General features: G+C 33.0%; 9 protein-coding genes, 1 non-coding gene and 1 pseudogene across 21 annotated transcripts in view; 7 read left to right on the top strand and 4 right to left on the bottom strand.

Moving 5' to 3' along the window:
* Positions 1-2449, bottom strand: part of LOC107906708 (protein SMG7) — a 6787-nt gene extending 4338 nt beyond the window's left edge. For 5 of the 8 annotated variants that reach the window (XM_041093337.1, XM_041093338.1, XM_041093336.1 and 2 more), the window contains exons 1-4: positions 2197-2386; positions 966-1068; positions 279-884; positions 24-146 (exon numbers count right to left, since the gene is read on the bottom strand). In XM_041093337.1, coding sequence (XP_040949271.1) covers positions 24-146; positions 279-884; positions 966-1034 — 798 coding nt within the window. In that variant the 5' untranslated portion in view covers positions 1035-1068; positions 2197-2386. Of the gene's footprint in view, positions 1-23; positions 147-278; positions 885-965; positions 1069-1182; positions 1220-2196 lie in introns of all 8 variants that reach the window. The other 3 variants (XM_016833788.2, XM_016833787.2, XM_016833789.2) reach the window with 3 other exon arrangements.
* A 3520-nt stretch (positions 2450-5969) lies between these two features.
* Positions 5970-9372, top strand: LOC107906707 (serine--glyoxylate aminotransferase). 3 transcript variants are annotated; one of them, XM_016833784.2, is made up of 6 exons: positions 5970-6798; positions 7434-7671; positions 7857-8141; positions 8305-8671; positions 8768-8978; positions 9121-9372. In XM_016833784.2, the coding sequence occupies exons 2-6, from the start codon at positions 7467-7469 to the stop codon at positions 9256-9258; spliced, it is 1206 nt and encodes a 401-aa protein (XP_016689273.1). In that variant the 5' UTR covers positions 5970-6798; positions 7434-7466; the 3' UTR covers positions 9259-9372. The 3 variants fall into 3 exon arrangements, with proteins under 3 accessions (XP_016689273.1, XP_016689274.1, XP_016689275.1); XM_016833785.2 differs by having other exon boundaries at positions 6182-6798; positions 7429-7671; XM_016833786.2 differs by having other exon boundaries at positions 6595-6798; positions 7443-7671.
* A 10851-nt stretch (positions 9373-20223) lies between these two features.
* Positions 20224-21433, top strand: LOC107959295 (uncharacterized). The gene is made up of 4 exons (XM_041093335.1): positions 20224-20377; positions 20461-20581; positions 20686-20888; positions 20978-21433. Exons 1-4 carry the CDS (start codon positions 20336-20338, stop codon positions 21173-21175), a joined length of 564 nt encoding a protein of 187 aa, XP_040949269.1. The 5' UTR covers positions 20224-20335; the 3' UTR covers positions 21176-21433.
* A 4311-nt stretch (positions 21434-25744) lies between these two features.
* On the top strand, positions 25745-27422 carry LOC107902785 (uncharacterized). Its single transcript, XM_016828906.2, has 4 exons — positions 25745-25835; positions 26040-26151; positions 26910-27050; positions 27232-27422. The coding sequence occupies exons 1-4, from the start codon at positions 25776-25778 to the stop codon at positions 27396-27398; spliced, it is 480 nt and encodes a 159-aa protein (XP_016684395.2). The 5' UTR covers positions 25745-25775; the 3' UTR covers positions 27399-27422.
* A 601-nt stretch (positions 27423-28023) lies between these two features.
* Positions 28024-28662, top strand: LOC107903259 (BURP domain protein RD22). The gene has a single exon (XM_016829292.2). It carries the CDS (start codon positions 28024-28026, stop codon positions 28660-28662), a length of 639 nt encoding a protein of 212 aa, XP_016684781.1.
* Positions 28663-29580: 918 nt separating this feature from the next.
* On the top strand, positions 29581-31056 carry LOC107906706 (BURP domain protein RD22). The gene is made up of 3 exons (XM_016833783.1): positions 29581-29715; positions 29841-29964; positions 30055-31056. The coding sequence occupies exons 1-3, from the start codon at positions 29677-29679 to the stop codon at positions 30831-30833; spliced, it is 942 nt and encodes a 313-aa protein (XP_016689272.1). The 5' UTR covers positions 29581-29676; the 3' UTR covers positions 30834-31056.
* Positions 31057-31128: 72 nt separating this feature from the next.
* LOC107906704 (BTB/POZ domain-containing protein At1g30440-like) lies at positions 31129-35849 on the bottom strand (annotated as a pseudogene).
* A 1333-nt stretch (positions 35850-37182) lies between these two features.
* LOC107906703 (uncharacterized) lies at positions 37183-41022 on the top strand. 3 transcript variants are annotated; one of them, XM_016833782.2, is made up of 9 exons: positions 37183-37400; positions 37614-37661; positions 38012-38081; positions 39039-39129; positions 39217-39278; positions 39891-40046; positions 40143-40195; positions 40285-40441; positions 40565-41022. In XM_016833782.2, exons 2-9 carry the CDS (start codon positions 37614-37616, stop codon positions 40753-40755), a joined length of 828 nt encoding a protein of 275 aa, XP_016689271.1. In that variant the 5' UTR covers positions 37183-37400; the 3' UTR covers positions 40756-41022. The 3 variants fall into 3 exon arrangements, with proteins under 3 accessions (XP_016689271.1, XP_016689269.1, XP_040949268.1); XM_016833780.2 differs by having other exon boundaries at positions 39891-40195; XM_041093334.1 differs by lacking the exon at positions 37183-37400 and adding an exon at positions 38390-38491 and having other exon boundaries at positions 37631-37661; positions 39891-40195.
* Positions 41023-42091: 1069 nt separating this feature from the next.
* On the bottom strand, positions 42092-49484 carry LOC107906702 (uncharacterized). Its single transcript, XM_016833779.2, has 11 exons — positions 47075-49484; positions 46655-46894; positions 46025-46154; positions 45472-45624; positions 45093-45337; positions 44939-45008; positions 44063-44269; positions 43624-43859; positions 43199-43277; positions 42979-43116; positions 42092-42882 (listed from the first exon to the last, which is right to left on the bottom strand). Exons 1-11 carry the CDS (start codon positions 49024-49026, stop codon positions 42679-42681), a joined length of 3654 nt encoding a protein of 1217 aa, XP_016689268.1. The 5' UTR covers positions 49027-49484; the 3' UTR covers positions 42092-42678.
* A 7626-nt stretch (positions 49485-57110) lies between these two features.
* On the top strand, positions 57111-59106 carry LOC107906701 (glucan endo-1,3-beta-glucosidase). The gene is made up of 2 exons (XM_016833778.2): positions 57111-57542; positions 57906-59106. Exons 1-2 carry the CDS (start codon positions 57458-57460, stop codon positions 58859-58861), a joined length of 1041 nt encoding a protein of 346 aa, XP_016689267.1. The 5' UTR covers positions 57111-57457; the 3' UTR covers positions 58862-59106.
* A 2768-nt stretch (positions 59107-61874) lies between these two features.
* LOC107906700 (uncharacterized) lies at positions 61875-68170 on the bottom strand. The gene is made up of 10 exons (XR_005913779.1): positions 67466-68170; positions 66330-66445; positions 66134-66196; positions 65885-65974; positions 65183-65348; positions 64857-65046; positions 63602-64433; positions 62761-63375; positions 62621-62686; positions 61875-62242 (listed from the first exon to the last, which is right to left on the bottom strand). It is a non-coding gene; the product is annotated as an uncharacterized protein (transcript).
* Between the last annotated feature and the right edge of the window lie 1843 nt (positions 68171-70013).

Here is a 70013-nt window from a genome sequence, read left to right as displayed (position 1 = left end):
GAAACTAAAATTTGCACTCATACCTTCTCAAATGCTACAATCAAGTTATCCCTCGCAGTTGAAAAAGGGTTATCAACAGCTAAACTCCGGAAATACCGATAAATGGCCACCAGCTCATCTCCTGAATATGAAGCTAATATAGCAAGCTGAAATAAGGAGATAATTGACCATGTAAAAAATCAGAATCTTGTTGAACAGAAGAAATACAAAACAAGTGCAGAAAGATTATAAGGGCGTAAAAGTTAAGAATACTCTATTAACCAGGAAAATGGAAAAACCTGATGATGCGGATTCCCACTTGATGGCCAAATTGATGCAGCTTGCAAGTAGTAATTTGAAGCAGCTGCATACTCGCGTGATTTAGAATCTCCATCTCCGTATAGTCCTTTGTACCTCGCTAGGTCTCCCAAGTATATTAAACAACGGTGACAAGACACCAAACCCTTTTTTATATCGGCAGATTTCTTCCCATCTTTTCCCATAATAATTTGGCTTTCTGAATCATCAGAAAAATACCCAAATGGGAGTCCATACTTTGCTCTGATTTTCAAAATCAGATCATGATAAAATCCTGTTGCTTCTGAAAGGAAAGTCTTAAACTGCAGTCTTATTTTTGTAAGCCTGTCAGGTCGTGGAGGAACTTGCACACCCTGAGATGTGTTCGATCCTGAAGACGCTAAAGCAGCACTAAGATGTGCCCTTAGTTCCTCAATCCGCTTGTAATGTAACTGCCATAAAGCATATTCAATATTGTGCTGCTCAGAAAAAGCATGGTCCTCAAGAATTATTGCCTCATAGTTCTCACGCATCTGCTGCCAGGCACTGGGATCTGAAGGTACCCCTGCCTGAGCTGATCTCCTACGATTATTTTCCAACTCTACATTCTGCAGAAAGTACCAAATATTACTTCATAAGTTCAGAACCTCCAAAGGAACCTTATTTCCTAAAGGAAAAAAAAAGAATACCTTTTCATAAAGACGCTGTGCATGCTCCCTGGATGGAGCAGACATTTTATCAATCTGCACTATCATCATCCATCTAAAATACTTCGTCAAAAATGAAATAAACCTACAGAACTTACACACCATTAGCAACAAAAAATAAGCCATGTATCATTTCCTAAAGTGAATTCAAACAATTACAACTAAGCTGTAAGAAATAACCCGGGGGGGGGGGGAATACTCTGATCATCCAAAAGTGAGTCTCTATGTTAATCAAACTGCAAAGAACTCCAATTAATAGAACCCCTAGAGTCAGATAACTAGATGCTTGTAGTTAAAAATTCTAACACTCGAGATATAAATAAGAAAACAATCATAGTGCCAATCTAAATGTAAAAAATATCTATACAACCATTAACTGAAAACCTATTACCAAGATAGACAAAAATAATCAGAGACGCCGGAGTCAACTCTGGCTAAATGCAAAAATGCTCTAAAAAGTACAATTATAAGCTCTAATCCAGTATGACTTCCCTCATATTTCAGCTCTCAAATGGAAGTTTCATTCAGTCCCAAAACATACGAAAAGTTAAAATCCTTCCCAAACCATGTCTTAGATATCCTCTCCTAATTACTTGAACAATAATAGAAAATTGTTGTAGAATCGCTAGAAAAGCTAATTCCAGAGCTGATCAATCCACCCTTACCTTAACATCCTAAAACTAATATTTACCTCATACTCGTATACCAACAAACAAACAAACAAACACATACATTGTTTCTGTTCTTGCAAATAGTTAGCAGACCCAAAAAAATTAAAATTAATATCTGCAGATTTTTAATTACATTAAATAAATTTTTTAAAAAAAGAAGAGATTCAAAAAGCGAAGAGAACGCGAATGAAAATCAGCCCCTCTCTTATTAGCCCATCAACTTCCTACGTATAATATTGTGAAAATCAAACAAAAGAAAGGAAAAAGAAAAAACAAAGCTTTATTTTGTGTTACATTTACACCATCAGGTTTTTTCCCCCTTTTTTCCTTTCAATTCTTCCCAAGAAAAAAAAATAAGAAAAATTACATTAATTACAAATAATTTTTTTTATTTCATACCCCAAAAAGAAAACCATCGGACCAGAAGATAACAAGGAGATGAATGCAGTAATATCAACCAATGCCCCCCAAGACACCACAAAAGTATATCAAATCAGGAAAAAAATTAAAACTGAAATTTAAAAGGAAAAAAAAGAACTGACCTGATGTGGAACAGATCTGAAGAGAAGCCTCGAATTAAAGCAACCGGCAAAGAATTTTGAGATGAATAAATAGGAATGGATTAGGGTTTGGTCGTTGGGAGAGAGAGAGAGAGGTGGTTTGTTTTGGGTCTAATTGGGGGATGGGATGAGCTTAGAATTTCAATATTTCCATGTGTTTTCTTTTCTCTTCTTTTCCCTTTTATATTTTTCATTTATTTATCCTTTCTAATTACATAGCTTAAAGGCGAAGACTAAAGTCACCTGTCCAAAACGGCACCTTTTTAGTAGCTGCTGCTTATTTCTCAAAACCAAATTAAGCCCATGGAATATATTTTAACAATTTCATCTAATTAAATAATATGAAAATTGAATTTATGATAATTTCTTATTTGTATATTGTACTAAAAGATATGTTCCAAAATATAAATTAATATTATTAAAATGAAATCTTTATTATGTAGTTTTTCATTCATGAATGTGTGATAATCTAAGTTTAAATTATATTAGTATTATCTTTAAAAAAAACATATTTTTTAGGCTTCCATTAATACATAAATGCCCCATCCTGTACTTTTAAAATATCATACATCTTTTTATCACTGTATTAATTCTCCTTAATTAAATTTTAAACTTAATTTTATATTGTGTATTAAATAATTCAGTAAAATATTTTTTTTATTATTTTTGAGTTAAGGTTAAAAGTTAAAAGTTTAGAGTTCAAGCTTTAACATTCATGATTAAGAATTAGAGTTTTAGATTCATGATTTATGATCGAAGTTTAAGGTTGAAGTTAAGTTTTCAAGTTTAAATATTTTTTAGTTTTTTAATTATTGTTATTTTAAGACAAATTAATTAGAATTGGAAAAAAGAGAGTAGAAATTGAATAGGATTGGATGAGTGCAGTATAACAACTACAGGTTATGGTGTGACATCATACACTTTTAGGGTTATAGATGAAGATGAAGGCAAACAGTAGCCTTGGTCTCCTTCTCCAAATGTTAAATTTATTATATAATCCTTTTTAAAATTTATCAATTTATAAATTAATATAACAATAAAATTACACATTGATTTTCAAACAATTATTATTCATTTCTAACGACTTAAAATAATTTTTTGGTTTCGCTCCTATTTAAGATTACATTAATAAAAGTTAATCTCATGATTAAAATAAAAACTTTATTTAAATTTATCATTAAAAATTAGAATAAATACAGTAAAAGTAATAAATTATTTTTTTAAGTGAAAAATTAAATCTTAATCAACAATTTTAATTTAATTTAGTTTATACGCGAGTCAATCAGACACTAATTAAGTTAGAAAATAACTAAAAAAATCTATTTAACAAGTAACAAATATCATTATGGGATATTTTTATCTTTTTTTATGTTTTTATATAAAATTCATAAAAATAATTTAAACTCAATAATAAATCATCAAAACTTAAAATACAAATATCCTTAACGTCTTAAATTTATTATTTCAATCAAAACCTCGTTCATTCTTTTCCATAAGGTTTTAAATATATTTTTTACATTTTTTTCGCCCACGAATATGCTATAATGAATTGTGAGAGAAATTTGTTACCCTGAATTGAGATTGTGTGTGTGTGTGTTTTTTAACTTATTTGTCTATTTATTCTTATTCCCTCGATTGTAAAATGTGAAAATTTAACTACTTTTTTATATATGAACCAAACAAGATTCCTTTATAATAAAAATGTAAAAAGATTTCTAATTTTATATTTCTATTATTAGTATTTTTTTATTTATTAATCAAATTTGATATTTGATTCACTTTAAGGCACCAATAATACATAGAATAAATTATTAAAAAATGTGTACAGATATTATCTTTAAAAAGTACAAGAAAATACTACATATACAAGATTTATTAAGTAAAATTATAATAGAAAATATGTAATAATTTAATGATTTTAGGTGAACTGAATTTATTTTTTTATATTCAATGAGTGGTCATTTAATCAGTTTCAATAAATAATTAAATTTTTGCTTTAAGACATATATTATAAAAAAATTTGTATTAGTGTCTTGAGACATCACGAGAAACATATTTTGAGACCTTTAGCCACTTCAAATATTTTTAGGTATAAATCTTTAGATTTATCACTGTTAAAAGGTAAGTAATAGATACAAAGAGAAAACAATTGGATGCGCTTTGTTTGTAATTTATTGGCTACAAAAGATAGATTGGACAGTGGTTTGTGGTGCAATTGATGATGCAACCAGGTGCAGATATATCCAAATACATCACTTGCATGAGTGATCATGCAGCTTGCCATTACTTACTAAATTCCCAAATGTGTGACACACTTCTAAAGGTTTTGTATGATCAATATAAAGTTAGAAATATTGTTTTTAAAGATCAAAAGACGTTAAATTATAATTTTATTATTGTATCCACGTAAAATTTTATAAACCTTTTAAAAATATATATTTTTTAGAGTGATAAAAGTTGGGTTTTAACTTTTGAAGGATTTAAAAAAATAATCATTAGATTAAATTGAGATTTTATAAATTTGGAATGGAAAACAATTTGTTCTCTCTAGAGCTGCCCACCTCCTACTCTGTTGAAATAAAAAAGAAATACTATAACTTAGGAAAATTATAATAAAAATGTAGAAAACTTGGAAAGGTAACACATATTCTTCTAGGTGTTAAACTTGTTAAAGTAGAATTTAAAATTTTTAAAATTTTAAAAGGCCAAAATAACAAAATTTCTATTTTATGGATTGGTGCCAGCCCCTAAATCTGCCTCTGCAAGTGATAAAATTGAATTGAAGTTGTTAAAATAATAATTTATCCAATATTAGTTAATAAGAAGCTAAGTTTAAGTGTATTTCTGGTTTTTGTTAGTAACAGACTTGCATTCTTGAATTGCTTATGGATGACAATACTGCAAAGACGTATACCCCCCTTCATTTGTTTCTTTGAATTACTTATTTTTCTGGTCGGCACCTTGCAATTTTAGAAAATTGGAAGATGAAATTTATAGTTAACTGTTGTTACTTCTTCTCACCTATTTTTCAACCCTAAATCACAACTTATATCTTAATTCTGATTTTTGCTTAACAACTTACAATTTGTTAACAATAATTTTGCATTCCATATAGATTGGTGCCTTTTGTTGTTACTTATGCCACACTATCTTAGAGGCAAACATGATTTAGATTAGAATATTTATGAAAAAAAAAAGAAAAAGGAAATTTTCTAAGTTTCACTTATAGGATCGACAAAATTAATGATAAATGCTACTTTAAAAAAAAAAAATTAGGGAAGCAAGTTATTTTTATTGATATTTAGGAAAAAACTGAAAAGCATTTTATACTAAGCACGTTTGTGCTTTTCACTCTTTAACTTAAATTCGAGTTTTCTCTTTTATTTTATTTCTAAAGTATGTTGTTTTAAGTTTTTTATTTTTAATTAATAGTTTTTATTATTATTATAAATAAACATGTTATTCTCATGTTTTTAATTAACAGACATGTTTTCAAATTTTTTATTTTTAATTAATAATTTTTTTGTTTATAAAAAAAACAAATATGTAATTATATAATAAATATATATTATATATTATTATGTTAAATATATTTTGTATTTTTAAAAATAATAAGAAAATAAATATATCATTTAGAAGTACTTAAGTTTCACGATTAAATTCTAATTTAATTGGCATTGAGAGACTTATTAATTTTGGAGAAGCAACCTCAAAGTGTAAGGGGATAAAAGAAAAACACAAGGCATGTGTGGTGTAATTGAGACAGAGCAATTTATCACGTTATCTCTTGGCATTGCTTTCTCAACCTCATGAGTCCCCATCTCACTTTCCCCCCTTTTCCTTGCTTCGTTTCGGTCCTTCAATTTTTGCTACGTTTCTCACACTCCCACTCTCATTTTCCATTTTCTTAGCTACGCCCTCCTTTTCCTTCCATTTCTGGTTTTCAGATTTAGGATAATCATCTCATATACAAATATGCTTTATGTAAGTACCCTCAGTTTTTGATAGAAAAAGAAAAGAAAAGAGAGAAGAGAACAAATATATTGATATTCGTTTTTCGTCTTTTGTTGGTATGTTCTCTAAACTGAATTATAATAATCAAAAGAGACTCATCACTTCAATTTCCAAATTTTATTATTTTGATAAAATTACTTGTACATATAGTAATATTTATAAGAGTAGAAGATGATATGTAGAACTATACAAATAAATCAGATAAATTAATTGACCAAATTGAAATGATAAAACTATTGATGGGTGTAAAAATGCATAAGATTAAGCTTTTATGGGGTGGGAAGAAAATTCCCCCGAAAATAGAGGACCGTAGATACAAAAAGAGCAAATAAATATTTAAAAGAGACAATTGTGTGGAAACGGAATGCAAGAGGTGGATGCATTCCAAGTCAGTAAGATAGACAGGCGCAAGATTCCAAATACCTTCTCTCTTATCTGCCGCTTAGGAGCCACGCCTACGTTGAGTGCTTCTCCCGCTCTCTTATAAAACTCCAAATATAATTTCGAAGGCAATCAGCAGCCTGCAACTCTTCTCTTCATCCTTTTTCATTGGAAGCTTCTCTTCCAAAGGTATGGCTATGGTTTTTATTATTAGTTTCAGTTCTCTTTTTTGCTCACATATCATGACGATTACGTTTCAGTTAAGTTTTGGAAGCAATAAATTTATGAGCAAAGATATCTTCATAAAAGGGTTGGTGTTTCTATACTTAGAAATCGAGAAAGTTCTGGGAAATATTATCACCGTTTGTTTACCAATCAATTACTTACTTTTGCTTTTTTATATTTTCTATTTGATTGAAACAGAAATAATCAGTTCTCGAAGGAAGTCGTTTCCTTTAATCAGTTCTCGATGGAATAAGTGTATAGAAATTTTGATTCTATTATAACTTGTAAATCGTACTAAACTAAGAACATATCTACAATGCAATTTAAGTCCCTGTAAGCCTTAAAATTTAAAATAATGGTAAAAGATATAATAAGAAGCCCATCTTTTTGGTATCCTAATAGATGTTTGGTTATTTGGTTTTCCCTCCCCGCGCATTTCCTTAATAGCTAGAGTAATGAAATCAAGAGTGGTAGAGTGCTGTTAGTAACCAATCACTCCATAAATGTACATTACAGTCTAATGTAATTATAGGGTTTGAAGTATGGGATTGTAGAGTAATTTATTATTTGTGATTTTGTTTTTAATGTTGCAAGCTTAGAGTGATCAGTGATATTTGTTGGAGGGAGAAAAGATGGACTATGTGTACGGACCAGGAAAGAACCATCTCTTTGTTCCAGGGCCGGTTAACATCCCGGAACCAGTTCTTCGAGCCATGAACAGGAACAATGAGGATTACCGTTCCCCTGCCATTCCTGCCATGACAAAAAATCTTCTTGAAGATGTCAAGAAAATTTTCAAGACTAGTACTGGAACTCCCTTTTTGATTCCAACTACAGGTAATCCTTGTTTTAACAAGTTTTCATTTATCCATCTCAGGTTAAGATTAGCCGACTTGAAAACTAAAACATATGAAAAGTGTTGTTTACCAATGATGTCCTTTTTGAATCATATCATTAATCACAAGTAGTATCTTACTTGTTTGGTATTGGTTTATGAATATAATGTTGCTGTTTGAAGTCAGGAACTGGTGCATGGGAGAGTGCACTCACTAATACCCTGTCCCCTGGAGATCGAACTGTATCTTTTCTAATTGGACAATTCAGTCTGCTGTGGATTGATCAACAACAACGCCTCAACTTCAACGTCGACGTTGTTGAAAGTGAGTGGGGTCAAGGTGCTAACCTTGACATTCTGGCAGAAAAACTTGCAGCTGATCACTCCCACACAATCAAGGCCATTTGCATTGTTCACAATGAGACTGCAACCGGAGTCACCAACAACCTGGCTACTGTGAGAAAATTACTTGGTAAGTAGTGGATGTGTATTCAACTGGTGTTGGAGCTGTTGTCTTTTATTGTAGTGAAAGCTGATACAAAGCTCAAATGAATGAAAAAAAAAAAGATTGTCAAATACTTATGATCGAAGCTATGTGTATTCAACTTCTAAACATAGTTATTGTTTCTTCTTAGATCATTATAGGCACCCAGCATTACTTCTTGTTGATGGAGTTTCCTCTATTTGTGCCCTTGATTTTCGTATGGATGAGTGGGGAGTAGACGTCGCACTAACCGGTTCTCAGAAGGCACTTTCTCTTCCCACAGGACTGGGTATTGTTTGTGCAAGCCCCAAAGCTTTGGAGGCATCCAAAAGTGCAAAATCAGTTAGAGTTTTCTTCGACTGGAATGACTACCTCAAGTTCTACAAACTGGGAACATTTTGGCCATACACCCCTTCAATCCAGCTATTGTATGGGCTAAGAGCCGCTCTTGATCTTATATTCGAGGAAGGACTCGGCAATGTGATTGCAAGGCATACCCGTATGGGCAAAGCAACAAGGTGAGCCATTCTTTTCTTTCCTCTATGTCTCAAGTTCACGAGGTCAAAGCCATAACCGACATTGATTTTTTGTTGGGTGCACATTATAAAAAACAGGCTTGCTGTGGAGGCATGGGGCTTGAAGAACTGCACACAAAAGGAGGAATGGTACAGTGACACTGTGACTGCTGTCCTTGTTCCCCCTTATATTGATAGTGCAGAAATAGTAAAAAGGGCATGGAAGAGATACAATATGAGCTTAGGTCTGGGCCTCAACAAAGTGGCCGGAAAGGTATTCAGAATTGGACATCTTGGAAACCTAAATGAGGTAATTCCTGAATCAAGTATTGCTCCTTTCCTTTTAATCTCTTGATTACCATATATTTTCACTTGATAAAATTAAATAGCAACTTGTTAGAAGCAATTACTAAAGCAAATGTTCCGTATTTTTTTGCTTTGATCTATTTCAGTTGCAATTGTTGGGTTGTCTAGCCGGTGTGGAGATGATACTCAAAGATGTCGGATATCCGGTTAAGCTGGGCAGTGGAGTTGCTGCCGCCTGCGCGTACCTGCAGAACAACATCCCTATGATCCCTTCCCGGATCTAATCAATCTGTTATGCTTGTAATTATGTTTCTTCTACCTCCTGCTTCAAGGTACTCTGTAAAAGAAAAATGCTTCCTTTCTATTGAAGCTTTCCAAATCCAGTACTTGACATGTTACTTATTGTAGTATGCTCTATTTCATATATGTTTAGTTTTGGTACATCAAATTTGCTTTCGGATTCATTGTTTGGTGAAGTGAAAAATTTTAAATAATAATAGAAAATAGAAGAGAAAAAATATATTTTTTCAAAATTATAAACCTTAGTATATTATTAGTTTGGCACTTCATGAAAGATTTGATATGCGTCTAATAACTTTTGTTATAAATTTCTATATGAATCACTTTATAGTAGAAGTTTATATTAAAATACTTGAAGGATTTAGAATGCTGGAAGCATACAAAAATTCTTGAGAAATTATTCAATATAGTTGTATAAATATTTATATGAATTGATTTGAATTTATGTATAATTAATCGAGATTTCCTAATATAGTTTTTAATGAGACAACATGTTATACATATTATAGGTATGTGTATTTTTCTTCCTTCATTAGGAATTTTTTTTTCCATAATGGACATCTAAAGAATAATGTTATGAATATTTTATTATTAAGTTGATATCATCAAAATCAAGATAAAAATGCCAAATCAATAATACAGATGCAAACCTGCTAGCAAAACCGCCGCTTAGTTTGGTCAGTATTGCTATGTCTATGTGTTTAGTCGCTTTGGTGATACAATAATTTATCTCATAGTAACCTTGGGGCTTTCATTCATTAATAAACGTTTATCCTTGTCCTTTCAAAAATAAAAATGAACGCAGCCAATTCAATTCTTGTAAAACCGAATCCAAATAACTTACGAGCTTCATATGTCTAGTTGATCGCCTCTGTTCACCCTAAAGCCGAGATGCAGGGACAGCATTAAAGAGAGTGATCTTACGCCATTTTATGACACAACGGGAATGCCTGCAGGAAGCAAATAAACTGTCTGTATCGATAGCATTTTCCACTAAACTTCGACCAAATCCGCAACTAAAAGCTACAACCCTCATGACAAACCCCCCCCAAAACCAACTCTTTTGAACTCAATTATAGACGATCCATTACATACCCAAAATAACAAAATTTTGGTTCTGCTGAACTGCAACCACTCCCCTTTTTGTTCGACTGAAGAAACTTTTATAATATTTGTGGTTTTTGACCAAGTAGAGAAAGGGAATCCAGCACATAATGTTAAAATCAAAGGAGAGACCAATAACAAATGGATGGAATGCAGTGTGAATGTATCTAGCAGATGGAAGACCAACAATTGCCAGTCCATCGCTCAAGCCTCCGAAGATACGAAAGCCCCGAAGCTTCATCCATGGCAACTATGGCCACCACCTTATAACTGTCAGCTCCCTGACTTTCAAAGATCAATGGGTTTTGTCCGGTCCTGCACTGCTAGCCCTTCTGAAACTTTTGCAAGAGATTTGAGATTGCACTTGATCAAAGCTTCAACAAAGTAGCATGTCTCATCCTTTGTGTTTCCCTCGGGCACATCCACCACGAAGGATTCAATGACTAGAGTCCCAGGTCTGCCATCTATGATCTCTGGATGGAGTGAGATGATTGATTGACCAGCATGTTATATGCGGATGATAAGTTTGATATATCTTAAGACTAGGGTTTTATTTCATTTATACTTAAAATAAAAATATGTTCTTTCTCTTGTGTTCTCCTATGCCTTGTCGTTTGTATTACTGCTTTCATAACATTAATCATATTATCTTTAAAATATGATAAAAATTTTAAAAATAAATAAAAGCAATTTAATTAAAATATACAACAAATCCATCCATCCTATAATAAAATCTAATTTTCCATGTATCTTATAGTAAACACCCAAATTTAATCAATAATAAAATATATTATTATACATAAAATTATTCATAAAATATTTAATAATATTAAATTTTTTAAAATAATTCTTTTATTTTTAGGAATGATAAATATGATTATCAGACTAGTTTAGATTTAGAACTTGGGTTTAATAATAATAATTTTTTAAATTTAAGCTAATGAAAGCTTTGCATAATTGGTAAAGACATAGACTTTTGATTTTGAGTATCTAGGTTTGAAATTGACCCTGAGTGATTGTCAAACATGAGTTTTAATTTAGTTAGTCATTTTAGTTCAAACTATTTCACTTTTTAATTTATTTATATGCTTGTGCGGTAATAATTTAATTTTACATTTTGTGGTTGTTTGAACTTATATTTGTATTTATATTTTAATTAATTGTGAAATTTTTAAAAAAATAAAAATAACTAGTATTACCAGAGTTTACAGAACAAATAACAGACATTTCATGTGTAACACCCCTAACCCGTATACGTTGCCGTATTAGGATTACAAGGCATTACCGAGCAAACACAACCAATCAAGAAATATAATCAAGCTGTCAATCATACTAATTATCATTTATACAAATAGACCTATGCCATAGTCGAATCATTTAAATCAATCACATTGAACATTCAACCTAGAATATATAAAAAAAACTAAGTTTAAACATAATGATCAAGCCATTTTTAACTAAACCGAAATTAAGCATAAGAAATAGACTATTAAAACATATTCTTTAATACCAAATTCAAAAAAATGAAAAGAGACAAGCCATTTTCGCATGGCTCATATTTACATATCAAAAAAATAATTTAAACATATTAACTAGACTATACATGCCATAGGTTCGAGTTCAAAATATACAAAATACCAAGAACGGTCGATAGTGTGATAGACTAAGCTGACGATCCCCGAACTCGTAACGCGTCTCCAAAATCTATAAACAAATAAACAAAAACAATCAAAGTAAGCTTCTAAAACTCAATAAGTTTATAGCATATCCAAAATACATATTAACGATCACTTGTATTATCATTATATACATAAAAAAAATTAAGTTATATACATCATCATTAATTGCATATATATATTCCAAATATACTTATCGGCCACACGTGCCGAATGCACACATATATGTATATATACTTTAGTTCACATATGCCGAACGCATAGATATATATATACTTACCAAACACAAAGATTCGAGCTTTTAAATGCTCTTCAAAAACATAGCAACAGATGTTCATATATTAATCCAATATAAATAACCAAATCATATACATATATATATTCAATGTATACAATCACTTAATTAAAACAGATTCAACGGCACATAGACTGCTAGACTTATAGCTTGATTCAGATCACCGGCACGTAGCCTGCTAGGTTTATAACCCGATTCAAATCACCGGCACGTAGCCTGCTAGGTTTATAACTCGATTCAAATCACTGGCACGTAGCCTGCTAGGCGCTTAGCCTGAAAATCTCAATTTCACAGATACAATGATGATTTCTCGTATATTTCTTAATAACAACATACATTCATAACATTTATATATAATTCACAATCTCAACTCTATCTCAAGAAAATTGGTAGTCCATGTTTGAATCATGCAAGCATTTAAAATTTATACTTTTAATTCAATGCAAATCTTAAACCTATATATATATACAATCAACCATGTATATCAATATATAATTCCATAACTAATTTCAATACATATACTTTTAAATTTTTAGCTCATCAAATATATAATAGATGTACATTTATATTTATATATATATATACATATTCGAACTTAATTTATGCATATGTATATATATAACACTCATACTTAAAATTCATTATAAGAACATATACATATATGTAAGCATGCTTATTCAAATATAGCATATATATATAAATTATAATTCACATGTACATATCTATTTAAAACTTCTCTTACAATTATGGGTTACATAACTTCAAATAAATCCATGAGTTTATACACATATATATATTATACAATTCTTTAATTAAAATCAAGAATTTATACCTATGCAATATTCATACTTTAACTAATTTCAATAACTTTTATATATATATATTCTAGCATTATATATATATACATATATATATACATGCTTATTCGAATATCAACTATACTCTTATACATTTCTTACCTTTATTTCAACCCATAAATCTATACAAGATTATACTTTTATATTCGAACATTCTATATATATAAATATCATCCATACTTAAAAATTTACTCAATCAATATACTTTTAATTATAGCTCAACTCCAAATACAATTAGTATACATGAATAAATATTAACATAATAAATTTTAATTGCTAATAGACTTACCTCGGATATCAGCGGACACGATCGACTATTCGATTACTTTCGTTTTTCCTCGATCCAAATTCGTTTTCTTCGTTTCTTGATCTAAACATAATCAAATTTAACTTTTTTTATTCATCAAAACATTCAATTAAGTTCAAAAATACATAAATGGGAAAATTACCATTTTGCCCCTAACATTTTGCACTTTTTGCAATTTAGTCCTTTTTGCACAAAACACAAAATACACAAAATTTGCCCTTACCACACAAGAGCCGAATATTCATGGTTCTCATACTAGTCCACACATTGCATTTATTTCATATTTTAGTCCTTCAAAAATTTATTTTCACAATTTAACTCTAATTACACAAATTCACTAAAAAATTAAAGACAAAACATGTTAATCTAACACATATATTTCATATTTCATCAACTAACATGACAAAACTCAAACATTCATCAATGGCACATTTCAAAATCATCAAAAATTCACAAAATTAATACATGGGTTTTGAAGTATTCAAAGCAACGATATCAAAAACGTAAAAATTATCAAAAACCGAAACAATTTCATACCTTAATCAAGCTAGTAAAGTGCCAAAACCCTAAATGCCATGGATATTTTCTTTCTTTGCAACATTCGGCCAACAAAAGAGATGATAATGGCTTGTTTTATGTTTTGTTTTATTATACTATACATTATTTATTAATTTACTTATTTAACCTTTAATAATTAATAAACAAAACATATATAATAAGGTTATATTAGTCCTTTGCCACCCACTATCTATGTTTTAGTCTAATTGCATCATTAATCCCCCATTTTAAAAAGACAACAACAATTAGGTACTTTTAGATTTAACCCCTAAATTTTTATTTTAAGCGATTTAATCCTTTTATTTAATCGGACACTCAAATGACAAAATTAAAACACGAAAATTTCACACAATTAAATTCACACATAATAAACACACAAAATAATATTAAAATATTTTTTTGACTCGGACTTGTGGTCCCGAAACCACTATGTCCGATTAGAGTCAAAACCGGGTTGTTACATCATGTCATATAGTGTTCATATCATAAACTAATCTAAATCCATCATATTGTCCCTTATGTAAGTCTTCGATGCCCAAAATACATGTTAGAAATAAGTCGAGACTAAACCAGGTACTCAGAAAATTTTTCAGGAAACATTACAAATTTTCAAGGGTGCAGGGGACACACACCCGTGTGGCTAGGCCGTGTGTCTCACACGATCAAGAGACATGCCCGTGTCTCAAGCCGTGTGGGCATTCAAATTAGGGACACACGGCCGTGTCCTAGCCCGTGACCAAACTTAGGAGCTCTCTGACTTAGGTTACACGGCCTAGCACATTGGGGCCAAGCACACCCCTGTGTGCTAGGCCGTATGAGCATACTGACTTACATTAATAAGGTGCAAAGGTCACACGGGCAAGCCACACGCTCGTGTGCTAGGCCGTGTGAACAATTTGAGTATTCTGTTTTGAAATTTAAAAGATGCAGGGGACACATAACCAAACCACACGCCCAAGTGTTAGGCCGTGTGAACAATACTGAGTATACTGACTTATGCAAAATTTGAAAATAAAAGGGACACACGGCCGTGTCACCTGGCTGTGTGTCACACACGGCTAAGACACATGCCTGTGTCTCTGCCCGTGTAGAAGAAAATAAGCCATTTCCAAGCCACATTTCTCACCCCAAATTTGCCATCAACTAATCAAACATTTTTGGACATCAATATACCATAATAAAGCACCCAAGTCAAGCCTAAATCAAGTTTTATTCTTAACATATCTCTACTTATACCTTATTATCCAACTTACCAAATTGATCAAAATCACATGTATACTTATTTATATCAAACATACTAGCTCAACCCAATCATCAACATACCTATAAATTATCCATCATTCAACCATATCAAAACACACATTAATCATGATAAGGCCATATACTTACATATCAAAATATATCAAGCACAAGCCATTCAAATGGCTAACCACAACAAGACATTTGCATGCCAACATTTGGCCGAATTAACCTATATATGCCATTATAACCAAAATTAGTTTGCTATATATACCGAAAAGGCCGATGGATAGTGTGATGTGGCTCCGACCAGCTTCCAACCTTAACGAGCTTCCAAGTTACTATAAAATAGGAGAAATAAACTAGAGTAATCATTTAATGCTTAGTAAGTTCGTATAACATAGAAATTAACTTACCATTTAATAACATTTAAGGTAAGCATACAAGAAATATCCAAATCAACTTGGCCAAAAGCCTAAACACATATCCTCATCATGTTAGCCATGTAAACACATATAATAACCCATAAACATGGTTGAACATAGTCACCAAGCAAGTTCCATACATGTATCATCCATCTAATTTTTCAACATATCATGTAATCTCATTTTCATGTATATACTGATAACAGTTCGTATCGGATTCACATTTTCTTATAACAGAACATTGCTCGTTGAACCATTTAAATATCGTTGGATACACGGGTAGTACACACGAAGTGTACAAATTGTAATCCGTCAATTCATATTTAGGTATGCCCATGCGAGCATGTAATCGGAAAGCTCATGTGAGCCATGTAACGAGAAGATTTTGCGAGCCAATTATCCGGAAGCTCATACGAGCCATAATTGGGAAGCTCAAGAGAGCCAAATTCGGGAAGCTCATGCGAACCAATATTGGGAAGCTCCAAAGAGCCATTAATCGAGAAGCTTATGAGAGCCATATATCGAGATGCTCATAAGAGCTAAATAACGGGAAGCTCATGAGAGCCAAGTATCGGGACGCTCATAAGAGCGATGGTGTGTCCGCAACACATGCAGGACCACAACCAATTCGGGAACAATGACAATGTCATTTGTATTCATCGAATTTCTTAGGTTCAAACGAGACTTAGTACTTGTCAGATATTTTTTGGATATGTGATCAATCTTTATACATGACAATCACACATTTCACAATCATAATATTCAATCTAAAAATATAAACATACAATTTAGTTACATGAACTTACCTCGACAAGTGTTTGTGGATTGTAAGCTACTAATCTGATACTTTTTCTTTTCCTCTATCCAATTCCGTACCAGGTATATCCGGATATATACGAAGGAATTTAGCTCAATTTAATACAATTCACATTCAATTCAGTCCAATACACATCTTTGGCAAAATTACTATTTTGCCCCTATACTTTTAATTAATTATAGTTTTGTCCTAGGCTCGGAAAATAAAATTCATACAATTTAATCCTTATTCCAAGCCTAGCCAATTTTCATACATCACAATAGAAGACCGTGTATTTAATAAAATTTAGAATTTGTCCATGAATTCTTCATCTTTACAATTTAGTCCCTAAATCATAATTTCATCAAAATTCTCTTTACAAAAGTTGTTTATTTATCAACAACCTTTCATTTTCGACTATAAAACATCATAAATCAACTATATTCATCCATGGAAAAACCCTAATACTTCAATAGTTTTGCAAATTAATCCCCGAGATAGCTAGATTAAACTATTACAATCTCGGAAACATAAAAATCATTAAGAATGGGACAAGAATACTCATCTAATTAAGCAAAATAAGCTTGCTAACTTCAAGCTCTCATAGCTAGGGTTTCCATGTTTTATTTTTAGGAAAGATGATGAAAATGATGCTATTTTATTATTTAATTCATTTATCATCTTTTATTTTATCATCTTTCCAATTTAACCCTTTCTTTATTAAATTTTTCAATGATGAATAATCATCCTTATCTACTAACTCCTCTGGTCTATTTGCCATATAAGGACCTCCAATTTTGAATTCCATAGCTATTTGGTACCTTTAGCTACTAGAATTCAACTTTTGCACTTTGTGCAATTTGGTCTTTTTCATCAAATTAAACATGTAATCGGTAAAATTTCTTATCAAATTTTTTATATGATATTTCTATCATACTGTAGACCATAAAATAATATTAAAATAAATTTTCTTCCAGCCTCAGATTTGTGGTCCCAAAATCTCTATTTTGATTTTACTGAAAACGAGCTGTTACACCTAATTACCCCTAATTATCTCTACCTAAAATTTAAAATATTTTTGGTTTTATTACAAACATAAAAACCAAGCACACCTTTTTGGAAAAAACCAATCACACAGGGTAGTACAAAACCCCACTCAGGCAATACCATATAATAATAGAGAGTAGAATCATAGTTTAAAAAGAAAAAGCAAGAAAATACGGAGGATAGAATAAAGATTAGACTTGTCCATGGGTCGGCCCGGGGCCGAAAAATTTTTTTGGCCCTACTCTTAGGCCCGAGCCCGAAATATGGGCCTAAAATTTTGCCCAGGCCCGGCCCAGAAAAAAATAACAAGCCCGAGCCCGGCCCGGCCTGGCCCGATTTTTAATAAACACAAAAAATATTTTAAAAATAAAAAAAATATTTTTAAAGTATTTTAAAATTAAAAAATAAAAATAAAAATATATTTATTATATTCGGGCCGGGCCTGGCTCGGGCCAAAAAAGTTGAGCCCGAGCCTGGCCCATTTTTTAAACGGGCCTCGTTTTTTTGCCCAAGTCCATATTTCAGGCTTATATTTTTACCCGAACCCTCCTATATTTCGAGCAGACCGTCGAAACGGGCCGGGCTACCCGGCCATGGACAGGTCTAATAAAGATGTCCGTTTGTATAATATTATAAATATTAAAACAGTATTGGCCGAAAAAACAAGTGGGATACGTACGAAAATCTGAATGATTGGCGATGTCAGTTCAATTCCCACAACTCGTATTCAATGTCTTATATTCATAATATCAAATGCTGAAACCAATCTCAACTGTGTTTATATTTTTTTAAAATCATTAAAAAAACCAAAACAATATAATATAGGAAGATGAAATATTTTATTATCATTGAATTAAAATTCTAAAATTTAGAAATTTCTCCCTTCCCCCCCCCCCTTTTTTTCTTTTTTCTTTTTTTAAATCGGATAATCTATGCTTACAAACTGACTATATAAAGGAAGATAGAAGACTTCGGTGCTTCACAAATCACAACTGAAGACCCAAAAACCTAGCTACAATACAATGGTTCTAGATTAGACCCAAAATCAGACACTAACAATCACAGAACTGTGTCCACCCGTTATTGAGGCATTTTTAACAGTTTTTCTTTCTAAATAAATATTATATATGAGATTTGTCAAAATTACTGCAAACAATTATTGGAGCAAAATATCATGATGCGGCCGCCAGTCCTTCAAATTTTACCCCAAGCTGAACAAATGGAATCTTGAAACTGGGATAATGGACGACATAGACGTGGACGTGATACTGTATGTCCAGCTAGTGCCTGAAGAAGATGTACCAGTGGCTTTCATCCATTTAATTTTATGCTGAAAACAGATTTCATAGGTTCAAAGTTTGATGCAATTGCAAAACATTATTAAAGATGAATTTTGAGATGGTGAGTCTGTCTTTCATTCTATTCTAAATGTAAATTGCATCTTGTCTTAATGTCTAAATATGGACAAGAGCTGTAATCCTTGGGGTGTGGTAAGCTTAGGAGGTGGTGGAGATGAGTGCTGCGTTTGAAGCTGATCTAGACTGCTTTTGTGGTGCAGCTGAAGGCTGGCTGTAATCTTACAACTGGATTTCAGGACCCCCGGTCGCCTTGTTTGTCACTCATGAATACTAACAGATATTGATCATAGGCTGCTTTGGTTGTGGACTGGAATGCGATTTCCTTGCCTTACCTACTCCTCCTTACTTTTCTTTGATGTTTGTCTTCATGGCTGATTTTTCATTTTTCAAAGTGTCCGTCCCCTATTGTGATTCTCTTTTTGGTTTCTTCTGTTTCTCTTCGTATCCCCCACTGAATTCAAAATTAAGCCAAATTTGACCGTAAACGAGAGAGGTAAAGCTTCACACGTCAGTGCACTGCTGGAGACCCAAAATCATCACTTCAAAAGGCCTAATTTCGGCTAATTTTTTCCCATTGTCGGCCACACCCTCGACAAGGACAACACTAACGGTGAAAAGATGAATAATACATTGCAATCCAAAACCACGGCGTCTAAGGGCAACATCAACATTCTTAGCTGGCCACCATGTCTACCATGAAATATTATGAGAGTCGACGTTGAAATTACTGCACTGCAAACAATTATTGGACCAAAATATCTCCATGCAGCTGAACAAATAAATGGTACGAAACTTGAAAATGGACACGTGGTTTTGTTTTGATTTCTGTCTCTTGTAGTTTCATGGGGTTTTTTTTACGACACAATATCATAATTTTTATGTTAATTGGTTATCTCTTGCAATAAATATAAACAATATTAATTAATTGGTTTTTTTATGGTAGTTGTTCAAATAAATTATTTCAACTAATGCTGTAACACAAATTCAAAAAAAAGAGTGAAGCAAAGAGAAAAATCAACTTATAATATTTGTTGATATAGTTCAGATTTGTTAATTTTATGGACCCTCATTTAGCAAATGATTTTATTCATCAACTTATTTGAATCAATTATTGGCTAAAGTCAACCTAACTTTACAACAATGAACACTCACCTAAAGTTCGTAATTACAATTAAAGTTTATTCTATAAAAAATACCAATTAATTACAACATAGGCAGTTAAAATCCCAATAATACTGCTTTAACATAGGCAGTTAAAATTCCACTATAAGTATACATAAACACCCGGCGCTGCTGTTTTACAAGTATAAATAAAGCAGCTGCCTAAATACTTAAACAGCATCTCCAACTCTAAGTTTCAATTGCATTCCTTTTTTTCTTTTTTCTAGCTTTTCTATCAATGGAATTTCGTTATGTTCCAATCTTCGCTATGGCGCTTGTTGTGAGTACTAAAATATTTAGAGCTTAATAATTTTATTTTGGATACAAGGCAAATGGGCATTTAATTAATTAATTTCGATGCAGCTTGCTGTTGGAGCAACGAGACATGTCGCTCTACCAGCAGAGATGTACTGGACGTCTGTGTTCCCAAACACTCCAATGCCCAAAGCCTTGCAAAATCTTTTAATCCCCCCTGCTGCTGCTGGTTTGTTTGCAATTTTCTTTTCTTTTCCCCAATGATTGAGTAGACATATATAATTCAGGTAAGTCTTCTAATGCTCTAGATATCTCTCTGCAAATGAGATGTAGGAAATCACATGAAAGCTGCTTTGGCTAATATGATCAAAAGGTATAAAGGAATATTAATCCCACGATACGTCACAGCTTATAGGATATATGAAAACGCAGCAGGCAATTCAAAGCAAGAGTTTGGAGATGGAAATATGGCAACCAATAAGGACGTTTTCTTTTTTGAGAGTAAGCTTCGACCTGGTACTAAGATGAACTTAAAGGTGCTAACCAGTTGCGGACTCAATTCCCTTTTCAACTAAAAAGTTTGCGCAAGTCTTGAAATATTTCTCGGTGCAACCAAAATCTGCAGAATCCAAAATACTCAAAAAAACAATCGAGGATTGTGAAACACCAACCATTGAAGGAGAAGAGAAGTTTTGCGCTACATCATTGGAGTCTTTCGTGGATTTCGGTGTTTCTAAGCTGGGGAAAGACATCCAGCTTTTGTCAGCTGAGTTGGAGAAAGAAACGCAAAACCCAGAGTTTAGTATTGGTGATCAGGGGGTGAAATTGATGGGAAAATCGGAGATTGTTTGCCACAAAATGGATTATGCATATGCTGTGTTCTTCTGCCACTCAATTGCTAAAACAGACGTGTATAGGGTTCCATTAGTTGGGGCAGATGGGACAAGGGCTACAATATTGGCTATTTGTCACGAAGATAGTTCAGCTTGGAGTGTAACACCTCCAACTCGTATCCCTTGTCAGAATCGGATTACGGAACATTACCAGAGTTTACAGATTAAACAAATAGAAATTTCAAATTTTCATGTTATCAAAACAAGTCATCAAATCATCATTTTAGTCCAAATTATAAACATACCAAATTCAAATCAATTTGCCTAGTTCATGAGCACTTAAATATAGAATTAAATTCACATGCACCTATCTAGATTTAGTTCAATTTACCATGCTATAGTATGACTTTAAAAACAAACACATATTTATATGTATAAAACCAACCAAAATTAAACTTATAATCTCATTTACAATCAAACCACAAAATAACTATTATTTAGATACCCTAGGTACATGCCGACACAAAGGATAAACATCACCACGTTTGAGTTCGGGATCGTTGTTGGATGCTAAATCAGCGATCAAAAGTTAAGTACTTAACCTGCGCACGGGAAACAAAACCGTACGCTAAGTATAAACTCAGTATTATTTCTATAATCCGGATATTTAAATATAAGAAATTATAAATATACAACTGAAATATAAACACATTAATATTTAATTATTACAACAACCATATCATATTTCATATATTTCACAAATATCTTAATTCTCATACTTGCTATATAAATAGCTTTTCACAATTTATTTCACATTTCATTATACAATTGCAATATCCATTCCATAGTTATTTCATGAGTATATAACTCATATATTCCATATATTTGCAACATATTTCACATTCTATTTTCAATTCACTATTTCACTTCCATTTCTCATACCATATTATTTCAATATCAATTATAAAACTTTATTATTCATTTACCCTTATTAACACGACTCGAATTCATACGGATACACAGATCCAACCAAAACACACCAGTTTAGTACCCAGTGCTTCATTGAATAATTTGAAGTAATAAATTGACACCCAGTGTCTCATCGACTAAACCGAAATAAATTGGCATCTAGTGCCTCATCGAATTAATCCGAAGTAGTAAATTGACATCCAGTGTCTCATCGACTCAAAGTCGAAGAAATCCCTTAACCCTTCCAATCCTATGGCATGCCATCTATATCCGACTCAGCCCGATACAATTAATAGGGTTTCAATTCACTTTTCAAATAAAATCAATATTCATTTCAATTCAAATAATCAATATATTCAATATATATACCAATTCAATCAATGTAAATTCAATAAATTCGTCACATACTAAATCAATCCATTTCAATTGCAAAACTCAATAATTCTCACATCAACACTTACCATATACATTAAATTGAATAATAATAATTAACAACTAAATTCGGATTATAGAAATACAAATCAGAAATTCCGAGCTATTCCTCGTTAACTTTATCTTTCCCATTTTTAATCGAGGATCCCGATACGACGTTAGAAATTAAACTTTAAACAATTGAAGCCTCTAAGGCCGTGGCTTTCTCCTTACTTTCTTTCCTTTTTCTTTTCTTTCTTTCGTTCTTTCTTTTTATTTTTGTTTAGTTTCTATATTTCTTTCTTTTATTATTTATTATTTATTTATTTTGTTTTATTATAATATAATTATAATATAATATATATACTTAATATCTTACCTTATGCGTTCTCATTAAAGAACAATGACATAATTTCTTCTTTAATTTTTTTAATTTTTCTAATCTATAATTCAACTTTCACTCTATATGTAATTTAGTCCTTATATCTAATTATATTTAATTCAAGTAAATTCACTTAATCAAAACCTAATTAACTACACAATTAGCTTCGTAAAATATTTACGAGTCCGATTTACGGGAACGGAGTCCCGGAAATGCACTTTTTTTTAATTTGATCCTTTTTAATTAATTAACCATCAAAACATTCAAATTTCTTAACGAAACTTTAATACCACCTTAATGACACTCCGTAAATATTTATAAAAATATTTACGGCTTAGTTTATATATTTCCTAAAACCTCTTGAACTTAATAAATCACTTATATAACATAAATTATCAAATTAAAATTTTTTTTAAAAATCACATTTGACTCGTAAATGTTGAATAATAATATTTACGAACTTACTTATCGAATTTGATGGCTCCAAAACTACTATTTTCGACACCACTGAAAAATGAACTGTTACATGGAGCCCTGGACACTTGGCTTTTGAGACTCTCAAAGTTAATGCGAGGAACTGTTCCCTATCTGCCATGTTCTATCAAGAGATGCCCTTGTTTGGATTCCCAACCAAAATTCCTAATTATCACCAAAACACGTTATAATGAAGGTTATGGAATCACATTAAATGGGTTTGAACTCATCAACTAGGAACCTGCGGGCCTTATAAAATAAGCCTAGTTGAAGAGTGTGTGTATGTATATATAAAGCATGTATTGGATATTTCATCTCTACTTGGATATTTGATGAAGGATTGAATCAAAAACAAAAGCAAATAAAAAATTGAGTGAAAATAGGATTAACTATTGTTTTATTAACATGAATGGTTGATACTAAGATTATATAAATCATAAACCTTAAATAAGTTGAAAATAATAATAAAATAATTACAACTTGATTTAATTCAGTGATTAGATTCATATAACTTTTTTTTATTGGTTGGTTTCTGTGTAATTACCTATCAAAATGTCTAATCAAAATTTATCACAGTTTTAGTACAAGTTGACAACTTGCAAAGTGAAGAGCTCATAGGTTTAATGAGCTCACAGTTTTGTAGAGCTTGCATATTTGGTGAGCTCGCAGTTCGTATGGATAGTCATTTCGCAACATTTCTTTTATTAGTGTTATGATAATTTGTCAAGTGTCTATGCGCTTAATGATTTTGATATGGCTATTCATAATTCATAGAGAAACACACAAATCAGCATAGATGAAGCAATATTAGCATTGCAACGAATTAAGTACAAATTAATTTATGATGAGTATATGTAGAAGGTAAATTAACCTAAAAATAGATAACAAATACACTACTTAATCATTTTTATTTTAAAATTATGATTTTAGAGTGTACTGCAACATTTGAAAAGTAAAACCATCAACTAAATCTAGTTTACATAAATAATAATAAATGATTCATAGGATCTGAAAACATATCATGATCAGTAAAAACAAATCTCAAATAATTCTGTCCAAATATGGATCTCTAGTATTACGAACACAATACCAATACAAAGACACAAATATTAGCACCTCCCTCCTACCCTACTTTTCATACAGTTGCCAATCCCTACGTCTAGTCTCTTATATGAATTTCACCTATAGAAATTATCTAGATTGTTGTGGAATATTAGTTAGGTATAATGGTAAGTCGCATTATATTCTTAAGGACAAAATGTAAGTTTGAATTCTAGAGATAACATTGTTGAAAAGGCAACTACAAACCCTGAAAATAGATTATAAAACGGACGTGCATAATATAAAAAAAACATTATATTTTAAAAAATAATGAAATGTTGTCTTTTCTCCCTTCTTTAATTTTGTTTTCTTCTCCTTACCTTAATCCAAATAAAAAGAAAAGAAAAGAAAAAAAAGTTATGCTATTTAAACTTTTTATAGTCTATCATAGTTTTTTTATACATTCTTGTCACATATTGGTTGTCCACAAAGCCACAATTATGGGCGTTGCAAATTGTCAAAAAAAATCAAGATCCAAATCTTGATATACTCATCCCTTGAGAAATGTTAAATTGTTAATAGAATATTGTTTTAAAGGATTAAAATATAATTTTAAATGCAGTAAAAAACATATTAAACGTACATTAATAATTAGATGTTTATACATAAATACTTTAGCAAACCTATAATTACTTACAACCTTTTCCACCATGTTTTTTTTTATAATAAACAAGCTACTTGTTAGGGTTATTGCTATAAAAGTTATAGTTATTTTTTAAAAATGCGTTTGCCTAAAAAGTTATGTTTAGAATACCTTTGCTATTTTAGTTAAATATTTTAAACTTGAGGGTTGAAATGAATTTTTCTATGTAGTACTTTAGCATCACTTTAAACTTCGTGGATGTCAAAATACAAAATCACTTGCATTATATTATAACCTTGTTTTGAGCCGCTGCATTAATTGCAACGTTATAATCTTGCCTAAGACAAAACATGAAAACCAAGGAGCAGTTGGATATTAGCTGATCAAATACGTAAAAAAAAACTTGCTTTGTTTGCATCGAATGCCAAGTCAAAGGATCGGCAACCTGAAAACCATAACTTACGTAAAAACAATGCCTCCGAGTAAAAGGTAGATAGGTTCATTAAAAATTAAAACAAAAATAGTAATATTGTTGAAGTCAGATCCATCAGATCCATCAAAAATTAATAGTATCTACATATAAATATATGGGAAGAATGGGAGGAAACTCCAATGATTGTTAACTATATATGATGATGATCATCCCAAGCTTGCATATGCAGTTGGATCCATGCTTTCATTTCATTTCATGGCAATTCTTCATTTCCTTCTCATTTTCTCTTTACTTAACGTAAGTCGTAAAATAGCATCCTTCGCTAATTAATTACTCCAATATTAATTGACCCCTTGATTATTTCAATTTCAAAAACAGCAATTGCGGCTTTATCTATAGCTATAATCATTTGCATGTTAGCACATGCAAGTGATAGATAGGTAAGTGAAGGGTGATGGTTTTTGTTCATTAATTAAACATTGTTGGGTTTCCATATTCCAGCTTGCCTTTGCAGGAAAGCATGGTACGTTGCCAGAGGAAGATCACTGGATATCTGTGTTTCCAAACACTCCCATGCCCAAAGCTTTGAAAGACATTTTACCACCACCTGCCGGTTTGTTTTCGATTCCATTTCTTCTTAATTAATTACTTCTCGATAATGATTATGGTAAATGTTTCAACAACTCCTATCTATTTCCACTTGCAAAATATTGTTTATTTTTATTTACTCAATCTGACAATTTCGTCTTAAAAAAAAATTCTCATACAAGTTCAAATAATGTAAAATTCATAACTACTCTCACAAAATATGGAAAACCTAGTACTATGTTGATAAGTTTATACTAGATTATGACACACTCACGATATTAGAGAAAAAAATATGTAACAAATTTAGAGAAAGATTATATAAAATTGACTATAATTAGAATTGTAAAGTTGAGATAGTGAATATTATTAAGCTCAAAGTTCATTATGTGTATATATTTTTTAAGATTTATATAAAAATAAAAATTTAAAAACTAATATTTATTGATTTATAAATATAAATTCTTTTTCATAATTTCAAAATTTATTGGGTTGAGTTAATGGGCATAATATTTTTTTAATGAAAATGAATCCTCCATTTTTTTGTCCCTTTACCTAATTAATTTTTTTTAAATTCTTACTGTTTTTTTTTTCATTTTTAATGAATTGAAATCTATTTCACTTACCATTTATATATACATTATTAACGCATCAAATATAAAATATATGTAACTTTATAAGTATAGATTCTTTATTCCTAATTCCTTTTTATATTATTTTTTTAAAGCAAATGTGCACAAATACATTATGAGGTATACATATAATTAAGTTGTTTCATGTGAGTAGGAGATTCAAGCAAGGAGTCCAAAGATAAAGATGCGCCTATCAACCCTTTCATAATTTACGAGAACACGAATACAAAAAGACAACCTAAAGGCGTGAATGCTCCTATCAATCCTTTCATAATTTACGGAAAAAAATCAAAAGGTATAGATTTTGTGAAAATAGTTTAAAAGTTATGACAGTATGTTCAAGTGACACATCATTTAAAAGCTTAATGATAATTTTGGTTGATTTGTTTTCACTATTCCATTACTTAGTGAGAAGAAAAATAAAATTGAGAAACTAATACTACCTATAATTAAATTAAGTTGTTTTATTTGAACAGAAGCTTCAAGGAAGGAACTCAAAAATAAGGATGGCACAAATCAAAAATCAAAAGGCGTGAATGCTCCTATTAGCCCCTTTATAATTTATGGAAAAGAATCTAAAGGTTTAAACTCTTTAAAATATTTTCTTTATGAAAAGTTTAGAGGATATGGTTCACTTAATTAATTAAATGATACATCATGTAAAATCTTGAATGACAATAAATAGTAAAGTTGAGATTTCGGGATAAAAATAAAATAATTTTTGTGGATTTATTTTCATTATCCCATTTCTCAGTGAAAAGAAAAGATTGAAAAATTGACTATGCTTCAATTTTATCACTCTTTTTTTTCACATATAAACTTTATATAAGACTAAGTTAGATACAATACAATATATATAAATTATTTTGTTGGAAAAAATAAATCAAGTTGTTTCAAGCAAGGAGCTCAAAACAAAGGATCACATAAACAAACAATCCAAAGGTGTGAATGCCCCTATCACTCCCTTCACAATTTATGGGGAGAAATCAAAAGGTATAAACTCTTTAAAATGTTTATATTTATGAAAAGGGTTTAAAGCCAACAGTTTGTAATCCATGGCATATATTATTTTCATGTTTTCCATCATCTTCTTCTTAATAAATCGTCACCATAAATTATGGTTTAAGCCAACAGTTTTAAAATTGAATTCAATATCTCTAAACTAGTTAGTAAATTGATGCAACTGAATGAATCCAACATGATTTTCACCTCTTTGCAAACCATATGTAGGAAACAAGAAACATGGGAGCGCTGCAATAAATGGAACAATGTTCTTCTTCCAAGAGGATCTGCACCCTGGTAAGAGGGTGAATTTACCACTACTCGCCAAGACGAGGGACTTGACTACCTTCTTGCCTCAACAAGTTGCTCGGTCAATACCCTTTTCGTATAACGAGTTTCCTCAAATTCTAAATCTCTTCTCCCTGGATCCCGAATCAATGGAAGCCAATGATATGGAACAAACAATTAATGTTTGTGAAAGAGAAGGGCTGCGTGGAGAAGAAATATTTTGTGCCACTTCGTTCGAGTCGTTTGTTGATTCCAGTGTTTCAAAGCTTGGGAAAAATATCCAGTTACTAGCCAACGAGCTTGCGAAAGAAACTAATAACCCAGTGTTTACCATCGGAAGGGGAATACAAAATATGGGGAAAGAGGAGCTTGTTTGCCACAAAATGAGCTATCCATATGCTGTGTTCTTATGCCATTCAATCGACAGTACAGTGGTGTATAAAGTTCCACTGGTGGGCATGGATGGGACAAAAGCTAAAGCTTTAGTTATTTGCCACAAAGATACATCCGCTTGGAGCCCCAATCACCCTGTCTTTGAGATTCTTAAAGTTAAGCCAGGAACTGTCCCCATTTGCCATTTTGCTGTTAGAGATACCCTCGCCTGGGTTCGCAAATGAACTATGCGCAGCGTTGTAACCAAAATGTCACCTTAAAGTGCTGCATAAGCGCCAAATAAATTTTGTTCTAAAAAAAATAAAAAAAAGCATCAAATAATTTTTTTAAAAAATTTCCAATACGAATATCCTACAATACTTTGTAATAAAAATATATTAAGGAAAGACATTCCATGCTATACATATGTGTTGCAAACTTGTACTCTCTTTCATCCTACCGATGAATAACAATGGATTTCACATGGTGAAAATATATCATTGTCTACAAGAAATTAATTTTACTAGAAAGTTGGACGAATGAACATTGGCAAAAAATACTTGAACCTTGATATATATGCGCAACAGATCCATTGGAGCCATCAGTAGTCCAATGAGAGCAACCCATTTAACGATTGGGTAAAAAAATGCCCACTCTACAGGATTCAAAATCTGACTTTTTTAAAATTCTAATTGATAGTAAATAATAAATGAATTAAAATGCTGTCATATTACAAGATCCTTTTTTAAAGATAAATGAAATGGTGTTATTATAAAAGTTGTGCCACAAGAAAAGTTGTAACTTGCCGACAGTGTTGACTTTTGCTATGGACAAAAGTAACTTATTTAATTAATGATTTAACAGGATTGAATGGCGTGTCGTGGACATGGGAATTAAAATCGGCAGTAGGTCAACCTATTTTCAGTTCAATCTACTGACTTAATATATATATTTTTATCTATTAAAAAATTCATAAATAAATTTAATGATATTGTTTATAGGTTTAAATCTCACTAAATTTACAAATAAAAATTTAAAAACAATTTTTATTCAATCAAAATTGAATTTAAAGTGAGAATGCATTGATGCAATGAGACAAACAACAATTGACTTCATCTAGGATTGGAAGGGATCCAAACCTCCACTTTGGGAATTTCACAAACTTTGGTTTCATCACAAAGCAGCCCGCTTCCTTTATAAAGTTTCCATTACATTATCACTGTTATCATTTCTCCTTAACATATTATTAGTAAGTTAGGATGGAGTTCAATTTCTTTTTCATCTTCATTTTACTCATAGTAAGTAGAGAAAATTTACTAGTAGTTTTTGCTAGCTCTTCATTTCTCAATGCTTTTTGCTTTTGTTTTATTTTATTTTATATACTTAGTTTAAACTAATGGCAATTCTTCTAACACTTTGGCAGCTTGCATTATGTGGGGTTAGCCATGCTTCAGCTGATCTAGCAGCAGAGGTTCACTGGAAATCAGTGTTCCCTCACACCCCAATGCCAAAAGCCCTGAAACATCGTCTTTTACAGCCAGCAGCAGGTTCATTAATTCAATTGCATTTGAATTCATCGGTAATAAATACATCAAATATATTAGCTTGAGATAAAAATTATATTATATCCCATGTAGGAAACAAACCTTGGGTTGTTACGAGGAAGGAAGATTCAATCAATGATGGCGACTATGGAAACGCTGATCCAAGCATGGGATTTGGACGTGGGAGTATTATTTCCCGAACCAACATAACTATGTATTTCTTCGAAAATGATCTATACCCTGGTAAGAAGGTGAAACTAGAATATTTCAGTAAGGCTAAGGCAAGGAATGAGGTTCCGTTCTTGTCTCGTCGAGTTGCAGAGTCAATACCCTTTTCGAGTGACGAGTTTCCGGGGATTTTGAAGCTCTTTTCGCTGAAACCTGAATCAAGGGAAGCTAAGGCAATGAATCGAACGATTGCGATGTGCGAGAGACGGGTCATTGAAGGGGAAGACATGTACTGTGCGACGTCGTTAGAGTCGTTGGTGGATTTAAGTGTTAGGAAATTCGGGAACGATATTCAAGTGCTGTCAAGTGAGGTGGAAAAAGAAACTGAAAACCAGGATTTTAGTGTTGCTAACGAGGGAACGATACTGATGGGAGAAAAAGATATAGTTTGCCATAAGATGAAATATCCCTACGCCGTGTTTCTGTGTCATTCACTTGATAAAACAGCAGTGTATAGGGTTCCTTTGGTTGGAAAACATGGAACAAAAGCTAATGCTTTAGCTGTTTGCCATAGAGATACATCAGCTTGGAACCCAAACCACATCGCTTTTCTGCTTCTTAAAGTAAAACCAGGATCAGTCCCCATTTGCCATTTCCTCATGAGAGAGAGCCTCGTTTGGGTTCCAAATCGATTTGCTCATTAACACTTTTAATTTATTTCTTGCATGCATTACCAGGTGAGATCAAGGAAGGGGTTATATGTAACATCTTTAATATGTTTTATGTTGCTAAACTCTAGGTTCACATCTTGAATAACAGTGTATAAAATTATTATTATACTCTTAAAGCCAGTTCTGCTGATAGAAACTTATGAACTTCCTCCGGAATCGAACTTATCAGTATTTGTAATGTTTTCTATTCCAGCAGTGAAAATGGGAGATCTTATATTTAGTTGTTATATAATGAAAAAAAATCCAATCACTAATCAGAATCCCAATGTTGCTACATAATCTGAAACAAATTAAATTACAGTTTCTTCAATCATCTCGATTACACGATTAAGGAGCAAGAAAAAGGTAAGGCACACATTACAGTGAGATCAAAGGAGGGACGTTAGTTTAGCAAAGTTTAAAAGCACAAAACAATAAGAACTTAACAAACAATGAGACGATAGGATAACAAAGACGAGAAAATCAATTGTTTTACCTATCTGGATTTTGGAGTTGAGTTTTTCTTGTGTTGTCCTTGCCTGTCTTTTAATTTCTCATTCTTTCTGCTTTCAGTATTCTGGTTGCTAATAGAACCCTCCTGAGCACTGCACATTCGAGACTTCAATTTGAATCCAAATCTCTTCGAGACATTTCCCCAAGTGAAGCTCTTTACACGACCTAGCCTTTCGATTTCTTGTTTCATGTTCGAGCATTCCTTCTCAAGCTCAGAAACCCGTGTTCTCATGTTATCCATGCTTACTTTCAAAACCTGATTTTCTCTCGCGGTTGAGGCCCAGCCTCTTTCCGTGGGCCCTGCAAGCCCGCTTTGTCGAGATCCATCAAGATTATCGGAAACCAAAAGGCAACCTGTGATTGAAGTCCTAAGCTGAAGCTGCTCAAAGAACAGGATTTGGACAACTATTCTTAGTGGCAGTCTCTCATTCTGTGCAGCATGGGTGCATGCTTCCAAGGAGAGCTTCTGGCAGTCCATCAGCTGGCATAGTTGTTCTTTCTCAGATTCAGACAACCATGGGTGTGACTGCAAGTTTGATTAGCATAGGAAAGTTAACAAGTTTGAACAAAAATTATGGTGTTTGCCTTCTCATCAAACTTCTTCCTATAACCCATGCATATAAGATTTGGCTTTTTGGGCCCATTAACTTTGTTTCAAGCAGATGAGAGAAGCAACTTAGGTAATCATGTTAAAATGCCAGATACCCAGACAATGAACCAAGGACATAAACATCCTGCATTGACAACTTATGTCTCTTTAAAATGTGTGAATCCTAATCTAAGGTCAACATGAATTGAGGTTAAAGCATAGGAATGATGCATTTGGGCAGAGTTGTGACAAGGGTCCTGGATTAGTGAACCAGTTGCAGCTATATTTACAGCATATCAAACTGAAGAAACAACATAAGTAGCAAATGTGTGCAGTAGGGACGGTACCTTCAGATAAATGTCTACTGCACGATACAGACCATCATCCAAGTGCCTGGCGTAGTCAGGAACAGAAGCAGCAAGAGCCTGAAACTTGGGGAGCTTCAAATTAACATCAGAGGCAACCTCTGCAAGGTACCCATCAATTAGCTTGGCTACCAGTGTAACTGGTGTTAATGAAGGCGAGGCGGTAATCTGACCATCATCAACCAAAGATGGAGAGGCTCCACCCGTGATCTGGTCCATTGCAAGAAAATGTTCAAGAATTTGCTGCACACAGTCAACATTATATAGTGTTTCCATAGAACAGGAGAAATTAGGTATCAGGAGATCTTCCAGTGTTGCTTGATCAAGCTGCATTCCAATCCTTTTCTCAAAGTTAGATATATAGGAGGGGCTTACTCGAAGAATTAAGGCTGTTTGAAGCAGTCCAAAGAGAAAGTTGGTGGGGACAAGGCCTTTCTGAATAGGAAGCAACCTATCAATCTCCAGCAAAAGTTTCTGATCTTCTTCTGACGGAGGAGCCTCTAAGGCCACAGGTGCCACACAGGTACTAGAAATTAGTATCAGTAGCACCCTGGCACCTGTTCAAACCAGGTAGATACTTTTTTGCATAAAAAGTAAGAGACCCAGCAATGATCTCCTGTCTGATACCACGAGATTCCATGACTGCAATCAATCTCTTATAGCGAGGAAAACTTAAAGTTGATGCATCCTCATACCACCAATCTGAACTTGTATTTTTTACTCTAGCCCCTGTACTTATCCCATTCCACAACACACTTCCACCAGGACTCTGCATAGGACCACCATATTCCATTATGGGCCACCCAGAAAGGTTTGGGTCAGTAGATGCCTTCATGGCTAATGATTCGATGCACCTTTTTGTAACGTTCAGTTCATCGTCATAAGAGATAATATCATCACAGGTTTGAAGTGCTCTCAGGGAGTCTTTCCAATTTCGGAGGACTACTTGATTAAGGAAGGTTTCAGTCTTGGTAATAAGATTGCCTTCCCCCTATTCCTCGGTCATTTCTAAATGCTCAGCAGCACATCGAAGGTACACAACATTTGAGGCAGTGAGTTCAAGTTTCACACCATAGCAGAACTTGGCGACAAGTTCAAAAGTTTTGGCCCCTCCAGGAATGTCAGGGAGGCATATGGAACACTTTTCTTCACCTTCTTCAGATGCTTCTGCAATTAATCTTTCCATAACCCCACTTCTAGAGAGTAAAGGGAACTGCACCAAAGGAAAGTTAAGACAATTAGGAACTTAAAGGTCAATAGTTATTTGACAATAGACACTTCATTTTAACATGCATGTGACAACAGGTACAAGTTCATTTAAAGGACTTGCATTATAGATCCTTAAAAGGAAAAGCATGAAAACATAGGAAAAGTACCATCTCAACTCATGAGAAACTGATATATGAGGTCTCAGAAAGATGGTGTGGGACATGGCAAGGATTTCCTATCTTTATTTTTGCATAAGGTGATAAAATATGCATCAAGATTTGATAAACATATTAAATTCAGTGAATTTCAACAAGTACAAGAGGGTCATTACTCCTCAGGCACATCAATCAGAAAGTACTATATATGATGAGGCAAAATTACCTTGTGAAGATGAAAGGACATTTCTCCAACTTCAACAACAATATCACTAGGAAGTCCAGTCGTGCAGAACCTATAAGCATCACATACATATTAAGCTCAATATAAAGAGAAATACAATAAGACTCACCAAGCACAGAGAGATGCAAGAAGTTTAGTCCCATATTATAAAATATTCTTATTTGAGAAGAGTCATTAATCGTTCATCCTTAACAAAAACGTTCAGCAATATGAAATGATTTCCTCTGTTATACACATGAGAGTATGAGATAATAATAAGAATAATTATTGGGCATTATTGCGCCAATTTTTCAAAAATTTCCTTTCCATCCAAATGCTTAGAATTGATAAGAAATAAATGCCATATTCTCATTTTTCTTGATTCCAATGTAGTTAACAAATATTGATAAAAAAAATGTCAGATTTGTAACTTACTTCTGAAAAGGAACATGGTCTTTTGGGAAGGAAAACAAAAAGGTGCAATTATATTTTCTATCCTTTGTACTATTAACCTAAACCTGATATTAAACTGTCCCCTCTGTCACTCGGACTCTGGTGTGAATGTCTGATCTGCATATGTATCTGGCATGGGTATCTGAATAGCTTGTCCATGTATTTAAAGGATCATTAGAGGTCATATCCTTATATCCATGTGTCAGGTATGGGTAATGAAGAATCCAAGAGTTATTCCAAGTCACTTATTCTATCATAGTTCACTAAATGCATAATGTAAGCATAGGGAACAAGGAGGATAGGATCAATGTTACCCCAACTGGAAGCGGGTATGTCTCACACGGATATGCTCAACCTTTTCAGAATCATAATTTTTTCATAAATTTGGAGGATCATACCTCCTTATCTATATTCGAATATGCGTGGGACATGGGTACTAGAGGCCGTGTAACATAGGAAATGGATATGGTAATAGTTAAATGTATCTCTTACAACAAAAAGTAACTTGGTCGCTTAAATCAAGAACCAAAATATGCATATACGAGTATTTCTATTGATCCATATGCATGATGTAAATTTAAACATAGAAGTATCTCTAACAACTTAAACTAAATGCTAAAATAACGCGGAAAAAAAGCACATTTGACACATCCACGTGGACATTAAAACGTAGTGAAGCAAAACAAGAAAATAAATAATAATAATAATCTTACAATAGTCAAAGACAGAAGATATGTAGGCAGAGAGAGATGGAGATGAAGTTGAATTGCAGAGATCAGGCACATACCAAGCCTGCCCTTGCCTTTTAAATGCATCAGTTTTGGATCCAAGTTTTATGCATGCCATTTTCTCGCAGAACTCCGACGACAAATGCTTTAAACCCTATACCAAAATTGAAACACAAGAACACCTAATACACAAGTAAGTGGCCTTAAAACTGGGCTCTTTCAAAATCTAAAACGAAAACCCAGTTTTGCTTTAACTGTTTAAAGCCTAAAACCACAACCCCTCACACCAAAAACACCACCAGTGTAAGGTCAAACCTTGAAAAGTAACCCAAATGTAGCTTCTTCTTCAACATGTGAATCACAGAAAACCCAATGAATCTTTCAAAAAAGCCGCAACCCCACTTCAAAAACTCCTTCAAGTCCCCGCCTAGAACCAGAGCATCCCCAAATCAGATGCCAACTTGAGATAGCCGTTTCAGGTCAACTCCTCCAATTCTTAGCCTCCCAATCTCAAAACAAACACCCATCAGCTGGAAATGAATAAAACTATCAACTTACTAATTTTCCAGCAGCCCCTAACAACCTTCAGCAAGAATATTCCAAAGCTACTTAAAACCCCTTACATTAAAGAGAAAACAAACCACCTCAATGGGGCACTTTTTTTCCGGAGCGTGTTCGTTTCTTTTTTTTGGCCCCATAGAAATGATAATAATTCAGTGCTTTTCCAGCGAAGCTTTTTAAGGGCATGATAATGATGATGTTCACCATTTAGAAAAGCCAAAAAGATGATCAAAGCCTATTTATTGGGTGTCAATGGCAGCTCCCAAACCAAACCCTTGCACATGTATCTCTGTGGGACCCTTCGGCCTAAACACGCTCATTGGGGTTTCTAGAACTTAGTACATATATATAGAATCTTTGGAGACATTCCTTCCCTGTATCTATCTATATTATATTTATAAAAGAATTTAATGTCGAGAAAAGTTTGATTTTTATCATAAAAAATATGTAACTACTATCTAATATTAATTTAATTAGATTTAAAAATAAATCAAGCTGGTGTTAAAGCTCAATTAGTATATAAATTTACAAGAATGTGTTTCATAGCTCATTGATTCCCATTCCCATACTATAATTTTCAAACCCTTTCATGCATTTGTTGCTACAAAAACATCTCGTGGTTATGAGAATTCAAGTTCGATCGGGAAAATAATAGTATGAAATAAGAATATTATTCTTTTCATATGAAATTGTTAATAGAAAAGGAATAATATTCCTCTTTTATACAACATTTCTTTGAGAATTTAATCCCTTGCATTATTATAAAGATTGCATAATAGTTACTTTTTAATTTATTATTATAATTTATAGAGATCTGATCACAATATTTTTACAAGAAATCTCACTATTCATTTTTGTTTTTGATTATTGGTTACTTTTGGCAAGAAATCACTCCTGCCTTGTTCATCTTTTATTTTTGCCTTCATGTATCTCTTGTCTTTGCAAAATTATCATCATTTTTTTTTGTTCTGGTGATAGATGTTGAGGTGGTATTGTCTATAAGATCTACTATTTTGATTGAAGACATTGAGGATTTATCGTCTTCTGATTCAAAATCTATTAAGCTGAGCATTTCAGCCATTAGCTTTTTATATTTCTTTTTGGTCTTGGCTTGAACTAACATTACATTAGTAATTAATTTTGTTTGAAGGAATTTTGCTGTAGTTTGATCCGAGATTGCGGACTTACATAATATTTTATTTTTATTAAAAAAATTATCCAAATACTTGAAATTATATTTTTCAACATCAAATTTGTCTTACTATTTAGTTCTAAAATTTTGAACTAATAATAAAATTTAAACACATGAATCCTATTCATAAAAATAATTTCAAGAAACAATACAAGAAATAAACAATTTTGAGAAAAAATAATTGTTCGGTTTGATTCATTAATTAATAATTTTTTAATATCTAAGGCGTTTAAGTACTTTTATTATTTAATTTTATGGTTGGGTCTAAGTTAGCTTTCATCCGGCCAAGCCCAAGGCCAAGCCTCCACGGGCTCGCTCATTCCAAGCCTGGGAATTAGAGAATCAGTGCCAGTGCCAGTGCCACACAAGTAAACGCCAGCGTTGCATTTTCTTTACCGTCATCTTCACTTTGACGCTTCTTCTGTCACTGCTTTCCTGCATTTTTGAAATTCCATTTTCCCTCGTTTTCTAGGCTACCAAACAGAGCTACAAGAAAACCATTTCTGTCTTACTCTTTTAAATTTTCATCAACTTTGTTATATTATCTTCATCATTTAATCTGTGAATTATCAGGTCAGTTCCCGATTTCTGCTTCTTTTTTAACTTCCTTTTGCTTTGTTTCCTTCTTCCATAAAGTTTTCTTGTGTTCGTCGATTTCTAACACTAAAACGTGGGTTTATTTAATCACTTCCAAAATTATGGATTTCAACAATTATTTTCATCTTAATTTTGCATAAATAAATATGCCTATACGAATAAACTGGATTTTTTTTATTTGTTTCGCAGATGGAGCCTTTATATGCAAAGCTTTACGACAAATATGACAAGCTTAAGGTCTCAGCTCTTTTTTAACCTAAATTCTTCTTCTTCTTCTTCTTTTTTAATTATACTTTTAGATTTGCACTTCTGTTCCCTACTTTATAGATCTATCATACCATTTCTTTGTTTATAAGTTCGGTTGCCAGTAGGACTAAAGAAAAAAAGCGAAACGTTTAAAAGTTTTCTTCTTTTTTTTTTCGCATTAGGCACTTGTATCGAGTGGTAATTCAGTTGCAAGGTGCATACAATGTTATCTTAGTTCGGTTAAAATGGAACTGGCGATTTTTCCCCATCTGTTTGATTATGAAACGTGGCTTTTATCTTTCCATAAATGTTTTTTTCTCTTCGTTTCTTTTTTTTTTCAGAAGAGAAAACTTTCCGAAATGGATGACATAAATCGAGATCAAGAAGAGAAATTTGTGAATTATGTGCGTGGTAAGTGTAGCTTCATGTTATTGTTAAATCCCTATTTTCATATTTTACGTGAATTGTAAAGTCTTACTCTTACCTTAGTTTTTCTTTTCCTCTTCTATGTTTGTTAGACATGTTATATGTTGTATATATATCATAGAAAAATAACTAATATCACTTCTCTTTGGCTCTTTCGTTAAACATAAGTTTGTGTTTTGACCTGTCTAATGAAAGGAAGGTAAACAAATAATGAATTATCTAATTCAAAACCATTTTGTCTTGTTGGTCAGTGTTAATGGTTTGTCTGATTTCATTTACTAATTATTTTATAGGTAGGTAGTGAGATGGTGGTACAGTGTGATGAAAAGCTATGAAAATAGAAACAGGATGTACTGACCTATGTTACTTGGATTTGCAAGTGACTGTTCATCATGGTATACTCAATGTTTTCTATATATTTGGAGGGTCATACGCTTATACCCATGTCTGAATATATGTCACACACAAGTACTGGGTTTGTTGTTTGTCACCCTTCCTCATGTGTGGTTGTCATGCCATCTCTTATTTGTTGGAAGGTATATTGTGGTTTTAGCATTTTGAAATTTAATTTGCTGATGGTAGTAAAAACAACAACTACTAGATAGTGATACATAAGCTTGTTCTGATTGTTGAACCAATATTTAAGGTCCAAGCTCTATATGTGAAGAACAAATAACATTCAATCTTGTGTATTGAAGCAATAATTTGATTATAACCATGAATGTGAGTAGGCTAGAATGAACAAAACAGCTTGCAAAGAGTTCAAGTTTGTTTTGGTGAAATGCTTGTTTGAACTGGTTACTAATTAAATGAACAAAACTTGAACAGAAGTTCTTTGTTACCTTGAAAATTTTGATAGTAGTTTCATTAGTAGTTGAAAAAAATTGAGCAATCATATAAATCCCTCTAAAATTCTTAATGGATTGTATTCTTCTGTTGCAGCTGCAGAGGAATTGATTCAGCATCTGAAGAGTGAAAATGACAAGCTGTATGCAGAAGTTAATGAATTGAAAAGTGAAGTGGCCTCTAAAATGTATGCAATTTTAAGTTTCTCATTTGGCCTTTATGGTAAGATATAAGTTTTTCTTTCTTGGATTTTAAAATGTAAGTATCATTGTAGGTCCAGCATGGATAAACAATGTGCAGACTACCAAAAGCTTTTGATTGAAGAGAATCAGAAGTGTAAGAAGCTATTGATTATATGATGATTATTGTTTTATATCTCTTTCATCCAGTGTAGAATATAATATAATGGTATCAACATCCTTGACTTACTTGGTGTTGTTTCTGCTTCATCTTTGTTGAATATCAGAATATAGGAACTCAGTCATGCTATTGCCAGAAAACTGGCATTAATTGATGCTGAGGGTATTAAGTCTTCTAGGCAAGAACTAGAAAAAAAAATCTTATCACTTTAAATGACTACAGGAAATAAAACTATAGTTTTGGTTGGATATGGTTTTCTATGCTCTAGTTTTTACCTGAGTAGAAAATGAATTGAAGTGGTTAAGTCTATGTATATAACACTGCCCTTTTGGATCACATCCTGCTAACAAAGGCATCTTAATAATTTACATAATGCTTGTAAAATAATCAGAATCGAGTAATTATCAGCTGAAAAGTTGCAAAATTTAAGTGATCCATCTTATAGCCGCCTCTAGTCTATGGCAAGATTTTAGTGACTTGTGCACCAGACTTCTAATGTGTTGCCTTTATTAAACCTTTTAACTTTCTTGTGCTGCCTAGTAAGCATTTGTTTAGGTCTTTCTTACTGAAGTCTAAAATTTATGGCAGATAAAGCACTTTCTCTAGAAGTTAGCAGGCTGCAAAATCTGCACCATGAGGGACAAAATAAAGATGGCAAACTAGATATTATACCAACAGTTTCTGCTAGAATTGCACAAGTTTCATCTGAAAAGGTTTCTGGAAGGTCCATTGGAATGATAACGAGTAAGTGTAGCAGGGAATCTGCTGCTGAGACAAATGACAATATTATTACTTCTGTTTCAACTAACTGCAATGTTGCCATGACTAATGCATTGGCAGAAGACTTGTCTGAGAAAGCTTTGTCTCGTGAGGATCTTACACATTTTCAGCTGGTATCATCTCAATCTATTATCTTTTTACTCAAAAGCTGTTAGCTTCTACATGTGTGTTCTGTACTGATTGTTTTGGATGACTATGCCAGCCAGAATGCTGTAAAGGCAGTCCAGATGCAAGTGCCACAGTCACTGCTAGAGCTACTTGTCTTTTTCAAGCTCTTACTGAGTGCTTACTGGACATGAAAATATCCACTAATAATCAAACTGGCGGACTATGCATTTCAGCTCTGCATCAACCAAGTGGTAATTCTTTACTTAAGCATCATACTGAATCCATAAAATTTTGAGTATCAGATTTGTGATAGCTATTGAAGAATCATTTCAAAACTAATTGGTTTTTATTATTATTGTGGATATATAAAACAGGTTACTCATTCAGTCTAACATGGATAAACAAAGCTGGCGGAGAAGAAGCAGAGTTGGTGTACAGGGTATTGTCATTAGGGACATTTGAGAGAGTGGTGCCGGAGTGGATGAGGGATGTGATTAAGTTCAGCACTGGCATGTGCCCTCTTTTCTTCCAGAGGGTAGCTCATGTAATCAAGTTGCAGTGCTAAGCGTTTGTCTTTTCACTTTTGTTGCCTTTGTAAATTGAAACTGTTAATGGATGGAGGGTTGGTTGGTAGGTAGATAAACTAACTAAACTGCCTTCTCTCTGTTTCGTTGTGAGCGCAGATATGAAATAGAGTTTGCATAAACAGTGGTGATAACATGTGGGTTATCAAATCATTACTGACTAATCATTTGCTAAGTAAACAGACAGTAACTTTTTGTATGTTATGCTTGTTTGTCTTGTCAATAGTAAATGACGTTTTGTATTTTATATTTATTAGTTTGATTTTAATGAATTAGATTACCTAACCTTGCGAGAAATATAATGGCCAATAATGAGACCCTACACTATGGCCCTGCAACTAACCGATAAGTGCTGAAAGTTTTATTCGATAAGTGACTAATAAAGTTTTGTCGATGGACTCCATTTCTAAGTAGACGTTCACCTGTTTTTTTTACTTGTATGTTGAGTTATTGTTCTAATTTGTCTTCACCTTTATACTTTTAGTCCAAATACAAATTGGTTAATCATTCATTTAGCTTGTATCTTATAGGCCAAGTTGAAATTTAAATATATTAGTTTGATAATTTCTTAAAAGCAGTTCAAGTTTCTTTGACAATAATTCATCCAATCACTTTCTTCAATCGAATGTCTTGTAACAAAATTAATATATATATTCTTTTGAACCATTCTACAAAAATTGGACATTCAATTAATATGTAGATGAATTTCAAAAGCTGTTTCTCTTTTCATGTTTCTTGGTTATCAATTGTTTTTTATTTTCTTTATTTTTTTAGTTTTCAAGGTTGGGGAGGAATAAAAATCAGTAGAGATGCAGGGAATGCTTTTTTCTTATTATGTTCTTAGTGCCTTGTTCTCTAAGGAATGCATCTACATATACAATGTAATCCTCGTTCATGCTGAATTTTCTTAATATTTTCCCTTTCATTTATTGGTTTAATTTATAATGTTTGATTTCATTTTTGTTCATGAAAGAAGTATTGGCTTAATGGTAAAGAGAAAACCTAGAAACTTCAAGACTTTAGAATTTATAGAAATTAATTTATTCGGAGTTCATGAGTATTCTTTCCAACAAGTATTAAGTATAATATATCTCAGATTTATATATATTAATCATGTGAATATGGATTATTGAATAAATTGAAATCTGAAATCTGAAAATATATTTAAACATGCCATACTAATGGTGTTCAAAGTGTTTAAACAATTTCTTTACATCATGTTGAAAATTTTCAATTCCATAAATGATGCAATATACTAAAAAATGATTTAGCCTTCCACCAAGGTGAAACTGAAAGCTAGTTCCCAAAGCATAGTAATAGAAGGTCAAATGTCTAGGCATTTAAGCTGCTCTTCAAATATCTGTACAATCAAACATCTTTGATCGTGTTACAGAAACATTTCAAAGTACAGTATCTCTTAATAAACAAGAAATCAAAACTGGAAAGCAGGGGAAAGTATAGCAAAAAAATTATAAGAATTCTCAGTGTCTTCAACAAATTAAAGAGCAAACTGTTCTTAGCCGAATGTCAGCCGGAGAAGTAGAAAACTGCAAAAATGTTCTTTGTAATGTCTGTACATTTACTCGACTTTCTTTATTAACAATTGATTTCCTCGAACCCAAAGGCCTTCCAGGCTTAAAACATGGACTTCATTATTTCAAGTTTATATAGACCATTAGAAACTCAGGAAAAAAAAAAACGATCATTAGGTACTGGCATGACCCAGAACTTGCACAGATGCTTTCAACCATCTGGTATTACCTCCTAGAAGTTCAAATCCTGTTCTAGGAGTGGTTGGACTAAATTCCCTTCTGGAGAGTCCCTACACAAATCTGAATCTGCTAAACCTCATCATATAACTAGATCAGATATCTAGAGATTAACAAACACGTGGCTCACAATAGTCAATAGAATCTATTTGATCTAGTGGCTTTTGAACCTTTGAAGCTTGACAGGCCAAATGCTCTTCTAGCCTCTCTCCATGACCTCATACCACTGCTTTTATCGAATGAATAACTTTGAGCATCTGCTGCTGCAACTCTGGATGTACGTCCAGTATGTTTCTTTTGCACATTCCTTGTCTCTTCTTCAAAATCATACCTCGAGCGCTGCACAAATACATTGTTGCAAGATAAAACACCATATTTTCCCAGAACCAAAAAGAAAAAAGTTAAATAAATAAAGGGATTATAATGCTCATATACCTTAGTAGGGTCTGAAAGTACTGCATATGCCTCTCCAATTATCTTAAATAGTTTGTCAGCATCCTTGTAGGCTTCTTCTCTTATCTCCTTCCAAAGCTTGTCATCTCCATTTTCGGTTCTTACGAGGAATTGAACAGCCTACATAAGTAGAATACCAGTCAGATCACCACCAGACTTCTAAAACTAAAAGTAGTATATAATAGCAGGAGATATAGGAAACCTTGTCAGGATGATGTCTAAGAGCAGCTTTCCGATAAGCCTTCTTGATTTCTGCTGTTGAAACAGTTGGTTCAACACCCCTGCCGTTACAATACACATAAAAAATATGGTTAATCTAAATATGTTTCCAGAATCCATAAACAGGGCACTGAGAAAGACAAATATATATAGCCAACGAAATATCAGAAAACTTCCTATTTGAAAGTTATTATCCTCTTATATTTCCAACAAAGATGAATGGTAACTTTTAAACCCCTTTCATGAAATCTAAAATTTACCACACACACAATAATATTAGGCTTAAGATAGAAGCTAACAAATTATTTAATATTAAGCCAAAGAAGAAAGTAGCATCAAGATCCAAGTTCATAAGAACCTAATAAATGCCAGACGCCACCTATAATCACAAATGAATAAGAAACTTACAAAATCAGATAGAAATCCAAAGGCACTTCCTTTTTGCTTTCTTCCTCAATTTCAGAAAGCCATGATTGAGCTTGTCTCAAGTCGTTTGCCAAGTTCATAGATCTTTCAGAAATTCCAGTTTGATTGGTCTTTACCTCCATTTGCTTCAAGAGAAGAGAAAGAAGTCTTTCAAGGTCACTAGTTGCTTTCCCATAGTTTCTAATCTTCTCATATAATGTGGCACGTCTAGAAATTGCCTGCAAAAGGGTGCATAAACAAGTAAGATACCAAGAAAGTTATTTTATATTAGAGAACAAAATTTCCCAAAGTGAGTACATTTTTTCCCAAAGACAATGGACTAATTCAATCTCTCAACTCAAATTATTCCCACCACTTCTTCCTCTAGCAAATCATATGCACAAGAAAGAGAACAAAGATAACATCAATTTGCAAAAAAAACCTTCAAATAATTGCCATCAAGTGCTATGGCAAGGCTGCAATCAGCAATAGCATCAGTGATTTGGCCCAGTGCTTTGTTTGCAGCAGCACGATTGCAAAAACAAATAGCTGCAAAAGGCCGTGACTCCACACTGAAAGATAAAGCCGCTGTATAATGTTCAACAGCTTCCAAGTGTCTTCCTGATTGAAATGCTTCATTCCCTGCAGCCTGTAGAAGAAAGAAATAATTGCATTGATAACAGTGTTTTTATCTATGCCCCACCAAAGCATATCAGACTTCTGACAGAAAGAAGTTAAGTTTATAGTTCTAAGGTAATAGATGACACTTTGATACTAGTTTCTACACATCACTTAGATGTTATTGTTACAACTTCTCAGTGCCTAGACCAACTTTTTAATTTAAAACCCGATTCAGTCCTTTGATAAAAAATTTGATTCAACCCAGCCTAGTCCATTATTACCGGACAAAAAAGAAATCCACCCACAATGAGTCAGATCTGGTCAGAACCTGTCAGATTGAGGTTTATTTTGGCCATCTCTACTTCTTCCTCAAAAGTTGCTAAACGGTACGAAGATTTTACCCAAAGGGGAAAAAATGGCTTAAAGTAGAATCATAATTGATTAAAAAAGCAATTTCCCGAAGACATCTTACTCAATGCAAATCCCACCAATTTAGGTAGCAAAATATTTTTGAAATCTCCTATAAGCATGCAAAGGAATCATGTTTCTTTACATGTACCTAAGAGGTGCAGCACTAAAAAGTTGATCCCATTTCTATAAAGGGAAAAAATGCATACCAATAAAAGCACAATCTTGTGCATAAATCCACATAAACCCGAAACTGTTTCTTAAAGTCAAAAGCATATCAAGTAAATACCTTATGACTTAAGAGCTCATGTACAGTAGCAGCCAACGGAATTGATGATTCCAAACTGTCGCTTCCATCCCTGGACAGACTCAAAATGTGCAATCATCATTGTACTTCATTGCATAAATTAGAATATTTTGAAAGACAATGGCGTGAATTTTACCTATTTCCAGTGGAATGCAATTCCTCTTGCTTCTCCAGAAAAGCAATAGCCTCTTCGAGCTTTCCTAGATGAAAGTAAGATTTGAAGATCAGGTGACACCGCCAAATTCTAAAGGTAGAGTCCTTTGAGATGCCAGGACTATCCAGATTGGCCGGCTGCCCATTGATATCCAATGAAGGAGAATTCTTTTCAGCAGAATCAAATGTCAGCTCACACAGCTGAATTGCATCTTCATATTTGCCCATCTGCAAGATTGAAAAAAAGTTATTACAAGTCTAACGATCTTCCTATGCTTTAAGATATGCTTAAATAACAGTAAACCATCTACTTTCAGAACTTCCCTATTTAGACAAGTATATATCAACAAAATTACACTTACAATTAGAAGAGCCTCTGCTTTCATTTCAAGTAATTCTTCTGAGTATGAGCTCATTTGCAAGGCCTCAGCAATTACTTCCAAAGCAGTCTCTGCATCATCAGATGTTTTGCTTTGCAATAGTACAGCAGACTGATGTATGCATTCAGACAATTTCTGCCAGATAAGAAACCACTAATCAGCCAAATTACCATCACCCAAATAAACCAGCATACTAAAGCTGAAAAATGAATAAATTCAGAAATGCTATGAACATGTTATCTAGGATAGGAATCAAATTAAAGAAAGGAGGATGAACACATAAAACAAAAAACAAAAAACAAAAATCATTAAATATCAATGCTAAAATTCAATCTGCGATGCAGGCAATAGTGGCTATCAAGACAATTATACACCTTCCACTAGCTAATGCATAATTCATTGATCTTAATGGAGCTATATTACAAAGCATAAATATTAACTAACGTTACAATTAACACAAACTGGTATCAGTATCAAATGAACTTGAATAAAGGAAGACCAATAGTATACTCTCCTTGCTGATAATAACAAGCACCTGTGCCTTTTGTAGGCCATCGGAGGCTTCTACTGCAACTTTTCGGTCCACACAAACATCAGTTCCAGATTGTAAGCACTTCCTGAAATATCGCATTGCATCCTCAACTTCCCCAAGGGCAAGGTGGCAACTGAAATAAAGAAGCAACAAGTTAGGAGAGCCAAGAGAAAGCCAATAACAAAAGAGAATGAAACTAATACCAAAGCATTGACATGAAAATTGATATGAAAACCAATAGCCTAACAACTGGATAAGAATGAAAAGCAATATTAACTCCAAAAGAGAACAGATACATAAAAAGTGGAAAACATGGTTGGCAATTTAACCGATAGAAATAACATCTATTAATCACTTCAGAAGGCCATCAAATGGACGTGTTAAGATTCAAAATTGGCATCACAGCAGCAACTGCGAACAATTTGAAACAGATAATTATAAATCCTAATGCATGATGCAACAAATCTTCAAAAAGAAAAAATCTCAATCTTCAATAAATCTTCAAAAAGAAAAAATCTCAATCTTCAATAAGTTTGGTATATAAACAAATTTATACAGTTCTAGCATAAACACATACAACTTTGGAATCAAGGTGGCTCAAACAAGTTAAATGAAACAAATGTAGAGCCTTACTTCGCTGCTCGAAGTTGAACCCTCAAAAAGTGAGGATCTATTGAGATGGACATCATACAATCTCCTAGTGCATCTCTCATTCTTCCAAGAGACATACGAGTGGCAGCAAGGTTGCTATAGCACAGCATCAATGCCCGAAGACAGCCTCTAGATTTCTCACCTGTGGGAATACAACTTATCCCTTGCATATAATATTCCTCGGCTTTGGATGGATCTCCATTGGCATAGGCTTGGTTTCCCCTGATATATATCAGTGAAACAAAATGTATTCATAGTTGAAGAGAAGTCAAGCACAAATATAGGTCACATCATCTAATTACAAGATAACAAAATAAGATCTATAAGAAAAATGAAAAATTAATCTACTTAGAAAGTATATGATTTAAAAGAATGAAGTTCCATTATCACACTTATAATAACCTTAACCGCCACTTTTCGCATGATTCCTGAGCTAAAGTGCTTGAACCGATCGAATTAGGCTTGCCCTTGACATCCGGTCCTTTGTCCACCACAGAATTCTCTCCAACCTTGCTTTGCTTAGTAGATACATCTGTTTTCAGGTCATGCCTAGGGGATGAATGCAATGAAGAAGTTTTAGATGAATTCTTCTTTTTGTGGTGGCGACTTGGTGATGATTGTTGACTTTGAGCAGACGGAGATGCAGCAAAGGTAAAGTCAAACCCACTTATATGTTCTGATTTAGAAGGGGAAGAAAAAAACATCTGGCCATCACTATCTTGTCTCTCAATGCTTGTTCTTGAACTGGTTTCATTTTCAGCTGAACTAAGAGCAATATCGCTGTTATGATCAATATTCTCGGCTGCAATTGTAGAGTTTTCAGTTTCCGACCCATACACAGAATCTTCCTGAGGAGCATCAGAAGCAACACCTGTGTCGAAAACATTTCCAGAACCCTCCTCATTTAGTTCATCATCTTTCACCTTACCTTCTTTTATATTCATATACTGTGTTGCAGCAACCAAATCCCCATCTATTGCATTACGTGAAACTGCTAGTTGTGAATCACTGGATTGATCTTTGTAATCAACGTTGAAAGACTCTTCAGAAGTTGCAGAAGGTTCTCTTGAATATTGAAAACCAGTTTTACTTGAAATCAAATCCGGTCCATACCACAGCTGGACAGGTTTAGGCTGCTTCAACTTTCCCTTTCTTTTCTTTACTTTTGTGCTTGTACCAGCTTCTCTTTTTGCACCGAATTCCAATTTTTTATTTAAGCCAACGGATATATTTTTCTGTGAATTTGGAGTTCTGAATTCTACAAAGGGTGTTTCTATAGCATCTTGTTTAGCTGTAAAACAAAACTCATCCTTCTTTCCTGGTTTATCAGAAATCTTACCGAAGGTATTTGTACCAGACTGGAAAGGCAAGGCGCTAGATGAAGATGAAAACAAAGTTGTTGAAGCAGCAGCTCCACCAAGCCTAATATCAGTTTTTGGTTGATCCGTATGAACTTTAGTTGTAGCCGCCTGGAAAGTAAAATCGTGGTGAATGGATTTACCAAACTCATGGAGCTTATCACCCATCTTTGCGGTTTGGCCATCCTTCCCAAATGAAAATCCCCTGCCTGTTTGAGCAGTAGAATCTCCCATTACACTCCCTAGATTCAGCTTCCCCTCCATTTCAGCTGACAATGCCTTTTCTGTTTTCCCACCACGATGACCAGAGATTTCACAACTCTGGGATATAAAACCATCTCTCTGCTTGGTGTTACTACCACCAAACCCTTTTATGTTCAAATTCTTAATCCCATCATGAAGAGCATCTGAGGAGCTTCGAGCCAAAGAATCGCTACCTTTTCCTGCCTTAAATACAAAATCCTGCTTAGCTCCATCATCAACATCCTCACTGCCTTTTATATTCGATTTGCTCCACAAACCATTGTGAAGCTTTTCGGTTTCCACACCTCTTCCAACACAGCTACCTACATTGTCATCATTCCTATTACTCCGATCACCCTTTGAGCCATTCTCAATGCTCAACTTTCTTGTATCATTTGAGGGCATGGAAAATAAACTATGATCGATTAAACCACAACTCTTCCCATTTCTCAAATTCCTAGTGTCCTCAACAACTCCTCCCTCCAAATTCCCACCCAAGTCACTCTCATCAGAAGGGCTAGGCTGTCGAAACCGGCGAAAACCGCGGCCTGCCTGGTTTTCTAAATTGCTTGAAGATTTCGAATTATGGGAATTCAATTGCTTTTTATTTTTGACAAGCCTTGGCTTAGGAAGGCCCCATGACGGTCGTTGTAAAGAAGGCGCATTGAAACTAAAATCGGCATTATTAAGGGTAGAGTTGGAAAATCCAGAACTAAAATCACCTCCAAAACCAAAACTAGATGATCGGTTCATTTTCTCTTGTAAAAAATTATATTGAAAAAACAGAGAAATATCCAAATGTATTCACTGTAAAAGGAACAAACGAAGCTTGACCAATCGGAGTTGAGGAAGAAGAAGAGGAAAAGAAGCTCCTCTCGGCTCTAGCAATGCCGGCTACATGTCACCGCTGGAGTCATCAAATACAACGGGAAGTTATTGGATTGAAATCCGATGCCTTGATTGATCAAAAGGTGGCAGATGGTGCGGTTCTTCTTTCTTCTTTTTCCCCTCTTTTAATTACTGAATGAACAAAATGAAATGCCAATTAATAATTGGTTTTAAGGATGATGAAGAAGAAGAAGATGGTGATAATAAAACAGAGATTAATAATGCAATTTCAAGAGAAAAAGAAGCTTTTTTCACAGTTTTTGAAGGTGGTTTCGTATCTATTTTTTTTATCCTCTAATGTTGCTTTAAAAAAAGCTTCCTTTTCCTGTTTATTTTTTAATTTAAAATTTTTATTATTGAGCTTTCATCGTCTTAAAATAGACAATTTAGAACTGCCATTTTTTAAAATAAATTTGCAAACACTTGACATTTCTCTATCTTATATTTTTATTTTGCATAAAAATTATGTTGTTTAAATTTAGTTAGATCTAATCATTTGACACACAGTTATGGGAATATTCTGTTATAATCTTTTGCTTTTTTGTATTTTGTAAATAAATATTTTTCTAAAAGTTATTTTTTTTAACTTTTTAGCGCTTTCATCCTTTCTTTTCTTAAAATTTAAAATATAAATAATTTTGTATTTTTATTTATACACTATACACTATATATTATTTTTATATGATGTAAATTACATAATTGCCCTTCCTGTAAAATAATAATTACTTTTATTAAAAAATTAATATATAAAAATTTAAAATATACTTTATTTTAGGGAAGTTTTTTAGAGATCGGAAAGTTTTGGGTAAGTTAAATGATTTAGTTGATATCACCTAAAAATAATTATTTATTTCAAAATTGTTTTTATTTAAAATTTAATTTATTTTTATTTTAAAATATAATTACTTTTAGTATATAATATTGATTAAAATTTCATTTTTATTTGGATGAGGCATTGCTTAAAGCTTTTATTAAACACTCATTTGATATGAGTTCAAATTCGTGTGACTCCATCTCCAACTTCAAATATTATATAAAAAGGGTTATTTTGACAGAACCATATCACTCATCAATCAAGTCTCAATTTAATTAATAAATTTTCACATTATTGAGTGCATCTTTATCATTTTATATTTTAAAAAATGCATATGATGATATTTGAACCAAGAATATTATAATCTTGTAAGCTCAATCAAAACTTTATTTATTTGTTATATTATTTATTTTATAAACATATTTATCATACAAATATTTTCGGTCATTTATTATGTCATAATCTACTTAATATTTAAATAATTTTGGTTATTTTAATAATTTTTATTATATTCACTTCCTCGTGACTTTTTTTATTTCTCACCAAAGCGAGTGTGCCAATTTATAGTATTTAAAAATTTCCTTCTAAAAATATTTAAATTTAAAAATAATGTAATATATATATATGTGTGATAATCTATTAATTCACTGTCTAAGACGAACTATTGTAATCCATGGAGATATTGGTCGAAGGAAGATTTAAAAAGAAGTGGGTAATATGTTGTTGAAAAATCACACCTACTTCTTTTCATATTTTGTATAAAGTCAAAGAAATACCTTTTTTTTTTCTAACTTGCTCACCATCTATACGGGAATTGAATAATTGATTAAATCCAACTTGTTTTCTATGTTGGGGACCTGAGAAAGATGATATAGGCAAGGAGAGAGAAAATCCTTAAATGCTTTACACTATTTTTTTTTATTGAAAGTGATAAAGAGAAAGAAAAAAGAAAATGTTTAAGGGTAAAAACAAAATCATTTAAGCTCTTAAAAAATGGATTTTATTGAGCTCTTAATATAAAAAAAATCTAATTAATTACACCCTTTCCTCAATGAAATTTATATAATGCCCTAAAATTATTATATTGTAATTTTGTACCATATCAAGAATTTAAATTAATTAAAATTTCAGAAATGAGCACCGCAACTATTAAGTTTTTTTTGTTAATTAAAGATGACATAGGAAAAATCTTCAAAAAAATGAAACCGCGGTACAAATTATTGAAATGATTTATGGACTAATGTGTAAATAGTACAAGGTTGGAAGAAATGAGTAATTGAGATTTAAATGAGGCATGATTAGATGATGTTAGTGGCGAGAATTATTAATTCCCATGGATTTCCACTAAAAGATCATCAAAATTATGCCAACCTTATTATGCTCCAATTTTTACTAAAATGATTTGATTAAAATAAATAATTATAAGAGAGAGTGTGGAGGAAGATCTAATCCTTTTTCTTCTTCATTGGGTATAGGCAAGGAAAGAAAGAAAAAGAAAATTCTCCAATGAAATTTTAAGCCTAGAATTAAGAGTGAGAACCCATCCCATGGAAAGTAAAGAGGCTGAAGGTAAGATATGGATCTCTAAATAAAATAATTATGGTTTGTGCGTATATAAATTCTTGAATTGAAACTAGGTAAAGTGGTAACATCAAAGTAGTTGCGAGGAAGTGGAGTTTGGATAGCTATATCAAGGTGTATAATTCTTTGGATGAAAATGAGTTATATAATTTTACTTGATGACTTGAGAAAGAAAAACTAAAATGAATTGGCATTAAGATCGATTTAGTGCTAAATTATGCGATACACTAATAAAAGATAGTTTAAGCTATTGAGATGGGCTACTTGCTAAATTATATCTGCTACATAATGCATGGAAACGGTTACCATTTATAATATAAATATATTAATTAAGTTATGTCGTAGATATTCGATTTTGGTTACTAATAATTTATCTCTTTTTTGAAATATTGAGATAAAGAATATTATATTTCAAGAATTTGTGCTAGCAAACGTTTCTTTTTTGGGGTAACAACTCTTATTTAAAATAATTAATGTTCGGAACAACTGTTGTTCGAGAATAGCTATGTTCAGAATAGGGTTTTAGTTAGAACAATTGTCATTCAATGTAATTGTTATTTTAGAACAACTCCTATTGAGTACAACTGAAGTTCGGGATAACTCTTGTTTAAAATAATAACGTTTCAGGAATAGCTATATTTAAAACAATCATGGTTTGGAACAACTCATATTTAAAACAGTTATGTTTTTCCAAAAAAATCATTATTCAAAATAGGCTTTACCATGAAAAGTATAACCACAGAACAACTCTTTTTTGGAATAATCTCTACATTGAGAACAACTCACGTTTAAAACAAGTCAAAATAACTATTATTCAATAACAACTCTTGTAATATCCCGAAAATTACTATTGAAATACCCCGAAAACTACTACAGTAAGAAATTAGGTATCATTGATATAGTAAAATAAAGAAATAAAGTGACAGAAAGGGAAATTTTGAGTTATGGCAACATTGGGAGGTATATTATGATATATTAATTCAAGAAAGGATTAAATCGCAAAAGTGAGAAAAATTTTGTTGACCAAGAGTAAATACTCAAAATTTGAGGGGATAAAGTGTAAATATGTAAAAGTTGAAGGACCAATAGTGAAAATATTTTAAGGGTGGAATAATCTAGAAACTAAGGAAAATGGATGAATTAGGGCCAAATTGAAAAGGTAAAAAAATTTTAGGGACTAAATCGTAATTTTACCAAATTAAGTGATGACTCAAGGATGGAATTTTTAAAGATTATGAAGGGAAAAATGGTCAATTAGAGAGAGAGAGAGAACTCTGGAAGGTAATGATGATGTTGGTGATATTTTTTTAATTAATTAATTAGATAAATGTTATTTAATTAATATTTTATTAAGATTTTTAGTATTATTTTATTATTAAATGATTAATATAAAAAGGAGGAAAGATGAAAAGAAATCATCATCTTCCCATGCATCCAACGTGAGAAGAAGAGAGAAAGAAAGAAAGTTTTGCTTTCTTTACAATTTGGTCCTTCCACCAAAAATTTACCATTTTCACCTAGAAATCAAAAGAATTTCCATATCCATCAAGAGAGAAAGATAACAAGGAGACTATGGGGAGCTAGAATATCAAGTTAGATTCAAGAAAGAGAAGCTGAAGGAGAGAGAAAATCAAGTTAAAGGTTGAAACTAATAGGACAAAGTAAGAACATCAAGATTTCAATATATTTTTAAGTTTGATATTATTGAAAAAGCATAGAAATGATGTTATAGTAGAGTTTTCTTATATAAGGTCTTATGTTCTTGATATATTAGTGAAGGGAACTAAGTGAAAGTGATGAGAAATATTATAGAGAAAGGGAGTTATGAACTTAGTAATCAACATCTTGCACTAAAACAGTTTTGGACAGTAGTAGTAGGTTAACTTTGAAAAATCACCATAAACTGTGGAGATCGAATTAGAAGATGAAAAATATATGAAATTAAATCTTATTGAGTCTAGTTTCTCATAGAAGAAATGATGTAAGTAATGGAATTGTAAATCATGAGATGTAATAAATTTTGTGAGACAATATCAGAATGAATTTGGGTTCCCCTGTTCTGACTTTGGAAAATCATTAAAAAATTTAGAAAAATTATTAGGGGCTTAAATTTATATGTTTAAATAATTAGTGAATTTATTTTCAATAGAAATAAACGGTAACATCATCCAAATCTCGTACGAGGAGATACTTAATTTTTAGTGAAGAAGGGTCGAAACTGTCAGACAGCAGAACAGGGATGACTATAAAGAATAAACTGCACTTATTTGCTAAACCATAAATTTTGAAAATTTTATGGTAAGAATATATGTGAGTGTAGTTTCATATAAATTTAGCGGATCTTAATCCAGAGTTCCATAGCTCAAGATATAAATAATTTAGTGACTATGACTCAAGTGGACAGCTTTAAATGAACATATAAATAAATAGTGAAATTATAGATAATGTTATATATAAGCATGTTATATACATTAAGGATGTGGAATGGAGAGGAGGAGGAGGAAAATATATAATTATTCAACTAGCATGAGTTTTCATTAAAAATGGCTAATTTGTATGTTTTAGGTTCAGGGACTAAATTGAATAAAAGTACAATTTTAAGGGTAAATTTGTAAAAATGTCAAAAAGTAACCAAATTGCATGAAATGAATTGTTTTATTATTTAAATTAATAAATTGAATGAAATATTAATTTATATCAAGATTGGGTGGAAATTCGAGGAAAATAGAAAATTATCAAAATGTCCCTAAATTTTGGTATTTCTGCAATTTAGTCTTGTAAGTTCGTATGAACTATATTTTGTATAATTTTAATTAAAGTGAATGTTATTTGGTGATGAATATTATATAAATATGTGTTTTATTATTGGAATTAAATTATTATTGGTAATATGTATAATTATTAGATGCATTGAAATGATTATCGGAAGCTCGATTGGATTGGAAGCTTGTCGGAGATATATCACACTATCCATTGGTTCTATCAGTAATTTTGGATGATTTGATTCTGGTTATATTGGCATGAATAAGTTAAATTGGTAAACGTTAGCTCATTAATGTTTTGATTTTGATTGGTTATAAATATGAATGCTTGATGAAATAATGAAATGTTTGTAAATTAATTTGTAAACTCCGGTAATGCTATAACCCTATTCTGGTGATGGATATGAGCTAGGGGTGTTACAACTCTCGTTCAAGAAAAACCATCGTCTTGTGTTTCAATAGATCTTCCGTGAAAGATGTTTCACATTGTACCGTTTCACCAAAGTAGAATAAGTGAAAGTAACTTCGGAATATGGGAGGGTTCTTGGGTTATCTTCACTTTGGGAAAGAGAGCTTGGCTTGGTGGATAAGATATGAAGCTAATTAAGAGGTTTCCTTTTAATATTTTCCTGTAATGTTGAGTGATTTTCCTTTTTTTTCAAAAATATAGTAAATTCTTTTTCACTATTCACCGTTATCGTCACCAACAAAAACTTTTCATCATCTCATCGTAACCATTAATGTTATTGTAATTGAAATTTATTCCATTATTCCTATTAATTGTCAACTTTGTAACTCTCATAGGAGTCTTTCACAAGTGATGAAAGGACTTTTGGCACTTTGACATTTTAACTCTCAAAATTTCTCTAAAATTATCTTTAATTTGTTTTCTTTGTTAATTAAGACTTATCATCATTTGCATTTTCCTTTCTTCACCTTACCAACCACCACTTGCCGCTATGCTTAATGTTACTAGATCTGCTCTAGTTTCCCTCCCTACCTTCCTTCAATATATCTCATTCACTTATTTGCAACACTACCTTTCTCTATCAAAGAACCCCTTACAATAATAAATGTTTGGAAGTGTTTATTGTTAAGTAGAGTATTTAACAAATTTCAATAGAAACTTGAGGTAAGTCCAAGGTAAGCCTTTGTTATCTATATTGATGGTTAATTGTTTGATTGAGAATTGAGGTGCGGGAATTTCATGTTTCTATTCATTAATATTCTTATAGAACATTGAAATGATGAGAAATAAATAAAATTAAATTTATTGCTTGTAAATCATAGTATGAGTTTTGTCGGATATAGTTGACATGCAATAAAGTAATAGTATTGTATCTTTATTGATTGCGTTTGTAGACTACTTTATGTGCTTGGGAGTTACTAATCAAGAGTGTGGTTGATTATCATTTTGTACTTTGCGCACTCCAATGTTATTGTTTTCGTTATGACTCACGCTTTGCATATATTGATGTGTGGGTTGAATTCGTGTATCCGATTTTAATTTCTACTAATATTTATATTTGAGCAAGATTAGATTAAAATTTATTAAATAATTATTGTTATTGAATCAAATTATTGTTAAAGATTATTGAACTGAACCATGAATTATGCTTGTCACTTCATGTGATTATTGCTTGTGTATTATGGACCATATTTATTTAACTGAATATTGTTTACGAATCATGAAACGTTTCTTGCATTGTAAAACGTGCAAGTGTTCTGCTGTTCTTACTTAATTAACAGTTCAATTTTACTAATGAAAATAATCCTAATGTGCTCAATAGAATAATTGAGAATTATTGTCGAATAAGAGTTTAAAGTTGAAGGAGTCCGATAATACAAGGACTAAAGAGTTTAATAAGATTTGTAAGTGGATAGAGGGTGTCAAATAATGCACGTAGTGATCAATCTCAACACCCACATGGGCGCTCCAACTACTGGGACAAGGTCTCCCATTTTCCTAATTAATTAACCACCAACTTCTCCTATAATTTATGCTTGATTTTCTACCATATATATTGGCAAGTTCTTAGAACATATAAATTTATTTATTAGTTTGGCTGGTCCCTGCACAAGTTGATACACATCCGTGACATATATAAATACCTTAACTTTTGCACGACAACTCCTTCAACGGATGTGTGCCCTTGCAACAAGGGAAACGACATCAGCATTATTCAAAACCCAATCTTTTGCAACAATGACAGCCTTCATTACTGCAGTTAATCAGTCCTCATAGCTCTTGTTTTCCTCCGACATAAGAAATTAATTTATATTACATTTAATGCATATTCAGACATAGATAAAGATATGATTATACAAAAAAAATTACAGAAAAAGATCAAATATATTCATATCAGAATCATGGTAACATAAATGTCCCTTTTGACAGCCTCCAAGCCCTTTTTATGCTGCTAACTTCAGCTACAACAGTGACCTAATTAAATATCAAGCCTTGACTTTGCCTTTTCCAGTGCCCGTCCCTGGAGTTGCTGGATGGTTGAATAGAGCTACCATAAATGCTTTTATGTATATTACTATCGGAACCTGATAATCATGTGAAAGAAGAGAGAAGGAAACATATCTGTCTATCTGTCACCTTTGATGAAAATCGGCTAACCCTAATCCAATTATTTCATGCATTTATTTAAAAGATAGTATTAATAGTTGCAATTTTTTTTATCCGTGCATCAAAAGAATGCAAATCTGCCTACAAAAACTTGTATGTCCATATCAAATTATAATTCACATGAGTATATATAAATGGATGGGTTGAAATAGAAATTGTGATAGCATGATTGAAGATCTGATTACCTTGGGTTTTATCTTTATCATTTCTGATTGCCTTGAAGTCCTTTATTAACTCCCTTTATTCGTGGAACTGAATTTATTACCTACATTCAATTTTCATAGTAGACGTGACATAGCAAATCTGTTGAGTAATTCAATTTCCAGCACACCCACAATCTTATCATAGATAATCTTCATATTAATTACTCCATTCGTAATTACCAGAAATATCAGTAGCTCTCTCCCTGTATTTCTGTGTGTATATATATATGTGTGTGTGTGTGTATACAGAGAGAAATGATCATATTGTTAGAGTGATTCCGTAAGAAAGTACTTGACCCCCATGGATTTCCTAATTGTTAACAGAACTTTGATGATTGCAACATATTTATTCCTGGGATTTTTTATAGCCAACCATACGATAACAGGTTCGATTTCTCTCCTTTCTCATCATTTACTTCCTTGTTTCTACATCTGTGTTATGCAATAAAAGTTTTGAGAAAACTTTCCTTTGTGTTCGCACGTTCTCAACATGACAGAAGCGACTAAAATTCATCAACTATATATACACCGTTTTATTGTCTTCTAGTTGCAAAAGATTATATATAAAAGAATTAAGTTCATATTGTTTGAATCTTGATTTTTCTCCGTTTAATTCATACATAACATCCGTAAACTAATTATAATATCATAAGTGAACGAAGTTGAAGTAATAAAATGATAGCTGGAAAAAGGAAATTGTTGCAGAGAACATATTACAAGTAAATCGTTTATATTTGAATGTGATTTAGGGGCTACAAAACCAATTGGCGTATGCAATGGAAGAATTGCCGATAATTTGCCCTCCGAGCAAGACGTTACAAGTTTCTATACATCGAACGGCATTGGAAAAATGAGAATCTACGATCCAAACCAAGCAACTCTCCAGGCTCTCAGAGGAACAAACATAGAACTAATCCTTGGTGTTCCCAACGGAGACCTTCAATCCCTTACCACTCCCTCAACTGCAAACGATTGGGTCCAAAACAACATAGTAGCCTTCTCACCGAAAGTCAATTTCCGATACATTGCAGTTGGGAACGAAGTAGAACCAAGCGATCCAGCAAGTCAATATGTTCTCCCTGCGATGCAAAACATTTACAATGCTTTGGCATCTGCAAATTTAGGTGGTGAAATCAAGGTTTCCACATCAGTGTCTGCAAGTTTGTTGGCCCAATCATACCCTCCCTCAGCTGGTTCATTTGGTGCAACATCATCCACTTACATAACACCGATTGTCTCATTCTTAGCAACCACAGGAGCACCTCTTCTCGTCAACGTGTACCCTTACTTTGCCTACATTGGTGATCCCCAAAACATACATCTCGACTTTGCCTTGTTTACAGCTCAGGGAACTGTATTTCAAGATGGCGCACTGGCTTACCAAAACCTGTTCGATGCAATAGTGGATGCCTTTTATTCAGCGTTGGAAGCTGCTGGGGGTGCCAATGTGGAGATTGTTGTATCGGAGACTGGTTGGCCATCTACCGGGGAAGCAGCGGCAACTGTTGATAATGCAAGCACTTACTACAAGAATTTGATCAATCATGTCAACGATGGAACTCCCAAGAAGCCTGGAAAAGCTATGGAAACCTATCTTTTCGCAATGTTTGACGAAGACCAGAAGGGTCCAGCTGAAACTGAGCGCCATTTCGGCCTCTTCTCCCCTGATAAGCAGCCCAAGTATAATAATATTAGTTTCAGTTGATTAGATAAGGAAAGGGATACTGGGATAGTGACCACGAGCGGGTTTTTGGGTTTAGTGCGAAATTTGTTGCTACCTAATTTCTCATCATAGTGACTAAAACTAGTTTTACTTATCAGTACATGTACGGTTTGATTCTTTATATTAAATAAAAATAAATTAGTTTTTTTTAACCAGGTTGTTTATATTAAATAAAATATATTGTTTTAATTCTTTTTGTAATTTTATGAATAATATTAAGAATTTTTTTAAAAATATTCATTTTCCTTATATTGCTATGACTATTTAATGATAATATAGGGATTTTAAAAAAATGTAAAATAATAATCACACAAATTAAAAATGGTGTAGAGGCATGAAAAATAAAATGATAATATAAATATTAGTAATATTATGAAAATCATAGTTTTGGAATGTTAAATTAATTGAAATTTTCATAGTAATGGCTGAAATATAAAAAAAAAATTCCTTTAGGATCTAAAAAACAGAATAGTTTGAAACAATATATTTAAAATGCAATTAATCCATATTTTATTTAAATATTACATTTTAAAACCCTTAATAAAAAATTTAGGGTTTCTAAAACATGCCATAGAATCTACTACAATAAAGTTATATGGTTAATTGTATTTGAATTTTAACTTGACAACCTAATTTTCAAATAGGTGTTTTCATGAGAAAATTTGTTAATATACAAAATTCTTATTCTAAATATTTGTATTTATGTGTTTTTTTTAGTTTAAATTAAAAATTTGAAGACGAATAATTAAATGCCATGGATTATTTATTTTAAAAACTTTCATACTATATATTAAATGTCATGGATTATTTAAATATTATAAGAAGATAAGTATGACTGTTTAAATATTAATAATATTATTTAAAAAGATAAAAAGGCCAAGTACACCAGACAAGAAATATAGCAAAAGCCAGGCCTAGGCACTTCCTACAAAGACAATATATGCCGTGGAACTTCCTCCATCCAAACTCGCTCAGATGCCTCAACTCTTCCCATTTGAGCCAATTCATGGGCTAAGCTATTACCTGTCTTCCCAACATGAGTGAAAATTTGCTAACAGTCTTTCGCATCCGCGATGACAGGGGGGATTGCAGACCGGTCAGACAACGTACTCCAAAGCTTCTTCAAGACGGTAAGAAAATCACCTTCGAGAATAATATGTTGCAAACCCACATAGTGCTCGCAGGCTTGCCGAAGCTTCCACAACAGAAAGGGATGCTGCATGCAAAACCGGGCTGGCCGCCAATACAAGAACCTCGTCAAACTCAATGCGTGCAACAACACCCAACCCATACCATCAAAATTTAATTTAACGATCCCAGAAGGTGGTGGATACCATTAGCAGATAGAATGGGACCGTCAAGTGTGACGCGGCAGGGTAATCCAACAGTTAAGTATCAATAAAACTTGTTTGAAAATCCACACCGAGTTTAAGACCCTCATGTTTTCCCTTCTTGGGCATGCCCCAAATATACCAGATAGTTACAAAAAATCCCTGCAATAACTGGGAATTCATTTGAAATATGCAGTGAAGGAACCACCCCTGGATAGAGAATAGAAGGTGAAAACATTAGTGAACTAAGCCTCTGGTATTTGCTTTTATTAAAATTTAAAAATATAAAATTCTGTTGTAATGAAATCAAATGGGTAGTGAACTAGAAGATGAAAACATTGGTGAATTAAGGGATTATTACAAGGAAAGGAACTGCTAAATATCCCATCTAATTTTACCTCTGCTATTTCCTTTTATTGAAATTCGTGATTCCAAACTTGATTTGAACTCCATTGAATTTTATTATCAATTGTTTTTTATCCAAGTTAGAAGGAAGCTTTATTCAAAATTAAAACTTAATTCGAGATAAACCTAGCTAATAAAAAAAAAGTCTAGATTTCATAATCAAATTCAATCATTTATATTCAATTTTAAATTAAATAGTTATTAGTAGAACATATATTAAAAATGAAAAAGAAATGAACCCAAAGTCCCTGCAAATCCAACTCCAATAATTTGCTAACACCTCATTTCAATTCTGAAGTTATATACAAACAACAAGACGAAAGGGAAGAAAAGAAAAAGAGAAGTTGAATAACTGGTATGTATCGTCAGAAATCAGCATTAAGAAGCAACCACCTCAGGTTTGCTCTTATTTCCAAATATCATTTTCTGGAAATTGTTGGTTGGTTCCACAAATGTCATGCATGCTTGAATAATTTCATGCTAAGCCAATGGAAATATACAGCAATCACAAGTATGGGAAGCGTTAAGGGCACCAAATAGCAGTAATACCTGTTAAAATAAAATCAATATTGGACCTCATTAATCACTGAAAAAAGTGGCGAAAGAAAAATTTTTCTAGTCTTAGAAAGAAAAGGCAATCATTCAAAGGCTAATGATTTGGCGTTGGTAATGGTAGGCAGGCGATGGAATTTCAGCGCTCTCTGCATCTGCAACACTATATATTACTAGGAAACCCTAACATTGAGGAGAAACAAAATGACCTGTCGTTTCGAATGGCTGCAATCAGAGGGTAATTGGAGGGCGGAAGAAGCTTCGACATAAACGCGGTGAAGAGAAATCCAGGCAAGATAAGGGTTCCAATTCCGACCAACAACAACCCCCAAAACGTCGTCGTTCTTGACCTACAATCCCCGTAAACCACCATTGTTTCCATTATCACCCAAGAAACGATCAGATCAGATATTGAAACGGTCTGTCATTTTTCAATAAAAATTTAGGTAAAAATAATATTGCTCGGTAAAAGAAACCGGGTCGCTACCCGAATTGGTCGAAAAGGCCGAAACCCAACTTTAAAAAATCAATCAAGTTAGGAAATGTCTCCAAATATAAAATTTAGGTAAATTTCTTTTTATTTTTAAATTAAAAGATAATTTGAACTATATTTTTTTTGTAAAAAGAAATTATTGTTTAACGTACACGAGAACCTAAAGTTAATCATAATCAGAGAGAAATTGAAAAACTGATACAAATTTAATTGATATGGCGCTGAAAAACCTCTTCACTGTATGGAGCTTGTGAAACTGTTTATACGTTGAAATCTTTGTCTTTTGGAACCAAAAAGGAAAAAATTGTTTTTACTGATATACAATACGCGTAAATTTCTGTAGTTTGCTTAATCTAGATTAAGTTTATATTTAAATTCTAATGTTGCTGCGGTATAACTATAATAATTGTAAGAATAATACAGAAGAAATGGGAAAAAGCCTTCATTTTATGGGAGTCCTGATTAATTATTTTTTTATGACGCCAAACCTGTCAAATAACATCCCTTGCATGAGCTTGTTGGAGTGCCAATTATCCGCTGCCAAACCCATTTCGAGTCCTGAACTTTCTGAATATCTGCCAACTGCACACCATTTAACAACTTCCATTAGATTCTTATTCATTTCTTGATCCTAACAAAATCTTTAGTAAGGCTGTTTATATGTTTTTCTTCGATTCGCCAATGAAAATAACGTGTACATGTTTAAAGTTGTTCATTTGTCTGGGATCCCAGAAAATTTTTGCGGGGAAACTTGAGGAAAACGATAAAAGAACTTTAACTTTTTCCTTCTATTTGGAGATTTATAATTTGTTATGAGATTTATGTTTGAATTTGTTTCTTTGCATGTCATGTTTATGAAGTTTATTATATACCTTTGTATGGTTATGTTTTGGTTATTTAAATAATTAAAAAGATGTTAGAAATTAGACACATGGATGAATTATTGTTTTGATTGCTTACTCTGCCATCTCTTAGCTCGAATATTACTGAATCTTCAGAAAATGGAATTGGTCTTGTAGGAGCAACCTGTATGTATTTGTAGAGATTTTAAAAGTCAGATTGATAAAGAAGCGTATGCATGTGGATAGCTAGATACAAACCTTTGGGTCACATTTTCTGTTCTGATCATTTGGGTTCTCCAAATTGATATCTAAATTAGCTGTGGGATCGTTATCCATGCAAACTTCTTGCATTCTATCATTTGCTCCCATTTCTGTTTGATCTCTTGTATCTCCGTCTCCATTCTGTGGGAAACCACAGTTTTTCCATCTCCAGATCAATTGGTCCATGTACCTTAGGTATATGTTTCCATCTGAACCTATTAAAAACAATTGATTGCCCTTGATACATGGGCTAGGGGGAGCAACCAAGGTGACATCTTTGCTGGGAGTGCCGTGTTCCACCCAGTTCCAACCATTCCATGCATTCCAGTGATATTCAACTAGTCCACCATCTTCTGAAAGCATGAAAAGTGAACCTGTTAGTGAAAAGAATGAAGGCCTCATAGCAGTTCCTGGCAGCCTGGATAGAACCAAATGTTGAGATTGGTGATGCTCATGCCACAACTCAGTCACTTTGTTATACTGGTAGAGCCGGCCATTTCTTCCAACAACAAACACTATATTTTCCCTAAAAACTTCTTGGTCTATTATGCATGCAAGTTTTGTTTCTGGAGGGTTGTGACAATCTTTCCATTTGAACTTCCTTAGGGCAACCTACATGACATTTAAGAATGATGGTCAGTGCAACACCTTGAGAACATTTAAAAGAATCTGAATCACTAGTTTTAGTAGTCTAGATACTGGAAGTGTTAAAGTTTACATTTTCTACTTTTAAATTTAAGTTTTTTATTTCTTTAGGCAGAACAGAATGAAAACTAAACAAAACATTATGTGCTTAACCTGTTTGCTTTTCTCATTTTATTTGATTTCTGCAACTTACACTGAACTGCAGTAGTCGCCCACTTTTGCTGACAAAGAAGAGTGCATCTTCTGCTGTGACTTTCAGTTTACCTGACATACCATCCCAAGGAGGACCTCCAATAATTTGCCTTCCTTTTCTCATTGCTGTGCAATTAACCCATGCTAGTTCATTGTTGCTCCTTTCTCTGATAAGCAAGGTTCCATACACGTCAACAAAAAATACACTTCCATTGTAGTTTCCTAGGGCACCTCTCATAGGTGTTGAATGATCATGTCTTAACCACAGCCATACACTTTCAGTGTAAAGGTATTCAAAGATCAAACCAGCTTCTGTTATAATAAAAAATGATACGCCTGCTTGCACCAGTCTCAGTCGAAAGCTAGTGTTGATCCAGTTATCTGGGAACCTATACTCTTCTGATGCTTTCACTAATCTACTCCTGGATGTACCTAGAGATAAATAATCCTGTTGTGCTTTAGTACCCTTTCTCCTTCTTGTCAGCGATCTTATGTTTCCTGAATCATTTGGTTCATCTTTTATACCTGCTATGCAGTTCATTGGTCCACGTTCTTCTGTACAATACTCTCCATTCCATCCTTCTGATTCAGGGGCATCTAAAATTGACCAGATGTACTTAGATGATAATTTTTTCGGTTAAATTGATTTGTTGGCCCTGAATTTTGACCACCTAGGCCAGGTAGATGTAACTCTGCAAGTCTCCCATCATCCAATGCAAACAGTATCCTGCCAAGTTGAAACTTTAGTCCTGGAATACCTCTTGCAGCTTTTGCGTTCGGTGGATGCATATGATTCTGCCATGCTTCTGAAATTTGGTCCTCTTGAGCTGTGCCTGTCTTCACATGCAAAGGTTACATCAAGCATGTAATATGGTTGCTAAATTATGTAGAAGCGAGTTATGCAAATGCAACATCATTTTAAGACTAATAATTTCATGCATTTATACTTTATTGCTTGGAGGTCTCGTATAACAAAAGCCTTGAATTCCCATAATTACAGGTACTTCAATTTCTATGTCTGTTAGATATATGTTAGACACATGTACTTCAAGGAAAATGGAGAGATCAGCACAGTAAGAAAAGAATAGTATGAATATCTGCAAACCGTACAGTTTATCTTCATAAAAAACTAACATGTCTTTAAGATATCATTTTAGGAAGAATTCCTCTCAAATTATTCAACTTTTTTTTCTTCTTTAAAAGTAAAAATGGAATAAGAGAAAGAGTTTGTTGCTTTACAACACTACTTGACTTACCCAAATGTTTTGGTATTTGATACTCAAAAACTGATCCAGTGGATGTTGTGAGAAACAATGAGAAGAACCTTTCTTTCAGCTCATCTTCAAGCAAGGGAGTAATAGATGTCAGGTGATGATCTTCTGGACTTCCATGGGTTATCCATTTCCATTTCCTTTGATGTAGCCGTCTCTCTACCAGTTTACCTCCCTGTATATTAAGGTAGTTTGCCAGACATCACATTAAATTAAGTATAATAGGATACACTTTTTGTGGTACTCTAAAGGTGTAATTAGTTTGTAAGTATTAGTGATATTTGAGTGTATGAATTGTTTATTAAGAGTACCTTGGTTAGGAGAAACAAGGATACAGAGTGGTCTCCACTCAAGCCATATATCATGCACCCCTGTAATGGTACTAGAGAACCATCCTTATCTGTTTCTTCACTCTGTAGATGCTTCTTCCATGATGGCCTTGAGCTCTTATCATATTCATAGAGATCACCTGTAGAACTATTGCATCATTTCATGTTTAGCTCACTTTTGTAATCTTGAAATGGGAAATAAACAACAGATAGTACATTTATACTCTGATAACAACATACATATAAATTCATGACATTTGCTCACAACTCTTTCCTTCAGATCTTAGGGCTTGTTTTAGAACCTTTTTTTTTTTTTTCCTTCAGATCATATTTTCCTCTCATCTTTGAACATATGCAATTTTACCCTCTTACATCTTAATTTGGTTAAAAATAAAACCAATGGTCATTTATATACTTTGAGCAATAAAGGAATCTTTTGAAAATATATTAAAATTTTGACCTTCTTTGAATCTCAATATAAAGTATAATGCTAAAACTACTTATCTTTTAAGATGAGTGGTAAATTTGACCCATCATCCTAATTAGAGTGGTAAATTTGAATCTTATGTAGACCAAGGATGTCAATACCTCTTTACTGATGGGCAGAGGAGGGAAAAAAAACAAAACAGAAGACCTGAAAGGATTTTGGATGTGTGTGTACTCATGGAGAGAAGGAGAGATCACCTTATTGTATATACTAAATCTGTTCTAATTCTAGCCATATCAGCTATTGCAGCAACATCTGCTCCTGGTGGCCGGCCATGATTCTCCCACCTGTTCTATGTTTACAGTTCATAAGCTCAACTGGATATTAGACTCTCCTACTATAATCTAAATCTCATTTGTGGAGATTGTATGAGACTTGAGGAATCAATGTAGCAATGAATGAATGTCTCTGTTTGCATTAAGAAATTGACAGAAAAAAGGTGCTACCTTGGAGGCTCAACCTCACTGAGCTCTAACAACAAGCCAGTCTTTGTACAGAAATAAACTCTCCTGCGTCAAGGTCAGAAAAATAAACTATAAGTAGAGAAACATTGTGTTTATATTGAAGTGAAATTTGACCATGCCCTTGAATTATGTATTATTCTCGGAAGCAAAATTCTTAATGGTCAATAAACGTACTTACAGTCCATCATATGAAACGGTGCCGGACTTCATCTGAATCACTGAACTCTGTTCTGCTTCTTTGTTTGTACTTTGATTGAATGCAGGTTTCAACTCCACCCAATCAGTGAGTTTCATCTGAAAGGGAAAAAAAGATTATATATCAGACAATCATAGCAGCAAGGAACCCTTATGATCACAATCTAAGTAAGTTTCTTGTGCAAGATGTTATATGTTATATTATTGTGGCCATGAATTCAAAAAGTTGAGAACGGGGTTATGAAAAACTTGCTGCAATTTTGCCTTATTTGGAGAGGAGAGGAGGGGAGAGGAGAGGAGAGTATAGTTTAACTAGCAAGTTAGTGCTCAATTACAACTATAACTTGAATTAAAATAATCATTGAATTGATTTCATTTTGTAGGGTAAGAAGAAGATCACAAGCAGAAATAATCAAAGTGGAACCTTCACCTCCAAACAGGTTAGAGCAAACCTTTCGCTTCTTTCTGCTTTCCACTTTTCTAACACTTCTCCATCCAAACTTGCTGTAAACAAAAGTGCTTTTCACCGATATTGATCTCATTTTTTTTAACCTGTGATTGGAGTTTATTATGATAGTGATGCAGTGGTGCCTGAGATACTCCATTAATGGTGTATGTATTTGGAAAACACCATTAGATTCTTTCCCCACCAGCATGCAGTTTAGGATAATTGGTATTTGACTTCATAGTGCGCTATACATGCATGATGCTGAAAGTGATTTTATGTGCATGCAGTGTACCTGCTCTATAGTGTTACTCATATTAACATGACTTGTGACTCTAATCTAGTGCCTGTTCAATTAGACCCTCAAATTACTTGCAGAATATTGTAGAAACCTTTTAATATCAGACAGACACAAACTTTGTTTACTTACCACAAGAAGAAATTCACCGCATCCAATTTGCAATCGTTACCCCCCCCCCCAACTTGTAAAACTAAATTAAATGGAGCAACCAAACATCGAGTAGGGTATTTGATTCTACTGTGTTTCTTTAGTTATATAACAATACTTGATTGTTCTGAATTTATAAGTAATCAACTATTGGGCTGTAGAATCTTATATAGTTCATCATCTTTCATCTAATGTAGATTTGAAAGCTGTGGTGCTTAGTGGTTACCTGATATAGATTTCCTTCCTCAGAAATAGCAAAAATTGTCTGGTTGACTATCAAAACAGAAACTGCACGACCTGCTGATATCTGCAAGTCATGTGGTGCTATCACCCATTGAACTCCATTCCAGAACCTTTCATAGATAGACCAACTTTCACCGGTAACCCAAACGGATGTATCCGACATTTTAGTCAAAGACATTCTTCTTCTTAGAGGTAGAACAGTATAAGAATTCTCCTCCAGTCCCGTCAAATCACCTTCCCTCATTTTTAAGTTCTTCGTTTTGTTAGAAACATCTTTTCCATTTGCTAGGTGCTCTTCTTCAGTCTTTGATGTTTGATCAATCAAACCCACTTTTGTACAGTTGTCATTAACACAAGATACAAGATCAAAAGGAAGTTTCACTTCAACCCAGATGTTGGATTCCTCTTGAAACTCCCAGAAACGGTCCGTTCTCTGTTCAAATTGTCGAGTTGTTTGTTGAGGAAAGGCTGAGGGTGTGCACCATGACGCAGAAGTAAGAAAGACAAGGTAGCTTATTGATAAAAGGAAACAGATGAAAATTATTAAGTGGAATACAGACATCGTAGCTGAAGAACCTGAAAAAAAGGAAGATGAAACCTAATACAACAGAACTCTTCCAAACTAAGATACGCTGATTATGTCATAAGCAAGTTAGGTTGCGGTGCCCCATATGGACTGTAGGCAAAAAGTCTATCATGAAGTATTAAAAGAACTAACCATCACTTGTAGAAGGACAGCTGCTCCTTTCATTGCTACTCTACTGCCACTAGAGCAAAAGAAGAAAATTGTGGGCGTGGGGTCCATTAAAGAAAAAGGAGAGAAGGAATCACATAATAAAGGTTTTTTAGATTGTCACTACCTTATATTGCAGCGCAGGGCATCTGTATTTTCCAACACTCTTGTCAATGGCTAACAACCACAAAATCAGGTTTAATGAGTTACTTTTATTCAACTTTTTTTATTTATACTCTGCATGTGTTGTTGCAGCTATGATGCTTTTTCAGTTTTTCTCAGCTAATTATAAGGACATTTTGTCCGTCTTGAATTAATTAGTTGCTATATTTAAAGATTATCCAGTAGAAACCTGACGCTGGACAACATCCTTTGCCTACTTTTTTATTAAAATCCATCTATAGAGATTCCTCTACTGTTCCGAGCAAGGAATAGATTCTTTATATTTGGCGTTGCATTTAGGTGAGTTCATGCGGCTCAGTGATCAAATGACTTTACGACCACTGCCTCTTGATCAATACCCGTGGGGTCCATTAAAGGTCCTGGGTTCTTGGTTCTAAGCTGAGGTATGAGGTTACTGATGCATACATACATGATGAGTCTGAGAGTTGTCATCATCTATGCATGATCCACATATGATGGGCATGGCACAGACCATTGAGTGAATTCTGAATAGCCAGATCATCAATTGGATTCCATTAGAGGAATCTAAATGCATTTATTCATTTGTCCAAGGACTTGATTGGATGGGGCGTCAAAAAGTGGGGTCTCCAAGAGTTATTGTGCCCTTGAATTTGCTGCTGAACTTGTGCCATCTTGGAATCTTGGGTCGGCCGCTTAAAAGAAGCTATGAAGAATCTAATCTCTTTATTAATACATGGGTTATTTTGTAAGTGTAACAAGCAACTTGGATTATAACGTTGCATTTGCCAAATTACATTACAAAGTCCGACTGAAATTTAACTAAAATTCTTCTTTTTGGATGATGATGCTAGAGTGGTTAGTCTACTCAAAAGTCACACGATTGTAATGGTTACTATAGGGAAGTCCCAATCGTTAATTAATTTTAGTGGTTGAAACTTTTTATAATAAATATGGGAATCAAATCATTTCAGCACTTAGAATAAAGTGAGATATGTCGTTAAAATAACAAGAGTTAAATTTTTTTGTATTTTATTGTAAACAATAAATAACGAGAGTCGACTTTCCCTTTTTTTTTTCGATTTACTTTGAAACAAACAATATATTGTAAATAAACAATATAATATAAATAGTAAAACATGTTGTTGGGCCAAATCAAAAATCAAAATAACCCATCTCTTTTTGGGTTCTCTTCTTGCCTAGAGTGGTGGGCTTACGTTTCTGGTATATTTAGCCAAGAGAGATAGAACATGTATTTGGGCTCATAGCTAGGAAAACTAGGATGCAACTGTTTTTGAAGGCATCAATATGAGCCCAGGTTAGATTGGGAGCTATGATTTTGATTTCATTCATCCCTGAGCTGAGAGATAATAGACCAAGCAATTGCATGGCATGGAGTGCCCCTCCCACTAACCTCATCAAAATCAACACTGATGCACCCATTGCTTGAGAGTCGTTTGAATTTTGGACAATTACCAACGCACCCAATCCACTAGTGTCCTGTTCTACGGTGGTTGAAGCCTATGCTTTAAGGCTTGGTTAAGAGCTAATAACTAATCGAGAGTCAAAAATGGCAAAGTATGTAGTTATTGAATCTGAAAACTAAGAGCAATGTTTGCCCAGCTAATTGGATTGTATCAACCCTGATGAACTTAAA

The sequence above is a fragment of the Gossypium hirsutum genome, chromosome D05 (assembly GCF_007990345.1).
Source record: "Gossypium hirsutum isolate 1008001.06 chromosome D05, Gossypium_hirsutum_v2.1, whole genome shotgun sequence".
Lineage (NCBI taxonomy): Eukaryota > Viridiplantae > Streptophyta > Magnoliopsida > Malvales > Malvaceae > Gossypium > Gossypium hirsutum.
Note: the sequence above shows the minus strand (reverse complement) of the source record. Positions and strands in the feature narration are given on the sequence as shown.

Excerpts from the sequence above, each read along its gene's own strand:
- LOC107906701 (XM_016833778.2), top strand. The coding sequence starts at position 57,458 with ATGGATTTCCTAATTGTTAACAGAACTTTGATGATTGCAACATATTTA. Across the intron at positions 57,543-57,905 it reads AGCCAACCATACGATAACAG|GGGCTACAAAACCAATTGGC; the intron begins GTTCGATTTCTC and ends AATGTGATTTAG.
- LOC107959295 (XM_041093335.1), top strand. The coding sequence starts at position 20,336 with ATGGAATTTCGTTATGTTCCAATCTTCGCTATGGCGCTTGTT. Across the intron at positions 20,582-20,685 it reads AATCCCCCCTGCTGCTGCTG|GAAATCACATGAAAGCTGCT; the intron begins GTTTGTTTGCAA and ends AATGAGATGTAG. Across the intron at positions 20,889-20,977 it reads GTACTAAGATGAACTTAAAG|AATCCAAAATACTCAAAAAA; the intron begins GTGCTAACCAGT and ends CAAAATCTGCAG.
- LOC107903259 (XM_016829292.2), top strand. The coding sequence starts at position 28,024 with ATGTTCTTCTTCCAAGAGGATCTGCACCCTGGTAAGAGGGTGAATTTA.
- LOC107906702 (XM_016833779.2), bottom strand. The coding sequence starts at position 49,026 with ATGAACCGATCATCTAGTTTTGGTTTTGGAGGTGATTTTAGTTCTGGA. Across the intron at positions 46,155-46,654 it reads GTTCAACTTCGAGCAGCGAA|TTGCCACCTTGCCCTTGGGG; the intron begins GTAAGGCTCTAC and ends TCTTTATTTCAG. Across the intron at positions 42,883-42,978 it reads TACTTTCAGACCCTACTAAG|CGCTCGAGGTATGATTTTGA; the intron begins GTATATGAGCAT and ends GTATTTGTGCAG.
- LOC107906707 (XM_016833784.2), top strand. The coding sequence starts at position 7,467 with ATGGACTATGTGTACGGACCAGGAAAGAACCATCTCTTTGTTCCAGGG. Across the intron at positions 8,672-8,767 it reads CGTATGGGCAAAGCAACAAG|GCTTGCTGTGGAGGCATGGG; the intron begins GTGAGCCATTCT and ends TATAAAAAACAG. Across the intron at positions 8,979-9,120 it reads ATCTTGGAAACCTAAATGAG|TTGCAATTGTTGGGTTGTCT; the intron begins GTAATTCCTGAA and ends GATCTATTTCAG.
- LOC107902785 (XM_016828906.2), top strand. The coding sequence starts at position 25,776 with ATGCTTTCATTTCATTTCATGGCAATTCTTCATTTCCTTCTCATTTTC. Across the intron at positions 25,836-26,039 it reads TCATTTTCTCTTTACTTAAC|CTTGCCTTTGCAGGAAAGCA; the intron begins GTAAGTCGTAAA and ends TCCATATTCCAG. Across the intron at positions 26,152-26,909 it reads CATTTTACCACCACCTGCCG|GAGATTCAAGCAAGGAGTCC; the intron begins GTTTGTTTTCGA and ends TCATGTGAGTAG.
- LOC107906706 (XM_016833783.1), top strand. The coding sequence starts at position 29,677 with ATGGAGTTCAATTTCTTTTTCATCTTCATTTTACTCATA. Across the intron at positions 29,716-29,840 it reads TCATCTTCATTTTACTCATA|CTTGCATTATGTGGGGTTAG; the intron begins GTAAGTAGAGAA and ends ACACTTTGGCAG. Across the intron at positions 29,965-30,054 it reads TCTTTTACAGCCAGCAGCAG|GAAACAAACCTTGGGTTGTT; the intron begins GTTCATTAATTC and ends TATCCCATGTAG.
- LOC107906703 (XM_016833780.2), top strand. The coding sequence starts at position 37,614 with ATGGAGCCTTTATATGCAAAGCTTTACGACAAATATGACAAGCTTAAG. Across the intron at positions 38,082-39,038 it reads ATTTGTGAATTATGTGCGTG|CTGCAGAGGAATTGATTCAG; the intron begins GTAAGTGTAGCT and ends CTTCTGTTGCAG. Across the intron at positions 39,130-39,216 it reads AGTGAAGTGGCCTCTAAAAT|GTCCAGCATGGATAAACAAT; the intron begins GTATGCAATTTT and ends GTATCATTGTAG.